At 36.0% G+C, this 72,089-nt stretch overlaps 1 protein-coding gene across 1 annotated transcript; it reads right to left on the bottom strand.

The window, feature by feature from the left end:
- Positions 1-17,580: 17,580 nt before the first annotated feature.
- LOC127107460 (uncharacterized) lies at positions 17,581-18,518 on the bottom strand. The gene is made up of 3 exons (XM_051044751.1): positions 18,295-18,518; positions 18,033-18,234; positions 17,581-17,889 (listed from the first exon to the last, which is right to left on the bottom strand). Exons 1-3 carry the CDS (start codon positions 18,516-18,518, stop codon positions 17,581-17,583), a joined length of 735 nt encoding a protein of 244 aa, XP_050900708.1.
- Positions 18,519-72,089: the final 53,571 nt, after the last annotated feature.

Raw genomic sequence — 72,089 nt, 5'->3', positions numbered from 1 at the left:
GTTCGGAAGTAGAGTTATATCTGAATGAAATTATGGAAAAGTATAAGAGGTTTCAGAAAAGGGACAAGGATTTGAAATAAATCCATGTAGTTGGCTATGAAGCCCATAGTAAGCTAAAGAAAGAAAACTCCACTCTGAAAGGAAATATATGCAATATTGAAAAAGATGACCCTTCCCTCAAAGGAAAAAGTAAAAAACTTGAAAAAGAGATTCTTTTACAAGCTCCTATGGACTCTGAATCTCTCATTAAGAAATATGAGATGTATTTTTAAAAATTTCTTGCACGAAACATATACAAAAGGAAGATGACTTTTATGATCTATGGAGTATGTAGAAATGGAAAGAGAGGTATAGGTTATGTGCCACCTAAGAATTTTAGGGCTAAGCCTAATTCAAAATAAAACGAAATTAAACCAAAAGCTTTGTACTCCCATTTAACTTAGGGACACACACACATGATGATTATTTTGCACAGAAACCCTAGGCTAAAAAAACCTCTGGGAGAACTAACAAAAAAGGACCCAAAAAGACATGGTTACCTAAAGACAAAATAGTTTGTGTTATAGACATCCTTTGAAAAACTTTTTGATGAAAATGGTTTTTTCCATGATTTCTCTCGCCCTAGAACTCCTTAGAATGGAGTTGTAGAGGGGGGAAATCACACATTGTAAGAAATGGCCAGAACCATGATCAATAAAACTAATATTTCAAAACACTTATGGTCTGAAGCAGTCAAGATAGTGTGTTACATTGAGAATAAGATCTCAATAAGACTTATTCTAGGTAAGACTCCATATGAGTTGTGGAATAACAAAAAGCCCAACGTTTCATATTTTCATCCATTTGGCTATTCATGTTTTATTTTAAATATTAAGGAGAAGTTGAACAAGTTTGATTCCAAAGCACACAAATATATCATGTCAGGATACTCTGATCACTTAAAAGGCTACAAAGTGTACAATACTGAAACACAAATTATTATGGAATTAATTCATGTTAAGTTTGATGATAATCTTGACCTTGAAAAGCCAAAGCTAGTTGACAAGTTTTCAGATTTGGAGATTAGATACTCTGAAAGCGTTCAACAAAAAAATTCTCAATCAAAATAAGAAGTTGTCGACACACCAATGCCTCTGAGGAAACATAGGGAAATATTTTAGCATCTTGAGGAATTGATTCTGGGAGATAAGACAAAACCCATCTGAACCAGATCCTCATTCAAACCATCTAAAGAAATCCTTATGAGTTTGGTATTTATTACAGAACCTATTTCCTTTGATGAAGCACTTCTGGACACAGACTGGATTTTGGCAATGCAAGATGAATTAAAGCAATTCTCCAGAAATGATGTATGTGATCTTGTGCCAAGACCTAAAGAAACTAATGTTATTGGAACTAAATGGATTTTCATAAATAAGTTGAATGAGCAAAGAGAAGTAGTAACGAACAAAGTCATACTGGTCGCACAAGGCTATAGTCAACAAAAAGGAATTGACTATACTGAAACCTTTGCATCAGTGACTAGGTTAGGATCTATTAGTCTCATAATTTATTTTGCAGTAAATCTTAACATCATTTTATATCAAATGGATGTTAAAAGTGCATTTTTGAATGATTACATTACAGAGGAAGTTTATGTACATCAACCTCCTGGTTTCGAAAATCTAAAACTGAGACATGAATGCATTTTTATGGTCCATAATCATCTAAAACTTATATAAATATGCCTCATATGTAGTTAACATAAACACTCCAAATTGAATCAATATTTCTATTGCATTTTTTTTTATTTCAAGGACATGAGGTCTCCTTTTGAATTTAGGATCACAAAAAACACCTATATTGTAGATTTTAAATCCAAACCGGAGAGTATCTTACATTATATTGACAACCGAAGAGTGACTAAGATAGAGTATGGTTTACATACGATTGATAATGAATAGAAGATTAAATTTAATAAGTTTGAGCTGAAAAGGGATGCGAATGTAAGTATTATGTGGAGTACATTTTATCGTTACATAACGAATGGTCGAATCTAGGTGCATGGATGCACTCTTGCAAGATCAACTAACAATATTCTAAAGATGATGAAATACCATAAACCTTCTGTTGGTGATGAAATATCAAGATAATGTTATGCCCTGCATTAAGTTATGTTAATGTTTTAGATTAATGTTAAGTTAAGTTGTGTATTTTGTGTATGTAATATCAAAGATCCATGTTTAAAAATATACTATGAATTTTGTGTGTGTCATACCAAAGGAGTGAGTCCAGATTTCATTATCTGGACAAATCCTTAAGAAAAAATTAGATGTGTATTATTTATATATATATATATATATATATATATATATATATATATATATATATATATATATATATATATATATATATATATTATATATATATATATATATATATATATATATATATATATATATATATATATATATATATATATAATAACAAAGGGGTGAATCATAATTTAAATATTTGAGTAAATTCATGAGACTATATTAGATATGTATTACATGATATCATTGGTGTGAATCCGGAAATCTCCGGATATATTCTTTACTTGCCTTTGACATGATTCTGCTATTGAATATCTCCGGATATATTGTTTACTTGCCTTTGACATGATTCTGCTATTGAATTTGTAGTATTATGGTATGTCTGATTTTTAAAATTCGAATTGCATGAAAGTGGTATTTTTCAATTTTCACTAGAATATTTGTGTAATGACATTTTATGTAGCCAACAATTCCCAAAATTTTCCCCTAAATGTTTGGAGATCTTACTATTCGAAATACAAACAAACTAACAAATTGATTGACTAATTATGGAGATCAATCAATATTCCTAATTCACACGGAAAATCCATAATACAAATCACATCACATAACTTATTCTAATCAAATTTTCAAACTTCCATGTTCAAAGATAACCATAGAAGGAAAGAATATAGTGGCTAGTTGGGAATCTATATGGTATCTTTATTGATACAAAGTACCGACAATAACACATTGACACATGCACAAATATTTGTCCTAACAAAGTAATGTACCTTACAGCATTTTCTGTCCATACCAAAATTAAGTCAAAATCTTATAAAACACTCTTTGATTATCTACAAAAATTCTCATTTACAATGGTGCTTAACACTGTTAGTCTCTTCCTTATTTTATTCTATTCCCACAATAACAGTAATTATTCAATCAACAAACAGTATTGAGAAGAAAACTGGCCAAGTCAACTTAAGTTTGATTGTTCTTACATATCCAAATCTTATTGCTATATAGCTACAAGTAGAATGATGAATAATTGATTCTAGACAAGAAGAACGGTTTTGGATAGAGTAACCTTATTGAAGATTTGTTCTTTAATCAATTCGTGTACATCTCTTTCTACACAACTCAAATTTCATTTAGTCATGCACTTGAATAGGCATAAGTTTGACTATAAAAAGTAAAATGAAGAGAATAAAATGATAAATAGGGTAAAAAACGAGTTGTCAAATTCTCGAATTTGTTGTTGCATGAACCCTCAACAAGTTAAAGGGAATGAATCCGTTGGTGAAATAATGTAGCTTGGAATTTCAGCCTTTGACATTTTCAACCTATAAATACATTGACAAACATGAATCCCAAGAGCATGATAGACAATGAAATATGAAATGTGATTGTAAGAAATAATGCTTAAAAGTCTTGCATGAAGAGGTAGAGAGAGTATATTTGAGCCAGGATGACTTGCCGGCATCTACTGCGAAAATCAAAGGGTGTTGCTGGTGAGGAATCTAGGCTCATATTTGCTCTCTTTCCACTCATATGAGACTCATGAAAGAGCTTCAAATATAGGTGTAGAAGAAAAGAAGAACTGCAACTGAACTTGCATGTGCCCTTTCCTGGTTTCTTCCATGATGATCCATTTTTCTTTTCTTTGGTGCAAACTCTGAACGTGTTGCTGGTGAGGTTTCCTGTCCAATTCAATAATATTCTCTCAACAAAATTCTGTCTCTTTTCTCATTTTAGAATATTCAAGGTGATCAAATCTTCTTTTACCCATCATTTATATCATGACTCTATGATTCATATCAATGACTTTCAATTTTAAAGCTAATACACTGCAAGATGGATCTACAATGTGTTAGAAAGTAATCTATATTCTGATTGTAGTATTAGTTTTGTTAAGGTTAACTTAGTCATTGTAAGTTAACATTTTGACTACGTGGCATTTTTGTTTGTGTATATAAACCAAACGTGTAACATAATTTCATAATGTAATTAATAAAGTTTTTACTCAAAAGTTAGTTGGATCTATTTCCCCCCTCCTCTCTCTCTCTCTCTCTCTCTCTCTCTCTCTCTCTCTCCATCTTCATAATCTTCGTCTTCAACATTGTGCAACAACAATTGTTATCCAGAGCTCTGGTTCGATTCACAAGGAAGATTCACAGAGAAACACGAGTGTACAGTGAGACATGTGTGATTGATTTCGTTTCTTGAATTTGCGTTGAATTCACGATCGGAATCGTAACAAAATCGCATTTCTTGATTTTGTGGGATTGAGAAACACGAGTGTTTGGTGAGATCTGTGGGAGTTTCAGTGCACAAAATCTAAGATGAACGGAGGAAATGATAACTTGAATAAAAAGCTTCAAGTGTTTGATGGAAAGAATTAGAATTGATGGTCGATTCAAATTCGAGTGTTATTTGGCGCTCAATACGTTTTTGATCTCGTCAACGACGATTATGTTCCTGTTGCAACAGATGCGACATAAGCATGGAGAAATGGGCAAAGAGAAACAAGGAAGAAAGATCAAAGCTGTTGTTCTACATCCATCAATGTGTGGATGAAAACGTGTTTGAGAAAATCGTTGATTCTACGACGACGAAGGCTGGGTGGGATACACTGTACGATGTTACGATGGTGATGCATCAGTGAAGAAGGTGAAACTCCAGTCTCTACGCAAATAATATGAGAATCTCAACATGAAGGACAATGAGAAGATACCTGATTACATCTCTAGAGTGATTCTGATCACCAATGAGACGAAATCTTGTGGACAAACTTTGTCAGAACAAGTAATCATTGAGAAGGTACTCAGATCTCTTACTCCTCAATTTGATTACATTGTTGTAACAATTGAACATTATAAACATCGAAGAACCATGAGGATTGAAGAGCTATAAAGAAATCTAGAGGCACAAGAGTTGCGTCTGACTGAGAGAACCTCTGAAAGAGAGGTAAAGCAGATTCTGAAGGCATCTTCTGGGAAGAAGAGTCAGAAGCAGTCTTAGTCAAAAGCCACGAAGAGACTTGGTGGTGTTTTTCAGAAGTTAGAAGCCTCAAATTTTGATAAGAAGAAACATCATAAGGGAAAGGAGAAGTTTGACAAGAAGAAGGTTCAATTCTACTATTGTAAGAAGTTTGACCACTTTGTTGCTGACAGTTGGTCAAACAAGGAAAGGAAATCAAAAGAAGCAAACATAGCCAGAGGAGATTCTGATGATGAACTTTTGCTATTGATGGATTCAAAATATGATGGTGCGTATTTGGTAGACTGATGGTATATGGACATTGGCTGCTCAAATCACCTAACTGGAAACAAACAATGGTTGGTTGATTTTGACTCTAGAAAAAGGACAAAGATCATATGTGCTGATGATAAATACCTCAGCACTGAAGGTATGGGAAATGTCACCAAGGTGAATAATGGTAAAACTATTTTGATCAAGGATTTTTGGTATGTTTTTGGCATGAATAACACTCTGATGAGTGTAGGTCATCTCATTGAGAAAAGTTTCTAAGTTACTACGAAGAACAATCACTTGGAGTTGTATGATTTCTGATCAGAAGCTGATTATTAAATCTGAGCAGGGAAGCAACGAAAAATTCAAGGTGAATGTGGAAAAAACTGAAACTAAATGCCTTAGTGCAGAAGGATCTGATAGTGACAGTGAGTTGTGGCACAAGAGATTGGGGCATCTTAATTTTAGAAGCTTAGGGCATCTGAATTCAAAGAAGCTGGTATATGGAATTCCCATGTTTGTGAAGCCTAAGAATTCACGTGAGATATGTATGAAAGGCAAGCAACCTAGATTTCCATTTGCATCAGAAGTAACACCAATAGAAAAGCATGCTTTGAGAGTAGTACATTCTGATGTTTGTGGACCATTTGAAGTACCTTCACTTGGAGGAAACAAATATTTTGTGTCATTTGTGGATGAGTTCACAAGAATGACATGGGTAACACTCATCAAGTTTAAGCATGAGGTGTTTGCTGAGTTTCAGAAGTTCAGGGTGAAGGCTGAAAAACAGAGTGGTCAGAAGCTGAAAGTTCTTAAAATTGATGATGGAGGTGAGTATAGCTCTATAAAGTTCAGAAATTTCTATGAGGAGAACGGAATTGAGCATGAGTTGACTACTCTATAGACTTCTCAACATAATGGTCTTGCTAAAATAAGAAACCTAACTTTTCTTGATATGACAAGGAGAATGTTGAAGGAGAAGAAGCTATCTCACACTTTGTAGGGAGAAGCTGTTGTCGTTGCAGCATATGTGCTCAAAATGTGTCCAACAAAGAAGCTGAAGGAAACTGTTCCTTTTGAGAAGTGGACTGGTGATAAGCAAAGTATAAGTCATTTCAAGGTATTTGGTTATGATTGTTACAAACATGTTCCAGGTGCTACTAGAAAGAAGTTGGATGATATAAGAAAAGTAATGTTGCTGATTGGGTACCATAATACACGGGTGTATAAGCTTTATTGTCCCGTTACTAATAAGGTTGAAGTTAACAAAGATGTCATTATGAAGGAATCAAAAGAATGTGATTTGAGTAAGTCTCAATCCAACTCTGGTGTAGTACCGACACCTGAGCTAACTTATGAAGATACTTCAAAATCCGAAGGTTCTAAAGATGAGTCGAAATTAGAAGATGATTTTGGTGACTCTGAAGGAGAGTCTGACTCTGAAGGTGAATCTAATTATGATCAAAATTCTACTGATGATCTAGACTCTAGTGGTCAAGGTTCTGGAGTAGGTCAAATTTCTGAAGGTGGAGCTTCTCAAGGTGGTCCAAATTCTAGAGGTGGTCAAGCATATGATATTGTTCCAGCATATGTAGAAGATTATGAATAAGTTCAGAGGCCACAAATAATCAGACAAATACCAAGGAGATTTGTAGAGTATGACATGTTACAAGATACTGAAGTAGACTCTGAGGGAGAAGTCATTCAGTGTGCCATGTTAGTATACTTGGAACCAGTTAGTACTGAAGAAGCTCTCAAGAAGAAAGTGTGGTTGAATGCCATATAAGAAGAACTTAAGGCTATAAAAAGAAATAAGACTTGAGAGATGACTGAGCTTCTAAAGGAGAAGAAAGCCACCAGTGTTACATGGGTTTTCAAGGTGATGTTAAATCTAGATGAGTCAATTGACAAACACAAAGCAAGGTTAGTAGCAATATAATTTCTATATAAATATGTGTTAGATTACTTTTAAGTGTTTGCACCTATATCTAGACATGAAGCAATCAAATTGGTGATTGTTCTAACTGCAAATATGAATTGGTCTCTGATACATCTGGATGTGAAACCTTCCTTTATGAATGGTCCATTGCAAGAAGAGGTATATGTGTCACAACCTCCTAGAAGAGGTATATGTTTCACAACCTCCTAGATTTGTGATTTGTGATCAAGAAGGTGTTGATGGATAAGTTTGAGATGACTGATCTAGGAAGTATTGTATATTTTTTAGGGATGGAGGTTTTGTACTTTGAGAAGGGTAGCTGAAGTATGAACTTGAACTTATGAAGAGATTCGAGCTGACAAATTGCAAGACTGCAATCACACATGCTGAAATGAATCACAAGTTAGATTTTGATGTTAAGGGTGATGATGTAGATGCTACAACTTTTAAACAGTTGGTTACCTTATTTAAATATCTCTGTAACATCAGAACTGGCATTTGTTATGCAATAGGAATGATAAGTAGGTCTATGAACAAACCAAAGTGCTCAGACTACCAAGTTGTTGTCGGGATTCTGAGGTATATGAAGGGGACTCTGAAGTATGAAGTGTTATTCCTTTATGGTGTTAACTTTGAATCAGAACTGATGTGCTATTCAGATTCTGATTGGTGTGGAGACAGAGTTGACAGAAGAAGTACTTTTTGATATTTTTTCAAGTATCTGGGAGGTCCTATCTCTTGGTGCTCCAAAAAGCAACTAGTGGTTAGATTGTCAACTTGTGAAGCCGAGTACATTGCAGGTGCTTTGTCTGCGTGTCAACCTATTTGACTTGTGAATTTGTTGTAGGATATGAAGATCATAGTGAACAAGCCTGTGAAGCTGATGATTGACAATAAATCAGCCATAAACCTTGCCAAAAATCCAGTGCTGCATGGAAGAAGCAAGCATATTGAAACAAAATTTCATTTTCTGAGGAATCAGGTTTAGAATGGAGTGCTAGAAGTTGTGCATTGTAGCACTCAGAAGCAACTTGCATATGTTATGACAAAAGCTGTGAAGATTGAACACTTTATCCACCCGAAGGATGAAATTTGTGTTGTAGAGTTTAGTTAGCTGAATATGAATTAAGGGATAATGTTAGAAGAAATCTTTATTTTGGTTGTAATATTAGTATTGTTAAGTTTAACCTAGCTAATCTAGGTTAACATTTTTCCTGCGTGGCATTTTTGTTTGTGTATATAAAATCAAATGTGTAACATAATTTCATAATGCGATCAATAGAGTTTCTCTTAAAACTTAGTTATATGTATTTTCTCTCTCTTCTCTCTCACTCTCCATCTTCATCATCTTCATCTTCAACATTATGCATCATTACAATAAAGAACATTTTCAAAATAGTTGTTTAACACATCAATATCAAGCTTGCTGATTTATTTTTTACTTCTTTGAAGTAGTAAGTTGAAGGAATCATAAGTATTCAAAAACTTCATAGTTATCTTGCGAAATTTCTCATTCCACCTTAATACCTCACTGATGAGAATCACCTCTGATACTGAAAAATGTCATTTATTAACGTCAATGTCTATCCCCAAAAACCTCCCATCTGCCTCTTAGGTGTAAATGGATGAACCCTTGAAAAAATGCTACATTTTCCTTTTATAATGTTTACTTCAACGTGAAAAATTTCACTATGATTAACATCCATTACGCCGCAATTAACATCCATTGTTCCACAATTAACATAGATAAATGTTATTTTGACACTAAATTCTTATGTTTATAGCATATTTTACTGTTCATAAATATGGTGAACAGTGAACAATGACTTTTATCTTTTTTTCTCTCTTATAAAATATTTTTAGAAAACATATTTTTTATAATAATATTTTTTATTTTGAAAATAATTTTAAAAAATTACAATACATGGTATAAATATAATAAACAATATTTGATATAAATATTAATATCAATTTTGAGTGTTAAGATAGCATTGCAGATTAACCTATGGTATGTTAATACCACTTGTTAGTGGGTGATTCGGTGTTGGATCTCTCGGCGATATAGTTCCATCGTGCCATAATTTAGGTAAAAAAATTCTTGTCGAGGCTTGGAATCACACTATGATCCTCCTTGATCGTAGGGTCATCTTAGATGGAAATTTTTCTCTTGTATTCACCCTATTGTTTGCTCTTCTCATTCCACTTTTTGCTAATGTAATGTCCACCATGTAAACATCATATTGTTTTCTGAGTGGAGTGATTTGATATGAAACATGACTTTTTTACATTGATCTTGAATCCTTGTATTCAGCCTATTATTTTCTCTTCTCATTCCACTTTTTGTTAATGTAATGTCCACCATGTAAACATCGTATTGTTTTCTGAATAGAGTGATTTGATATGAGACGTGACTTTTTTACATTGATCTTGAATCCTTGTATTCATCCTATTGTTTCCTCTTCTCATTCCACTTTTTGTTAATATATTGTCCACCATGTAAACATCGTATTGTTTTTTGAATAGAACGATTTGATATGAGACATGACTTTTTTACATTGATCTTGAATCCTTCTATAACATGCTTGCAGTCATGCAATATCAATTACAAATTTTAGTTAAAATACTATAAAAATTCAAATAAATACTTCTTTAAGTGACTTCCATCAAAACCTCAAACTTAAAATGCTAATTGTCCTCAAGTAACAAACTAAAATAACAAATTTACTCGACCAATGATAATCTCAAATTCTAATACATCTTACCAACATATTGGATTCAACAACTTCACTTCTATAATCATACTCTGATGCTACTTTAATTGTAATACTTCATAATGAACAAATTCACCAGAAATATTTTCTACATTCTATTCCAATAAACTAATCCTCATTCTCACCAATATGCTCAATTGAAAATTAGGGTGATTACTGAATAATCTACCCACTACATCCATTTTACCATAGACATGAGAAATATCTAAATAATTAACCAAATAAATTCTATGAGACACACTTTTGAGGTCTTGCTTAAGTTAAAGTATGGAAATTTTGAAATAATAGGCTTTTGACTTTGGATTTAAGCACATTATCCAAAGAATTATAAAATTTTAGTTTTACAAGAGATAAAGTTCAAAAGATGGTAATGAGTTTTAGAGACTCTCTCTCATATATATATATATATATATATATATATATATATATATATATATATATATATATATATATATATATATATATATATATATATATATATATATATACTACAAAAAAACACCTTTATTTTTGGTTGGAATTGAGGGGTTACCTCAATTTCATATGTGAGGTAACGAAATGTCAATTTATTTAACGTTGGAGTTCCATCAAGTGGAAATGTGTAATGATCATTAGTTCTATCCCCGATCTTAATTTTTTGGAATATTTAAATGGCAAAAACACTTTCCTCCTAGATTTTGTCATTTAACAAACGAGTAATATACAATTAAATTTATTATATCAAATGTGAATTCTTTATTTAACCAAACCTTAACTAAACATATAATTTTTCAAATTGGCTTACAAAATAATTATATGAAAATTATACTATATTTGAAGAACAACTTTCCACTACTTCAAAAAATATATTTTATGACAATGATTTCTCCTCACATAAGAAAAAATCGAGATATAATACTTGTATGCGCTACACCTTTTTCTTTCTAAAAATAATCTATTTTGTTGGTTTTAGTATAAAACCTAGGGGTACACTAACTCAGAGTACATGCTTCGAATTCCAGCAAATATAGTTTTTGTTTTTAGTTTTTTAAAAGTGATGTCTTTCTTTTCATTTTAGTTTTTATGTATATATTAAATAATCTATTCCATCGATTTCTCTAATAACTGAGGGGTAATCTACCCATATTTAACTATAAAAGGTTCCGCTCACTAAGTTTTACCCTAAATCTAACTCATATATACAATCTCTCCATACTCCTAAACATCTTTATTTGAGATGGATTGCAAGGAAAGAATTTTTTTTTATTTTTGAGTTATTGTTCTTCTAACACTGTTTATTGGTAAATTTAGTAAACAAAACAAGTTTATTTTAATACTTAAGGGATCAAACTCAAAAATATCCCAGAACATATTTGTGTGAATTAATACTTTTGAACATGTTTTTATTGAAATCGAAATGTAATGTTTGAGATGATGATTGGAACTTTGGCTAAATATCAAAATATAAAAGCTTTGAAAGTAAAGTGACTGAAATCGAAACGTAAAGACTTTAAAAGTGAAATGACTGAAAGCAACTTAAATGCAAGAATGACTTGAATGCAAAATACTTGAAATTTATAAATGTGGAGCGCATACGTACATTTCCTCACTTGTTTCTTAACAAAACATGTACTTTGATTTTGTAGGATTTTTAGTACAATTACGGACCCTTACAACATAAGAAAGCGTTTATTTAAATACTAGTCTAAAATAACTGCCTGCAACGGTCGACTAAATACATCGTGCCACGTTTTTGCTTGCATGCAACCGTTTTCTTTGACTGACTTCCATGTGTCTTTGAATAACCACCCGATCTTATCCAATTCTGACTCATTCGACTAATCAAAATAACCAACCCAAATATTGGAAATTTCACTAAGTCCAAAATTCCATAAATACCTCTTGATATTTGACTAAGATTCGATTGGGAATTGCCAAACCCTCTTTCGACAGGTCGAAGTCATCAGATTGACTTACGATCTTGATTGGCCATATTTAACTTCACACCTCACCATGACATGTTCTTGTGTCTTACTTACTATTAATATCTATGTCAAAAATCCAAGGTAACAAATTACCCCGAAAATGCCATATTCTGATTTAGATCAGAAAAGAGAAAGGTGACACTTTTTAGTGTATTTTCGGCACCGTTTGAACTTCTCTGCTGACGTCATCATCATCATTACCACTTTACTGTTGTAATACCCCAAAATTTGTCCTCCCTTTCTTACCTTTTTCTTTGCATCATTTGCATACATGAGCTCATATCATACATCATCATAACATCATCATGACCATTGCATTTGGTCATTGGCTCACTAGCATGGCCATATTCTTGGTTTAATCTTAACATTAGGGTTTTTACTTTTTTTTACTTGTTAAATAACCAAGCATCATTGGAGAGTGTTGCTTGTTTTCTCCTTTGTTCATGTAGGTAATCATGCCCCAATTCAAAAAAAATCAATGGTCTTTTGTTCAAGGAATATGCAAGTTGTGGTTCATTAATTCAAGGGTGGTTCATGTGTTTATTTCCATGCCATTCCACACATTGTTCAAGCCATCATCAAGTTCATTCAAGACCTAATCAAGTTTTCTTCAAAGGATTCTCATTCCATCATCATTTGGCTTGGGATGCAAGAGAATTTCAAGTTTGCACAAGATGGCACAAGTTTGGTTGACCTAATTTGCAAGTATGGCTTACTTTTGGTCTAAACCCTATAACTTCTTCAAATTTAAACCAAATGACAAGATTCTTTGATCCAAATGTTCCTATTGAGTTCCTAAACAAATTTTATTCAAGGATCAATCATCAATTAAACCTCTAAGGACCTTAATTTTGGAATGGGCTAAGTGGCCACACTAGGTCAAAACTTTGTCATGGCCTCCACTTGGAAGCCATGCCATTGTAAGCTCAAGTATCATTTTGATCCCATTCTTTTTTAATCTTGTTAAGCTTATGTCAAATATCATTTAGCACAAGTTTTTCTCAAAATTCACAAAGGAATCAAAAGTTATGGCTTCATGAACTTGGGACCTCAAGATGCCCAAAGTGTGCCAAGACTACTTGACTAAATGCTTGACCTAGAATGCATGTCATGACCTCAACTTTCAACACTTGTCATTTCCTCCTCAAGCCTCCTTTTGAGTTAGTTCATTTTACATTCAATTAATTGCAATGAGATGAACATTTAACACGAAGAAGATCACAAAAAGCACGAGGAAATCTCAGTTGGCCTAAGCTCAAACATGGTGTCGTGGACTCTACTTTTCACGCCTGACCTGAAACTTGTAATCACTCATGCTTCAATATGGGATCATCACACATGTGAGAACTTTTTGTTGTTGACAAAATGCGTAGCATGGAGTGTAAAATGACCAGGTTTTATGCATAAGTCACACTTTTCACCTTTGTTTTCACACGGATTGCAAATCACAAATTTCCCACTCCAATCAAACGAATTCAGATTTATTGCACCTGTATGAGCTGCTCAACACTTTCCCTATAAATAGAGGAATCTTTTGAATTCATATGAAAGCTTTGAAATCCAAAGAAACTCTGAAACCATTTAAGCCTGATACCTTAAATAACCAGTCAACCATTTCTTCGATTCAAGCTCTTTTAACTTTAAATCTCCACCTAGAATCCTTCATCGGCACCTTCTGAAGCTACCTAAAGCACTACTTTGGCTTGGAACTCCTTGGAACTATATATCCAAATCCACCATTGTTGACCTTCGAAGCTCCAACTCAGAAGGTAGTTATGAGTTAAATTCTTGAGCAAACAAGTTACCACACTCTTCACCTTACTCCGCTGATCAAAATCCCTCACTTACCTAGAATTTATCTTGCATATTCATCATTTAATTTTACTTTAAAGAACTAGGGTTCTTCATGTTCTTGAAAAAATTCTCCATGCTCAGAGCTAATCAATGGCTCTGATGTAGAGAGACATGAACGGTGAAGTGTTGTGAAGCTAGTGCCATGCTTGGGTGTTGCTAAAAACACAAGTTCATCAGTATTAAAGTCATATTGGTCCTCTTCATCTTTAGTGATGGATACAAAATCTATTCTCTTGTTATTCTTTTCAGATCTGTCACTAATATCCACTTCAAAAGTTTGAAGCGACCCAACAAGTTCATCCACTGTCATGTTGCTGATGTCCTGGGCTTCTTAAATGGTTGTGACTTTCATGTCAAATTTCTTACGTAAGGACCTGAGAATTTTTCTAACCACCTTTTCTTCTGACATCTTTTCTCCCAAGGCACTAGATGGATTTGCTATTTTAAGAATATTCATGTGAAAATCATGAATACTCTCATCATGTTTCATCTTTAGGTTCTCAAATCTGGTAGTGAGAAATTGAAGTCTAGACATCTTCACTATAGGTGTGCCTTCATGAGTGGTTATGGAATTTCCCATGCACCTTTGGCCATAATACATGTGTTTATTAACCTGAATATGTTTTTATTGACTCCATTGAATAGAGCATTCAAAGCTTTGGAGTTTCTAAGAGCCAATTCATCTTCTTCATTAGACCAGTCCTCTCCAGGCTTTAGGTCAGCAGTAGCCTTCCCATCTTTGTCATTCACGACAAGGTTCCCAACCCTTGATGACAACTTTCCAGGTTTTTCTATCCATATACTTTAGGAATGCCACCATCTGTCCCTTCCAATAGTCATATTTGGTTCCATCTAAGACGGGTGGTCTGTTAATAAATCCTCCTTCCTTGTCCATGGTACCATAAAATATCTTCCTCATATCTCACCCAGAAACAGAGCAGGATGCCTGCTCTGATACAAATTGAAATTCTGATATGCAGATCCCAGATGTCGTATACGATGTCACGACACCAGGGTCAACACATTGTCACACCATAAACAATACCAGGATTTAAGTAAGTAGCACTTAAGTAAATAAAACAAGTAGTTGTTAACCTAGTTCGGTGCAACGTCACCTACATCTGAGGGCATCCAAGACAGGAAGGAAATTCACTATAACTGAATTAGTTCAAAGTTCTAAACAACCTCAGGTTTTATAAACTTCTTACCTAATCTCTACCCGTGGAAGTTTCTATCTAAGACTCTCATAGATATGAGACCATCTCACTTCCCTTCAATTACACAACAATGACAACGACTTCTATCAGAAAACAGAAACCACTCTTATTTAAAAGCTCATGAGAGATTCATAATCACAACTCAATAAAACAAGTCCAATTCAAGTATCAAAGAGATACTCGAACGACTCACAAATAACAAAGACAACTAAACCTTAACAAATACAATATTCTACACTACTTTGATTCACTCTTAGGTTTAGAATCGATCTTTAAACAACCTTAGAAAGGCACGGGCTTCAGGCTTGATTATCTGCAAATTCAAGGACTCTGCACAATCTTCTGCAGATTTGATTCCAATCATAATATATGTTTGCTAAAATGTCTTGACATCCTTACTTGGAAAACAAAGCAAAGCAAAACAATCTTTTGATTTTAGAACACGCGTTTCTAGAATTATACACCTCGTGGAATAAATCTTCAGAGGATCTTCAGATATCTCACATTAGAAACAAATATTTCAAGAAAATAAAATAGGGCACACTTCGATGTTGAACCAACATGCCAGGACATCTTCTCCAACATCTTACTCGAATACATGTTTTTCCAAAATGCAGTCAATCACTACACACCATACTTAACACCAAGCATAAGCCAGAAGAAGAAAGGAACTCCCCAGAAAATAAAATCTAAAAAGGACACTACTACCTCAACCTTTGGTCCTTCCCAGAAAGGAAAAGGAAAAGAAACGGAGCCAGAAAAAGAAAGACAAGAAGAAAGAAAAGAAGAGAGACAAGAAAGAAATCAAGACCCCCCTTCTAGAAATCAAGTACCAAACGAACCTCAGAACAAAATGGTCAAATAACCAAGCAAAACTGACCATAAGGTAAGTCTCGACTCAACATGCAACCCCTTATTTATTTCTCAATTTGAGGTTTCGAATCATTATTTCTTCTTTTTTCAGGAAACAACAGAAATAAACAAAAATGAAACATAAAAAGCACTAGGTATCCCTGGTTAGATCCCTTCTGAAGCATTTTCTCACATTCTTTGGTCATATTTTCTTGATTCCAACATTTCATCTGTCCATCCAACCACCAAACCGGTTAGTGATACAACAAATGCATCTCCATAACCACAACCGGAAGTATAAGTTAACATAGAACAACTTTCCCCATAATGCAACAAGGAATTCGATGTCACCATTGCCTCTGTCCATGACAGTATGATTCTATATGACCCAAAACCCAACAGTCCAAAAAATATTGGTGAAGAGCAAACCATGCCTGATGTCGAAACTTCCCTAGTCAAAGAGAAAAATCAAACTACTACCAATGAAAAAGAGAAAACCCTAGCCACCATCCATGATTCATCATTGAAAACCTCTTTGAGCCAAGAACAAATTCTTGCTCTTAAAATAAAAAACCCAACCGAGGCTCTGAAAAGGCTCTAAAAACTTTGCATACTTTCGACAAGCTCAAAGTCTAGACACTTTGATGCTTCATTGGCTGATACAGAAAATGAATCAATGAACCTCTTGATCCAAAAATTAAAATCCAATACCTTTGAGGTTGATCTCCTTAATGCCATCGAAGGATATTCTCGACTTGGCACTGATATTCAACAATTGTTGACTGGGCTAAAAAAAACGGGTGTCTGAATCTATGGTTCAATTCTTATTTGAGTTTGAAGCTTACTTCGATCAAGTATGCAAGGATATTGATTTCAAACAGACCAATAGTCCTCGCCTTCAACCAGTGAAAGATACCATGACTATAACATGTGACCTAAGTAGTGTGTCTGAGCAAGAAGTCGAAAAACTCGAAACCAAGCTCCAAGAATACACTGACAAAAAGGCTTTACTTGATGATCAAATTGCACAACGTCGAGCAAAGATTGCAGAATTGAACAAAGAGATTGACAACCTGGAGTAGGAAAAAGTTGAGCTTGCATGGGAAAAGTCACTTCCTATCAGAGAAATGATCGACAAAGAAGCCATCAGAGGCATCCAATATGCTGAGGTTGCCCTCAACCTAGGGCTTGGAATTAATTCTCTAGAAGAAACTTGTGATGGACTGACTGCCATACTCGATTTATCTAAAACCAAGCTCTAAGAATTTAAGTCAAAATTTCCCATTTGAATTGTATTTCTATTTCCATTGTTTTTGATGTTTTGTAATGACAATGCCATTTTGGAACTTTATCTAATACCATTATGGTGCTCGTTTCTTAATGCAAATTATTTCTTATCAATTCGAATTTCTTATAGCATATGCTTATACCTTTTCATGTATTTACCATTTATTCTTAAAATTTGTCAACTGTTAACTCTTCAATTTCATAAGCATTGTTCGAAAATGCTTGAATCATCCAAAATGGGCTTTCCCAATTAGGATACCATTTTCCTAGAGTTCTATCTCTTTGATCCGTAGGAAATATTACCTTCCAAACAAGATCTCCAATCGAAAATGTTTTCACTTTAACCTTCTTATTATAAGCTCTGGCGACTCGCTCCTTTTGTCTTATCAAGACATCCAACGCTACCATCCCTTCTTCATCCAAATCGACAATCTCGTCCAACATCATACTCCAATAATGGTCTGATGGAATCTCATCCTACCTTTGAATTCAGACCGATTGCAACTAAATTTCAATAGGTAATACAACTTCATGTCCATAAGTCAGTTGAAATGAAGTAGTATTTGTTGCTTCTTTAGGAGATGTTCGACATGCCCATAAGACTTGGTCTAAAGTTTTACCGAATTGTTTGGTTTCTTCCCAAAATGCTTATTGATCAAACCAATAACGACCTTATTATCCGCTTCCACCTGACCATTTGCTTGAGCATAATAAGGCGTCGAAGTTAATATATTATTCCCCATTTTAGAGGCAAATTGCTGCATCTTCCAACCAGTGAATACCAACCCTTGATCTGTCGTAATGATATAGGGGATTCCAAACCTATACACAATGTGTTTATAAATAAACTATGTTATCACATCTTGGTCATCCTTAACTAACGGAACTGCTTCTATCCACTTTGTAAAATAATCGATGCCGACTAGAATATATTTATGACTTTTAGAATATGTTGGTCGAGTTTCTCCAATCAAATCCTGAGCCCATCCTCTAAATGGCCATGGATTCACAATCACATGCAATTCACTCGTAGGGACATGTTGAATGCCTGAGTGTACTTGACATTCTTGAGAACCCTTAGAAAAATCAATACAATCTTTTAACATTGTAAGCTAATAGACACCCTGGAAACAACACAACCATCTCATCATGTGCCTCACTTGACGGGCACCACATGTCGTACTATGAACATTCGACACAACCAAGTACACCTTACTTTCGATTAGCTGATCCAGTTGGATTCTCTAAGTATTCGCCTATTGGTCTTCTCCAACCGGTATCAGCCAGATTTTTAATAGTAAATAATTCAAAGTTTTCTAGATGTGATGATCCTAACTTAGACATCACTAGATATGACGGGGACAACCTTGTCGACTTCACCCTTCCTCGAAATTAAAGCTACATTAATTTTGGATGAAATTAAAGTTATTATCCAAGGATAAAATATCAGAGTTATTATACTATATAAGGAACTTAAACCTTCATTAGAAAGAAAACATTCACATTGAAGATTTTAGAGTGTTAGGGTTTACAAGAGTCCTTGTAATTTTATGTACACCTCTATGTTTCAGTAACTTGGCATATATGGTTTCTCTAGTTGAGTTGTATATTCAACATTTTTATGTACACCTCTATGTTTCAGTAACTTAGCATAGAAGATTTGTCTAGTTGAGTTGTAATATTCGACTTCGAAAATACAGTGAATCACCAATCAGTAGGGTTTAGTAAATCAGAGAAAGTGAGAGGGTTTCTCATATTTTGGGGGAGTCCTAAGTAGAAATTTATTGGGTAGTGTTAGGAAGAACCTTTGAACAACATAGTTTGTTGTTGCTTTTAAGACTAATTTTACTAAGCTACTAATAATGAATTTCCTTTCTTAGGTTGGAAGCCAACCCTCCAGACATAGATGCTATTTGCATCAAACTGGGTTGCCAATTATTCTAATCTTTATTTATTTCCTGATCCATCATCTGGTACAACTTAAAAATATTAGTTGTTGTGGTTCTAATTTATATTGTTGAACCAATTGTCTTGGACATCGTGTTCGACATTTGTCCCCTGAGAAACAAAATTATAATTGGTATAAGAGCCTGGCTCCCTAGCTTGTTCGGTGAGCTCCAAGGAAGATAAATTTTTCTCAAATGGACACAATGACAGACAAATGACCAATCAACAAACCACCTGTTTTGGATGACACCAACTACGACTATTGGAAGTCCATGATGTTTGCCTTTCTCAAATCTATGTGTAAGAAAGCATGGAAACCAGTGATAAGAGGTGGAAACATCTAATGGTTACTTCTGAAGATGAAACTATTAGCTTTAAACTAGAGGTTGAAGATGAGGAAGCTCTTGAAAACTCTAAAACATTGAATTCTATCTTCAATGGGGTAAACAAGAACATGTTCAGGTTGATCAACACATGTTCAAAAGTTAAAGAAATTTGAGAGATTTTCAAAACTGCGAATGAAGGCACATCCAAAGTTCGTATGTGAAGGCTGAAACTTCTTACCACTAAGTTTGTGAATCTAAGGATGAATAAATAAAAATCAATATGTGAAAACGGTGGTAACGGTATCAGTATTGAAATCTGTTAAAACCGTTTTGTCGCATCCGTTTTCATGACTGCAGGATTTTTTTTAAAAAGACCCCTGACCCTAACAACTACTAAAGGAGCTTGGATGAAGGGGATAGTGACAAAGCTTGGATGAAGGGGATAGTGACAAAAGGGAAGGTATGTTTCTATTTAATAAATGTGAAACATCTTTATGTTTTCCAAATTCTACCTTTTCTTAATAACAAACATGTTTTAGATCAAGTATTTCAGAATTAACTAGATAATTATATTTAAATTATTTTTCACATATATGAATAATTAACAAAACCTTTTTTTTTTCATGAGGCTGCTATAGTTAGCAAGTAAGATAAAGCACAATATTTTTTCTAACTCAAGTATCAATTAAATGCCAAACTACCATATTGTTAATGACATGTGTAAGGTCAAACCCTTTTGTTGGATGACTTGTGTCTTTGTATTTAGCGTTGCTAATAATATATGTTATAAATTTCAAGAGGAAGACATAGGTGATTAAGAGGATGATGGAGCCCAAGATGAGTTCAACAAACTTAAATGAGCTGCACAATATTGTTTTAGGCTTGTACTTAAGAATTAGACTTAAAAGAACTATGTATTTTATCATTTTGCTAGACTTATACTTCTAGATATTAATGTTAGATATTGTGTCTATTGTGTGTATATGAGTTAATTTATGAAGATATGGTAAAATATATTCCTTGTAATTTATATTTGTGTGTATTTAAGTTTATTTTATGAAAAATATGGTAAAATATATTCCTTGTAATTTAGAGATGCATTTATCAAGTGTTGTCACGATTTATGTTATTTAAGTTTATTTTATGAAAAATATATTCCTTATATTTTACATATGCATTTATCAAGTGTTCTCACTATTACATTTTTAAAGAACAATCTATCTATTTATATATATTAAATCCAATGCTTCAAATTATTTTGCGACACGTAATCCTAACTCTTGTAAAAATAATCCACATCATCTTATTAGCTTATGTGTACACCTTCTATTAAACCACCAATCAAAACACTACTATTTGTCAACACCCGATTTTTGACTCATTCTCTTCCAAAACCTCCTTTCATCTTTCCTGATTCTCCAATACCACGTTACAAATGACAAATTCTTTTTTCTACTCATACAAATATCACAGGAAGTGTGGTTGTTCTCCCATTAGATTTTCTTCTTTCTATCGTTCGATTTTCTTCTTCCTATCGTTACCGAAGCATAGATTTTGAAATTCTCCAATTACAGTTTAATTTTCTACTTCCTACCATGACTGGTTCAATTTTTTTCTTTCTACCATTTTGACAAATAGATTTTGGATTATTGTTCTTCCAGAATTTGATTTTGGATTTCCTTAATTATTGTTCGAGTTTCCCCTTCCTACATTTTTCTACAAATCAATTTGGAATTAAGATTGCTGCATTTGGTATATGTGAAACTGTTCTTGCAAGATTCAATTTTGGATATCTTCAATTACGGTTTAATTTTCTCTTTTCGTAAACTCCAATAGTTGATTATAATTTTGGATAAATCCATATATATAATATACACATAAATATAATTATAATTCTTCAAATAGGTTAGAAACACAAACATGAAATATAATGATCAGTAATTTTTCTTTTTCTTTTATTTTTTTAGTGTATTCAGAGTGTTTCTCAAGGTTAACTATCAAAAATGGATTAGACATTGTCACGAGGGATGACTGCCAACCAAGTGAAAATACAGTCTTAAACATTGTGTACAAGAAAGTTTTTTAAGACCTCACTCACACGACCAAGTCAAATTTAAAATGACAAGTACATAAATCCAATTATTTTTTTATCTGAGTTTAAGCATTCATTTTACCAATTTATTTTACAATGTCAACTGAAATTTGTTACAATGCTGTACTATTTCTACTAAAGTGAAATTACGGGGAAATTTGTATTGGTTCACATTGATTTAATTTGTATGATCAATATTATATGAATATATAATCTTATACATTTTTTGGTCAATATTTTTTTATGAATAATAAATATACTATTTTATTTTAATCAATTTAAAAAAAAATATAAAACACATAATAACTTTATCCCAAATATTAGTAGCATTATAAAGACCATGACAAAAAATTACCAAAATAAAGTGTTTACTTATACATTAATATTATTATAAATATTCATATAGTTTTTTTAAATATAACATAGAAAACAATCTATATGAAAATAAATAGAAGATATCATTTTTGTACATTATTTTATTCTTGATAATAATTATTTATATTTATTATTTTTAATAATAAGATTAATTTTATTTGAATTATAAATAATAAATATAGATAATAAAGACCTATTAGATTATATTTAATAAAAAAAGTAAACATTTTATATTATTATTATGAGAACTAAATTTTACATCTTTAAAAATTAGATGCATAGGGAATATGTCCAATGTATTATGCATTTTAGTCATTATCTCTAATAGTAATAAAATTCCACGGAATAAAAAAAGTTACTAACATAAATATTCAATAAAAACAAATATTACTCTAGAAATTATTCATAATTAATATTTATTAAAATTGATTTATCAATATTTAATTTGAATAAGCAAAATATAAATTTTATTCTTTAATAAAAAATCTAAAATTTATTCTCTATAAAAATAAAGTTTATTTACCACTAATAATAGAAGAAGGACAATTATTCTTAAGACAAAACGTCATAATTTTTCTACTCAAGTGAAACTATGAGGAAATTTATATTGGTTCACATTGATTTAATTTGTATGATCAATATTATAAGAATATATAATCTTATACTTTTTTGGTCAATATTATTTTTTTATGAATAATAAATATACTATTTTATTTTAATCAATTTAAAAAAAATATAAAACATATAATACTTTTATCGCAAATATTAATAGCATTATAAGGACCATGACAAAAACTTACCAAAATAAAGCGTTTACTTATACATTAATATTATTATAAATATTCATATAACTTTTTTAAATATAACTTAGAAAACAATCAATATGAAAATAAATAGAAGATATCATTTTTGTACATTATTTTATTCTTGATAATAATTATTTATATTTATTATTTTTAATAATAAAATTAATTTTATTTGAATTATAAATAATAAATATAAATAATAAAGACCTATTAGATTATATTTAATAAAAAAGTAAACATTTTATATTATTATTATTATTATGAGAACTAAATTTTACACCTTTAAAAATTAGAGGCATAGGAAATATGTACAATGTATTATACATATTAATCATTACCTCTAATATTAATAAAATTACACGGAATAAAAAAAGTTACTAAGATAAATATTCAATAAAAACAAACATTACTCTAGAAATTATTCATAATTAATATTTATTAAAATTGATCTATAAATATTTAATTTGAATCAACAAAATATAAATTTTATTCTTTAATAAAAAATCTAAATTTTATTCTCTATAAAAATAAAGTTTATTTACCACTAATAATAGAAGAAAGATAATTATTCTTAAGACAAAACGTCACAAATCAATGTAAAAAGTTATTCAAAACATTAATGTCATAAAATTTAATGCCGTTATTAAAAAAAAGTTGAATGTCTGATAAGATATTTACAATAATATTTAAATTTTTTATTATTAACATTATTACTGAAAATTAAAAAAACTAATTGAATTCTATTATATTATATTTTTGACTATTCATACATAATTAATTTTAATTTTAATTACTAAACAATAAAATTACATCAAATTTATAACTATTTATTTCATAATGATAATAAAAAATTATCAATTTCATTTGAGAACTAAATTGAAGATGAATGGATGAAATTGAGTTACACATTTTGGTGAATATAATAATAAAATTTTATAAGGATTTAAACTTTTTTATAACTCACAATTCATGCCATTTGAAACGGGTTGATATGACTGTTTACTTATATATTAAATAATTGCCTAATTCAATTTTATCATTATTAAGAATTAATTAGATTCTAATTTTATTATAATTTAGAAATAATATTCATTTATTATTTTAACAATCATATTTTACATATTTAATAATTAAATTTATGACAATTAATCATTCATTAGATGCTTACTGTATTATAATTTATAGTTAATAATCAATATACATGGTTTACTTATATATTATTATTATTATTATAAATATTCATATTAATTTTTAAAAACAAATATAACATAGAAAACTATCAATATAAACAATATCATTTTATACATCATTTTATGCAACTTTATAATTTATTTTATTTATAATCAAAATAATATTCTTTATATTTTTCTTAAATTATAAATAATAAATATAGGTATTCAATGATTAATTATATTATATTAAATCAAGTGTACATATTTTTTATTATTAGAAACAATGAATTTCAGATAGTATCCTCTGACGAGTCACTCCTCCTATATAAATTAAAAGCTCAAAAATTCATTAAAATAAAACAAGGAACGGCTCATCTAAGAAATAAAAAATAATTAAAAAACCATAAAAATTGATTCTAATTTTGAAGTCATCTTTCATGTTTTAACATTTATTTTGATGTCCCGCATTGCATTTCCATATTTATAAATGTACTATTTTTCAATTAAAATTAGACTATTTTTTTTTGTTATGTTAATTTTATTATCTATATTAAATTTTTTATAATAAATAATATCTATCATAAATAAAATTTTGTTTTATTTCAACAATTCTATTTACTATACACACGAACTTCTTTAGCATCCATGCATCTCACGAGTCTTAATCTAGTTTATAATTGTTGTCAGATATGACAACATTTGAAAATTGTTACCACTGAGTATTAATGCCTTATAAGATGTCACAAATAAATGTCTCCTTTTTCTATAATTTAGACTATGTTTTTGAAAAGTATGATCAAAGAGCGATAAAAAAATGTCATCTTAAATAATAGATAACACTCACATAAAGTACGCTACAGAATGTTCCCTATTCTTTTAGGCAACGGACTTCTGACAACACTTTTCCATTGTTCTTTTTATAAAGAAAATGTTGTAGTGAAATGACAAAACTTTCAATTTTTAACCTTCCAATAGTATAAGATATAGTATGGCTATCTATATTTTAACTTTTGTATAAGCCTCATCTGGATTATATCGATACTCTCTTCGATAAAGAAATTTTTTTCATCACTTGAAAGATATTAAAACACTCTTTTGATTAACACTGTTAGTTTCTTCCCTTATTTTATTCTATTCCCACAATAACAGTAATTATTCAATCAACAAAACAGTATTGAGAAGAAAACTGGCCAAGTCAACTTAAGTTTGATTGTTCTTACCTATCCAAATCTTATTGCTATATAGCTACAAGTAGAATGATGAATAATTGATTCTAGACAAGAAGAACGGTTTTGGATAGAGTAACCTTATTGAAGATTTGTTCTTTTATCAATTCAAATTTCATCTAGTCAGAGATTATCAGCACTCATACATTTCGCACATTAGTTTTTTTTAATAATCTAATAATTAGAATTTCATTAAATTTTATTGAAACATCTCAATAAATTTTATATTCTAGATCTAGTCTTATCATAAAATTGAATTAGAACAGGCATGTTATGAGTGAGGGCAGAATAGTCAATACAACATCTGAATTCAATGAGAATGATGGACACTTGACACATGATCCTGCTTTTCTGGAGCCAAGACGTGGAATGAGAGAAAGGAGCTCTAACAGAAAATATGCCACTAACTATGTTAAATAGGCCAATCATTGGTTACTAGAGGGGGGAAATTGAATGTGGAAGAATATGACTCTCTTCTCTCTCTGAAGCTTATGCTTTTCTAGTACTATTCTTTAGATTTCATCTTTCCATTTCTTTCAAGGATAATTGTACTGTTGCACTGATTATTAATATAATTTTTATCACTTTTCCACTGTGTTATAGACTCTGTTATTTGCATTCATAACATCTGGTGCTTTCATTACCTTCCGTGATGGCGGAGAATACTCGCATGAAAAGTATGGAAAACTCCATAGCCAAATGACCAAAACCTTACAAAGATTTTTGGAGGATTCAGATCGCTGTCACAATGAGTATATGCAGCATCGCCATCTGGATCAAGCTCGCTTCGAACGAGTTGAGAAATAGTTGAGCTCCTTCAGATACCGCCGACCTCCGATGGAAAGGGGTCTGCTACGCCGACTTCGCCGCCATCACAACCATTTCAGGTGCGTAATATTAAGCTGGACTTTCCTCGTTTCGATGGATCTGAAGTCATGAACTGGATTTTTAAGGCTGAGCAATTTTTTGATTATTATGTGACTCTGGACAACCACCGTCTCACCATCGCCGCAGTGCACATGGAGAAGGACGTTGTCCCGTGGTTTCAGATGATTGCACAAAATCAACATTTTCAATCCTGGGGAATGTTTACTCGTGCTTTGGAAATGGAATTTGGGCCTTCTCCATATGAATCACCACGTTCAGCACTGTTCAAACTGACCCAATCCACCACTGTTTGTGATTACTATTCTTCTTTTACTGTGCTAGCCAACAGGGCCCAACGTTTAAGCCCAGAAGTTGTCCTCGATTGTTTTATTAGTGGCCTCAAAAACGACATTAAACGTGACGTCATTGCTTAGACTCCTTCATCACTATCACATGCTTTTGCCCTTGCAAAACTGTATGAAGACAAATATTTTCCTCCACCCCCAAATCCATCACCGGCGCCCACCCAAAAACCCTACCACTACCCCACTCCGTACCCTAACCCTCGAAATCAACCACCACCACCAATTCTTCCCTCGCCTCAAGCAAAACCACCAAATCAACCACTTAAATCTAATCCCATTCGCAATATTACAAGAGCAGAGATGCAATTGCGTAGAGAGAAAGGCCTTTGTTATTATTGCGATGACAAATTCTCAATTACCCACAAATGTCCAAATCGTAATTTTCTATTGCTTCAAGCTGATGAAGAAGATGCAATTCCCCACTTTAGTGAAACCCCTGATTCACCTACACCTCAACCTAGTCACGTTGGAGACTTTGAACACCATCTCTCTTTGAACACATTGAATGGGTCACATGGTGTGGGTACCTTGCGTTTTCATGGGCAAATACAGGGCGTTCATGTCAGTGTTTTGTTAGATAGTGGAAGCTCTGACAATTTTCTGCAACCTCGAATTGCACATTGCCTTAACATCCCTATTGAGTCCACTGAACAATTTAAGATTATGGTAGGTAATGGGAATTCTCTTGAAACTATGGGCTATATTGCTGAATTACTAGTGATTGTGCAGAGTCACACTCTCCAGCTGCCTGTCTATTTGCTCCCTATTACTGGCGCAAATTTGGTCCTTGGAGCTCCTTGGCTAAAAACTTTAGGTCCTCACATTGCAGATTACAACGCATTATCCATCAAGTTTTATCTAAAGGACACTTTTGTGACTCTATTTGGGGACAAGCACAAAGGTCATAGCTCTGCATAATTCCATCACATCCGAAGACTACACAACACTCATGCTATTGAGGCTTCCTTTACACTACAATTTCAAGAAGTGGGACCATTAATAGGCAGCAAACAAGCCCCTACACATCCTGCAGTAGCATCCATTTTATCCCAATTTCCTGATATTTTTGTGGAACTACAAGGTTTACTACCAACTCGGTTTCAGGACCATGCCATTCCCCTGGTGAAAGGAAGTAATCCAGTTAAGGTACGCCCTTATAGATACCCGCATAGTCAAAAAGCTCAAATTGAATCCATGGTTGCTGATATGTTAGACCAAGGCATTATACAACCTAGAAATAGCCCTTTTTCATCACCGGTGCTATTAGTTAAGAAGAAAGATGGATTATGGCGGTTTTGTACCGATTATAGGGCCTTGAATGCAATCACTATCAAAGATAGTTTTCCAATCCCCACTATGGATGAGCTCCTCGATGAATTGTATGCCTCCCATTACTTTTCTAAGCTTGACCTTAGGTCCGGATACCACCAAATTCTTGTCAAAGAAGAGGACAGACATAAAACAGCCTTCCGGACTCACCAAGGCCTTTACGAATGGCTGGTAATGCCCTTTGGCTTATCAAATGCACCGGAAACCTTTCAGAGTTTAATGAATCATGTCTTCCAACAACATCTTCGGAAATTTGTCTTGGTATTTTTCGATGATATTTTGGTTTACTCTCCTTCTTGGGAGACGCATTTGATTCACTTGACTGAGGTACTGCACTTAATGCGTTCACATTCTCTATATGCCAAATTGTCCAAATGTTGTTTCGGATTTACCGAAGTTGATTACTTGGGGAACACCATTTCACACCAGGGAGTTCAAATGGATTGATCCAAAATCCAAGCCGTTTTGAATTGGCCTACCCCTACTAATTTGAAGCAACTGCGTGGGTTCACAGGACTGTCTGGTTACTATCATCGTTTTGTGCGTCACTATGCAACCATTGCAGGTCCTTTGACTGAACTATTAAAGAAAGATGCATTTACTTGGACCCTCAAAGCCACTACTGCCCTTGAGGATCTCAAACATGCCATCACAGCTGCACCAGTGCTAGCTCTACCAGATTTTCATAAGCCATTTATACTAGAAACAGATGCTTCCGACACCGGCATTGGGGCATTTTTGAGCCAAGACAAGCACCCCATAGCATACTTCTCCAAGAAACTCAACCCCACCATGCAACGCAAGTCCGCTTATGTAAGAGAATTGTATGCAGTCACCGAGGCAATGGCCAAGTTTCGACACTACATACCAAGTTTATCATACGCACGGATCAAAAAAGCTTAAAATCCTTGACTGCTCAAACCATCCAGACACCAGAGCAACAAAAATGGTTACACAAGTTTTTGGGCTTTGATTTTTACATTGAGTATAAACCCGACAAAGACAATATTGCAGAGAGTAATGGTACCCCCTACAGGCCATGTAATTCAAACCATTTTGGAAGAATTTCATTCTTCTATGTTGGGTGGTCATTCTGGTATAGCTCGAACTAAAGCTCGCATTACGTCACAATTCATTTGGCCCTCTATGTCGAAATATATTCGCTTGTTTTTTTTCAAATTGTTTGGTGTGTCAACAAGCAAAGTCCTCCACTGCTGCACCTGCAGGGATGCTCCAACCACTTCCGATTCCGACCCAAATTTGGGAGGACCTATCCATGGACTTTATAAACGGCCTTCCTCCTTCGCATGGCTTCACTGTGATCATGGTAGTGGTTGATCACTTATCTAAGTACAACCATTTTGTTCCCCTCAAGACTGATTTTACTAGCTTCAAGGTAGCCGAAGCCTTCCTTCACAATATGGTGAAACTACATGGCTTTCCTAAGAGTTTGGGGTCCGATCGTGATAAAGTATTCACAAGCTCGTTTTGGCAACATTTGTTCAAACTGAGTGGAACCACTTTGGCTATGAGTTCGGCTTATCACCCTCAGTCCAATGGACAAACTGAGGCAGTCAATAAGTGTCTCGAACTATATTTACGCTGTTTTGCTGGGCAGGTGTCTCAGAAATGGGCCAAATTGATCGACTGGGCAGAATTTTGGTATAATTCTTCCTTTCAAACTAGTATTGGCATGACTCCGTTTAAGGCGGTTTACGGTAGAGAACCTCCTCCATTGATTAAGCATGACACCGCTACTGTAGTGGTTCCTTCTCTCCATGATATGCTAGTTGAACACGACAATACCATTCAACTGTTGAAGAACAACTTACACATGGCACAACAAGTTATGAAGCGTAATGCTGATTTGAAACGACGCTTTGTGGAATTCCAGTTGGGAGATATGGTTTTGGTCAAGCTGCAACCATATCGCCAACATTCAGTGGCTTTGCATCGCAACCAGAAGCTGAGCATGCGTTACTTCGGGCCTTTTCCTATCATTGAGAAGGTCGGGCCTGTGGCATACAAACTTTTACTTCCACCCTCTGCTAAGATCCATCCTGTTTTTCATGTGGTCAACTTGAAGTTGTGTAAAGGTGACCACACTACTCAATACTTTCCACTACCATTGCTCACCAATGATACTGGTCCCCTCTTAGTTCCTGAAGCTATTCTGGGTTCACGTGTGCTCATTATGAAATGGCAAGACATGCAACAAGTCTTAGTTAAATGGGCTGATTTTCCACATCAGGATGCTACATGGGAAAATTGGGTAGAGTTCAAGACCAACTATCCCAACTTTAACCTTGAGGACAAGGTTAATTTTGATAGAGGGGGTAATGTTATGAGTGAGGGCAGAATAGTCAATACAACAACTGAATCCAATGAGAATGATGGACACTTGACGCATGATCCTGCTTTTCCGGAGCCAAGACGTGGAATGAGAGAAAGGAGCTCTAATAGAAAATATGCCACTGACTATGTTAAATAGGCCAATGATTGATTACTAGGGGGGAAATTGAATGTGGAAGAATATGGCTCTCTTCTCTATCTGAAACTTATGGTTTTCTAGTACTATTCTTTAGATTTCATCTTTCCATTTTCTTCAAGGATAATTGTACTGTTGCACTGATTATTAACGCCTTCTAAGATGTCACAAATAAATGTCTCCTTTTTCTATAATTTAAACGACGTTTTTGGAAAGTATGATCAAAGAGCGATAAAAAACGTCATCTTAAATAATAGGTAACACTCGCATTAAGGACGCTCGAAAATGTTCCCTATTCTTTTAGACAACGTTGTTTTACAATTCTCACAACACTTTTCCATTGTTTTTTTTATAAAAAAAATGTTGTAGTGAAATGACAAAACTTTCAATTTTTAACCTTCCAATAGTATAAGATATAGTATGGCTATCTATATTTTAACTTTTGTATAAGCCTCATCTGGATTATATCGATACTCTCTTCGATAAAGAAATTTTTTTCATCAGTTGAAAGATATTAAAACACTCTTTTGATTAACACTGTTAGTTTCTTCCTTATTTTATTCTATTCCCACAATAACAGTAATTATTCAACCAACAAAACAGTATTGAGAAGAAAATGTGCCAAGTCAACTTATGTTTGATTGTTCTTACATATCCAAATTTTATTGCTAGCTAGCTACAAGTAGAATGATGAATAATTGATTCCAGACAAGAAGAACGGTTTTGGATAGAGTAACGTTATTGAAGATTTGTTCTTTTATCAATTCAAGTTTCATACATACATTTCGAACATTAGTTTTTTTTTTTAATAATCTAATAATTAGAATTTCATTCTTTAAATTTTATTGAAACATGTCAATAAATTTTATATTCTAGATTCACTCTTATCTTAAAATTGAATTAGAACATGCACTTAAATAGTCATAAGTTTGACTATAAAAAGTAAAATGAAGAGAATAAACTGAAAAATAGGGTAAAAACGAGTTGTCAAATTCTCGAATTTGTTGTTGCATGAACCCTCAACAAGTTAAAGGGAATGAATCCGTTGGTGAAATAATGTAGCTTGGAATTTCAGCCTTTGACATTTTCAACCTATAAATACATTGACAAACATGAATCCCAAGAGCATGATAGACAATGAAATATGAAATGTGATTGTAAGAAATAATGCTTAAAAGTCTTGCATGAAGAGGTAGAGAGAGTATATTTGAGCCAGGATGACTTGCCGGCATCTACTGCGAAAATCAAAGGGTGTTGCTGGTGAGGAATCTAGGCTCATATTTGCTCTCTTTCCACTCATATGAGACTCATGAAAGAGCTTCAAATATAGGTGACAGAAAAGAATTGTGTTCATAATAGCACCTCTAATAGTGACAAAGCACACGAGGTATGGACCATAATTTATCAGTTCAAAAATATTCAAATCAAGGCAAAGTTGCTGATAAGCAGTATTTTTATAGCTTTAAAGTGTCTAATCTTATTATTTATAGTGTCTTTATTCCGTCTTTGTTTGATTTAGTTTTGTTTCTTTGTTTTTCTGTGTTGTGTTTGGAAGATGCAAGTTCATGATATAGCAAAATGGAAAGATTGCTTGAAGATCGCACAAGGGAGCGAATTCCATAATAAAAATCCGAGGCCTTTACAGCCGTAATGGCCCCATGTGCCTCCTCTAAAAATGGCCTCATAGTGATTTCTTGACGACATTACAGTTAGGCTGTAATGGTTGCTACGACTGTAATGACCCTAATGCAGATGAGTTTTGATATTCTGACACCTTCTTTTCTTTTCTGACTCTTGCCCTTTCCATCTATTCTACTCCATGTTTAAAGCTTCTTAACATAAAGTAATGCATGGTTTCATGACTCTAAGCTTATAAAAGGTCATTGTACTCTGAATATTACTACTAAATATATTTATGGTAGCACAATATTACTATGTCTATTTTGTCAACCGTAATAATATCTCTTTTCCAATACGCATGGATTTTTTATAGTAAAACACCTTTCATCACGGTTTCTAGTATCAACCGTGGTTATAGAATATGGATAACAATCTTCAAATATAATTCAAGTCAATTCATTGTCAAGTGTGCAACTAATCATGTGGCTCCTCTTTTCAATTCCTTTTGGTTTAAACACCATTGCAATTTTCTTTTGGGACACACCTTTATGGTTAACCCCCTTGCTTCTTGGAACACACCTTTATGGTTAATCCCATTTCCTTTTGGGACACACCTTCACGGTTAACCCCCTTTCTTCTTGGGACACACATCTATGGTTAATCCCCTTTCCGATTTGGATTGACACCTTCATGGTTATACACCTCCTTTCTTGGTTTTGACACCACAATTCAGGGTGGCACCTTCATTGGTTATATACCTTTATCTTTCTTCTTGGGACACACCTTTATGGTTAACCCCCATTTCTGATTTGGATTGACACTTTCATAGTTATACACCTCCTCTATTGATTATAACACAATTCCCTTACCATATCAATCCCAGTACTTTAGTAAGATCCTTGTCATGTGAGTCCTAGTGCTTTGACAAGTTCCTGCTTTCTTTCATTACCATGCCAGTTCCAGTGTTTTGGTAAGTCTTTCCTTTTGGTTTAAACACCATCTCAATCATGTTTCTCTTTCAGTCTTAGTCCTACGAACTACGGAGTTTTGTCTTCCTTATTGCAAAATCAGGATACGTAGGCACAAGGATGTGAATCCTTGGCAAACACTTTTCTTTTCTTTTCCCCTTTTCTCTTTCCGGTTCCACAAACTAAGAGGCTCTGAGTTTCTCATTACACTATGAGAATACGTAGGCATGAAGGCTAATCCTCCTCGAGCACTCTCTCTCTCTCTCTCTCTCTCTCTCTCTCTCTCTCTCTCTCTCTAACCCATTTTCTGTTTTACAAGTACATGAAGATAATAACATCCACCCAAGCAAGAGCAATAAAAACGGTTCCCATGGAGTACCATGGATGTGAGAGGTGTTAATACCTTCCCCTTGCATTACCCGTTTCTTTGTTCCCCTTGGGTTTTATCGATATTTTCCCTTCTCTCTTTTTAGGATAAATAAAGTTTGATGGCGACTCTGCTGTATGTTCGATTGTGCGACGCGTTCGAGTATATATTAGATAGCTTCAGTATGATGATTTATGGACCAAGACAACCTGGAAATGACATAGATGTTTATCTAAGTCGATTAATTGAATATTTAATACTTTTATGGGAGGAAGGCGTTGACACTGATGATGCATATTCTGGTGAAAAGTTTAAGATGCGTGCAATGTTATTATGCACAATCAATGACTTTCTTGCATATGATAATTTGGCTGAATACAGTGTAAAATGGAATAAAGCATGTCCTATATGTGAACCTAATACCAGTTTTCACCAACTTGGGTTTGGAAAAAAGACCGTTTACCTTCGGCATTAGAAATTTCTAAAACTCAATCATCCTTATCGTAGATTGCGGAAGGCTTTTAATGGAGAGCAGGAGTTTGAAATTGCTCTTAATTCTTTAAATGAAGATGAAGTTTATCAACGACAAGAACACCTAGTTGTCTTTGCAAAGAATAAAAAAGGTCTCATTGAGAGAAATATTTGGAAAATGAGATCGGTATTTGTTATTCCATATTGGTCTAGCATTGATGTAAGACATTGTGTTGATATGATGCATGTGGAGAAAAATGTGTGTGATAGTTTGATAGGAACAATTCTAAACATTCCAGGCAAGAACATATTTTCCTCTGGCATGTCAAACTCTTTCGAAAAAGGAAAAAGAACTTATTTGCCTCTGGCATGTCACACTCTATCTAAAAAGGAAATGAAATTGTTTTACGAGTGTTTCTATGGTATCAAAGTTCCCCAAGGTTACTCATCAAACATCGAGAAACTTGTATCAATGAAAGATCTCAAGTTAATTGACTTAAAAACTCATGATTTTCATGTCTTGATGCAACAACTTCTACAAGTGGCTATCTATGGCATTCTTCCAAAAAATATAAGAGTAACTATAATCAGACTGTGCTTATTCTTGAATGTTATATGTAATAAAATTCTTAATTCCAAAAAATTATATGAATTAGAAGATGAGGCTGCAATAATCTTGTGTCAATTAGAGATGTATTTTCCTCCATCTTTTTTTGACATTATAGTTCACTTACTTGTTTATCTAGTTAGAGAAATCAGATTTTGTGGTTCAGTTTACTTAAGGTGGATGTATCCAATAGAGCAATACATTAAGATTTTTATGGGATATACAAAGAGAAAACACAGAACGGAAGCCTCGATTGTTGAAAAGTACATCACAAAAGAAGCTCTTGACTTATGTTTAAACTATTTGTCTAAAATAGAGTTTATAGAAATTCTAAAGTCTTATCATGCTGAAAAATTTGGAGGTAGAGGTAATCAAGGTTCAAATGTTAAGTCAATAGCTTGAGATGTAGTTCTCGAAGCCAATTTCTATATATTGAATAATCTTAGTGAAGTTGAACCTTACATAGTTACTCATAAAACAATTATAAAGGAAAATATCCCCGAATGAGTGACAAATGATTGTTGATAGAGCATAACAAAAAATTAATAAGTTGGTTTAATAAGAGGATTTCTAATGATGATAGTGCATTTGGGATAATTAAATGGTTGTCATACATGCCAAAATTTAATGTGATAACTTGGACAACATACGCCATTTTTAATTTTTCCTTTTATATAAAAGCAAAATATGATTGTAGTGCAATGCAAAATAACGAGGTTATGGTTAAGGTCAAACACATATATTTCTCTAGTTCGAAAGATAAGAATCCTATTTTGGAAAATAGCACATTCTATGGTACCATTGAGGAGATTTTGGATATTGTTTATGTTATTTTCAAAGTTCCTTTATTTAAATGAAAGTGAGTTCTCAATAACAATGGTGTACAAATTGATGAGTTAGAATTCACACGGATTAAGCTTGGAAAGTAAACTTATATGACCAAACCATTCATCATGGCTACTCCAGCAAAACAAATTTTTTATTTGACAGACCATGCAGACTTATTGAGGAGATGGTCAATTATTCTCCAAGGAAAATACAATCCTCATAGTGATGAAATATTTGATATTCCTTCCACTCCTTCTTATGCAACACAAGTACATACTTCATATGAAGAAGTTGATAAAGATGATTTGTATGATATTTGTAACGATCATCAAGAAGGCATATGGGAAAATTAACAAGTATTTTAATATTCTTCATTAATAATTTATTATAAGTTATAATTTCTAAGGTTATTTACTAACAATTATTATTATTCAAAATTATAGATGTTTAAATTCAAGACACCAAGAGACAAGACACCAAGATACTATTATTTGATATAATGATGTGTAGATTGTAGGTTGTTTTGTGTCATTTTAGTTTTGATGTAATATACAATTTTTGGTTCTTAATAGAATTTTGTGTTTAAGATGTAATACAATTTTTGGTCCAATTCAATTCACAAATGGGTGTATTTTTGTTTCTGGTCTGATATAATTCAGAAAAATTCAGGTTAAAAAATTGAAAATTCTGTAAAATAAAAAAAAAGCTAAAATAGCTTGTTGGTCCCGGTAAGTTAGCGAATTTTTGGTTTTAGTCTCTTTAATTTATGTTTGTTTGAGTCCCTATATCTCACTTTTTGTGTTGGTTTTAGTCCCTAAAGTCAATATCCGCAGGTTTTCTGCGAATATTCCTTCGCATTTTCATGTGGCTTTTACTTTTATGAACTAAAACCAACACAAAAGTGAGATATAGAGACTCAAACAATTTTTTTACATGGATCAAAATCAAAAATCCGCTAACTTACAAGGACGAAAAGACTATTTAAGCCTAAAAATATTATATTAAAAAAAATAAAATTTTCATAACGGTTGTTTAATAAAACCGTTGCTATAAAGAACGTGCTATCCAAAATAATAAATGCTAAAAATGGTGTTGTTGGGTATCGAATCTAGGACCTATAAATTATTTCACAACCGTTGTTATATGTAGCGCACTATCCTATTTACTACAACGAGCAATAGGTTGTTGTTGTTATAAACTACACACTTACAGTCACATCCAACCTCACAATGATTGGTCATTCATGATGATATCCCTTAACCAACCAATCTAAGAAGGGTTTTCCGTAGTAGTGGAATTTGTACACCTTATATTACTCTATAATTTTATGCATAATTTTACTTTTCTTTCTTGCAACTTAATGTTCATGTAAATGTCTCTTCGGAGCACGTAGCTCGTTGTATTCCAGTGATATTTCAATTCAATTTTTTTATCATTTTTTGATTTATTGCTTTGCTATTAGATTATGATCGTGCTTATGTTTTTAATATCAATCATGTATGTTAATAAAGTGATTGGGACCCAGTGCGTTTTCACAACAAGTTTGATAGAGATAGAATTTTTTTGAGAAATAACGAAAGATTTGTTGCAAAAGGATACAATCAATAGAAAGGTAAATATTTTGATAAACTTATGCTCGGTTAGAGGCCATAATTATTCTTCTAGCTTATTCTTGCATCATGAATTTTAAACTCTTCCAAATGAATGTAAAGAGTGCATTCTTGAACGCTACATATAAGAGGAAGTGTTTGTTGATCAACCTCATAGTTTTATCAACCCAACCTTCCTTGATCACATCTTCATGCTTAAAAAGGCTTCATACAGTTCTAAATAAGCCCCCATAGCATGATATGGTCTTTTAAGCAAGTTTATACTTGAGAACGAGTTTCTTAGAGGACAAGTTGATAAAACTCTTTATGTTAAAAAGTATGAGCATAACATTTTTTACATGTTAAAATTTAAGTAGATGATATAATATCCAGTGCTACTAATAAATTATTATGCATGTATTTCTTTCTGATATGATGCAGAACTAGTTCGAGATGTCCATGACAGGGGAGCTTCGTTACTTTCTAGGGCTACAAATCCATCAATCCAAATATGGGGCATTCATAATCCCGGCTAAGTATTGTAAAGAATTTCTAAAAGTCTCAAGTATGAAGGAGTCAAAGGTAATTAATACTCTAATGACTACATCGTGCAACTTGGACAAGGGTGAAATAGAAAAGCCACTTTAAGAAAGTAGATACTGAGGTATGATTGACTGTCTCTTTTATCTTACTGTATCCACTTAATTTTTTGTTTTTTGTTGGCCAATCTGCATGTTTTCTAGCATCCTTGAAAGAATCACATCTCTCTAAAATAAAAATCATTATGAGATATCTCATTGGCACACACCAGATGAGAGTTTTTGTACCCCAAATGGACATATTGTGTCTTACTTGAGTACTCTTACTCTGATTTTGTCAGGTGTAAATTAGATCGAAAGAGTACATGTTGTATGTGTCACTTTCTTGTCAACTCGCTTGTCACATGACATAGTAAGAAACATACAAGTGTAACAACATTCACATGTGAGGCATAATACATTGTTGGGGTAGCTATTGCAAGCAAAATATCATTAAACATTAACATTAACACTATTTCATTAGACATCATATTGAAAAAGAGGATTATGTAATTGAATATGTCTCTTTATATAAGGTGACTATGTCTTGTAATTGATAGATGGAGCATGAGGTTGGAAGTTTGCATGGAGTTGGAGATAGAAACTTGCATGAAGTTGGAGTTGATAGCATACAAAGAGTTACTCAAGATATTACAGTGTTTTTGAAAAGTGTTAAATGGATGTGTGTTTTAAAAGTGATATATGGATGTTGTTGTGATATATAGAAGTTGTTGTGTTTTCTTAATATACTCTTGTTAATGTTTTCTTATTTATTTATCTAATGAATGAGTTACTTAATAAGTTTCTTTACTAAATGAACAAGTTATTTATGACACAGTATCATTGGTGGTGATAACAACATATCTTGTTAATTTTTTCTTAATAAGTTCTGATGACAAAATGTATTTTAATAGTTTTATTAATAAGTTATGATGACAAAATGTATTTTAATAGTTTTATTAATAAGTTCTAATGACAACAACATATCTTGTTAATATTTTACTAAATGAATGAGTTAATCAATAATGTTTTCTTAATAAGTTATCTATGTGCTTGGAGGTACTGTAGTTTATGGTGCTTTGATATGTTGGGTCATTATAGTAGTTTTGATGTTAAATCTGAAAGTCGATGGAATCGTGATGGTTGATCTTTTTCTTCATCATGTTGATCCCTGATGATATCTTTCCAGTTGTCTTTGTTGATGTTGCTCATGTTAAACTTATATCAATCCTCATTAGGAAGAAGATTCAATATTCCAATGAAGTTCTAAAGTTAAAGATAATTTAGAAAGGATATTGAAGCTTAAAAATTGTGAATGAGACGAAATGTGAAGGTTCGCTTGGTCGAATGCGTGCTTAGCGCAATTTCTGGATGACTAGAGTATTTTAAACATGTTAGAGTAACTCATAAGTTACTAAGGCAACTCTCACACACTCATAAAATATTTTTAAGGACCCTCTCTTTTTGATAAAATCACAAGAAAACTTTTTTCTCATATAGCTAATTGATTACAAGCCTAAATAATCAATTGTGAGTGAAAATAACACTCAATAATCGATTATCCATTAGGACTAGTCAATTATCTCAATTGTAACACCTCACAATCTATTCATGGCATTTATAGTCGATTAGTATTGGTGCAATTTGAAAAGTTTCCTTTTTAACACTACATAATTGATTATACATATGGCTTAATCAATTACAATAGTTTAATAGCCAGTCGACTATTTTCCTTTTTGAACTACATTTTCTTCTATATAAGAACGGTGCCTTCTCACTATTTCACACACCAAAATTCAATTTTAAATGATTCTTCTCTCATTTAAACATATTTATTTTCTATTCTTTCTTTCACTAAAAGTTTCGTTATTGGCTTTGTGAGTGAAACATATTTGTGAGGTTTTAGTTGTATTGGCATTCAACTATTTTATCAAGAGTGTGATTCTATTGAAGTCTCCCTTGGTTGGTTGTTGATTGTTTCCTTGCAAAACATTTGTTTGGTTTCCGAGATTAGCTGGTCAAAATCTCGTTCTAGCTCCGTAAGCTTAACATGTGAAAAACTCCACTTGGTTTTAGGATCCACTTTGTCATACGGTGAACTGGACTTTATTGGATTTTTAATCGCAATGTCGCGGTTAGCAAGAGTCGCCACCGACTTTTCTTTTATCCCATAAGGAAAGGTGGAAAAGAACAGGAAAGACCTTAATTTAAATTCTTAGGTTCGGGAGGTACTTTATACAAAGGGAAGGTATTAGCACCCTTTGTATCCATGGTTATCCATGGGCTCTTAATTGCTCAATCATTTATGTTTTCTAGTTTGAAAAAGGGTGGTTGAGAAATGTGTGAAAAATGTTTTGAAAATGAGAATTTAACTTTGTAATGATTCTTGCATGAATGTATACAAAGTGGTTATCTCGTTTAGTTTTTTGAAAGTAGTTTAGAAAAATATAACTCGGCAATGATCCTAGTACGGATGTATGCTAAGTGGTGATTTTCCAAAAAAGAGGATGTTTGAAATGTGTGAGGTGTGAAAAGTATTTTTTTTGAGGTTATGAATGAGCAATTAAGGGTATACCTATCCGAGGTCTTTACTGTCATTTTCTATCCTTATGAGGGTAAAACTGTCCTTACTATTGAGAAGTAAGTAGTTTTCCCTTGGGATGTTTAAGGGTCATCGTAGGGTCATTGATAGGTCATTGAAGGCAACAGTAGTGAGGATACCTTAGCATTCGAAGGGACGATCATCATTTAACCGTAGACTACACCGAAGGGTCATCGAGGGACAAAATCGTATTTTCGAAGGCAACATCCGAGGGACTATGATGATTTAACCGAAGGGTCTTTGCTAAGGATATCCCCATATTCGCGGGACATGACCGTATTACGTAATCGTGGGGTAATAAAGAGAGGTCTGATATCATTTATTTAAAGTCCGGATTTTAACAATTAATTAAATAGCCGTAATCAATTAGGTAATTAGGTCCACAGGAAATCAATGAAATCAATACATTAAAAATCAAGCTTGGTGATTCAAGATGAATCTCCATACTAAACTTAAGTCATCCAAAAGCCATCTCCTCAAGAATGTCCACACCTAAAGCGGCATGCCTAGCCGGTTATTTCTTTGGAAGTATGCTAGCCTTTACATCATGCAACACACGGATTAGAGCATTGAGGCAAAATACAATTGGAAATTGCCCCATAAAATAAATATAACAGTCAGAAATTTAAGCCAAATAATGCAGAATCATGATTAGATGAACATAAAATGGACAACAAAGAGACAAAACAGCCACTGTCCCGTTCGCCTCTGCTTCGCCTAGCGAAGGCTCAGCGAAGGCTCGCTGCAGGCTCGCCTAGCGATGAGCTAGCGAGCGACCACGGGTTTGGAATTTGAGAACAGTATGACCTCAACCTGCGGCATGGCTTATGGCATCCAACACATAATTACATGGTTCAGCATTCACAATATTCAGGCACACTTAAATTCACATGCAAAACTTCAAATATGTTTATGAATTCAATTATAATATCATCCACAAGTTAAGAATATGAAGCGGTACCATATGCCAAATGAGAGTACAAAGCGATATCACATGCAAATTAAGAAACTAAAGCGGTACCATATGCAAAATAAGAATATAAAGCGATATCACACGCAAATTAAGAACACAAAGCGGTACCACATGCAAATTAAGACATAAAGCGATATCACACGCAAATTAAGAACACAAAGCGATAATAGTGATGCGAACCTGTTTGCGATCGAATTGCAACCTTGAATTGGCGAGCCGGATTGAGTTGGGCGGCGGTAGCTTCGGAGCGGGTGGGCGGCCTTCAGGGTTTCCGCCTTCTGAACTCTTTGGATCAGCAGGGTTTCGGTGCTAGGGTTTCCTCTGGGTCTCTGTGTGAGTGTCTCCGTGTGAGTGAGTCCTTGTGAGTGAGTCCGCTTTTTCGTGGCAGAGGAGCTGGTATTTATAGTAGTAGTGGTGGTGACCTAATGGGCTTAAAATGAGGTCCAGAACTTCAAATTTTCGCAAGCTTCGCTAGGCGAAGGAATTGCTCGCCTAGCGAGCAAGCTAGGTCTGGGCTTTTTCTGGACCTGATGCTTCGCTGGGCGAGTGGCATGCTGAGAGATTCTCTAGGCGAAGGAATTGCTCGCCTAGCGAGCAAGCTATTTTGGGCCACTTTGGATTAGGCCTGTTGTGAGCGGGGCTTTTGTCCATTTGATATCAGTGCCTTGCAGATCAAGTCAGAGGGTCTTGGAAAATGCTTTGTAATACCAACGGGCAAATTTTGGGGTATGACAGCTGCCCCTGTTCAATATTCTTGCACCGAGAGAGTAGAATGGTATGTGCCGTTCGTGGTCTGGAGGTGAAAGATTATTGAACACTATAATGCCCCGAAAATTTGCGCTTGTCCCCTAGGAGCTAGTCTTGATGGAGATGGGCTTAGAGATGCCATCCAGGAAACCTGATGAGGAGATTTCCAGATTGTGTCGTACGTTAGACGATATATGGAGACATGGGTGTCACACCGGGTCGTACATCAGACCGTATAGTGAATCATCCATCATGCTGTTGACTTTGCTGGGGAGTCAGAGTATGTTATACACTGCTGGGGATGAAAGATCATAATGGATCGTACGCTAGATCGTATCTGAGTTGCAGAATGAGCCGTACATTAGGCTGAATCGGCTGAAAAGAGAGTAGTCGTACACCAGACTACCATTAAGGAATGTACCTGTCCGAAGGTAGCACCTGAGCAAGGGAGTAGCCGTATACCAGACTACCATTTAGGAATGTACCTGTCCGAAGGTAGCACCTGAGCAAGGGAAGTAGCCGTATACCAGACTACCATTCAGGAATGTACCTGTCCGAAGGTAGCACCTGAGCAAGGGGAGTAGCCGTATACCAGACTACCATTCAGGAATGTACCTGTCCGAAGGTAGCACCTGAGCAAGGGGAGTAGCCGTATACCAGACTACCATTCAGGAATGTACCTGTCCGAAGGTAGCACCTGAGCAAGGGAGTAGCCGTATACCAGACTACCCTTCAGGAATGTACCTGTCCGAAGGTAGCACCTGAGCCAGGGAGTAGCCGTATACCAGACTACCATTCAGGAATGTACCTGTCCGAAGGTAGCACCTGAGCAAGGGAGTAGCCGTATACCAGACTACCATTCAGGAATGTACCTGTCAGAAGGTAGCACCTGAGCAAGGGAGTAGCCGTATACCAGACTACCATTCAGGAATGTACCTGTCCGAAGGTAGCACCTGAGCAAGGGAGTAGTCGTATACTAGACTACCATTCAGGAATGTACCTGTCCGAAGGTAGCACCTGAGGAGATGAAGGTTTAATCTTGGTCGTACATTAAACCTTACTTGAGTTGTTGAAGATCAGAATGGATCGTACGTTAGATCGTATCTGAGTTGTTGAAGATCAGAATGGATCGTACGTTAGATCGTATCTGAGTTGAAGGAGTCATATATTGGGCTGAATCAGAATGAACCGTAGGCTAGGCTATATCTGATAGTATTTGTATATGTTGTATTTGTGATAAATGTCTGGGATGAGCTTATAGATGCCATCGTTGGGAGGACGTCAGAATGAATGTTGACATGGAGTATATCTGAAAGATGTATCTGAAGAAGAAAGTAGTCGTACGCTAGACTACACCTCAGAATATACCGTACGCTAGGCAGTATCTGAGGGATATAGTTGAATCTTGAATGTAATTGATAAAGATGTCCGTCTGAACGGACCTTTGTGTTGGTTGTATCAAGAGGATAATTAACCTGAAAAATAAAGTTAGCTTCGTGCCATGTCATGATGCATGAGATGCAAATGTTGTATGTATGCGTGTGCCGTGAAATGATGTAAAGCATATGATGGGGTATGAAGTGAATGTGAGCATTGTATGCATGTATATGTTATGAAATGATGTAATGTATATGATGCGGAATGGAAATTGTATGTAGGTGTGTAATATGAAATGATGTAATGAATGCACTATGTGTCTGAACATCCTTCCAGGGAATTCTACTGGGGGAATAAATCTCAGTCTGCTGGTCGGAGATATTTGTATTGATGACCCTTTCTTAGCTGGGGAATGCTTGATTTCTGTCTGATGGTGAAAACACCCCACAGAACCTGGCTGGGGATAGAAGAGATGACCAATTCGTCTAGTGATGCCCATTTCTTCTAGGGAATAACTGGCTTAGCCGGGGAATCGAATTAGCAACAGATTCATTGGGAAGCATGGTTAGACCTTCTCCTCGATCCTGAAGTCGTGTAGTAATTGCTATTGCTATTCTATGCACGTATTTTGATAAACATTGATCATATTCACATGCATATATCAGTTCAAATTAAATCAATGGACATTTACGCAAACAAAACAGAGGAAATAAAACAACCACATTTCTCAAACTTACATTGCATTGATTCTGAAAGAGAGCCCATAAACAGGCAGTTTGTGTACAGGGAGACAGAAATCCTAGTAAGAGGAAATTGTCAAGAAAGCAAAGAGAAAACTATGCAGAACAAGTCCTATTGATTTTAATTCCACTACTGTCATCATGTCTTCGAGCATCTCATCTCCTGCTGGCGGATAGAAGTGATCGGCTTGTTCAGTCCCTTGAACTTGGTTGAAGCTGACAGAGAACGGGGCATAGTCATACGCTTTAATCCCTAATTTTTGCCGGGACCGCCTTTTCAGGTTTTCAATCCACCAGGATACCCATTTTTGCCCAAGCCGCCTTTTCAGGTTTTCGACTTGTCGGGTGTACATTTTTATATGTTTATCCCTAATTTTTGCCCGAACCCTTTTGGTTCGCCGGGATGTCCTTACTTTTGCCTAGGTACGTCGACCTAGCGGGTCTCTGTTATGCGTAGTATTTTTTAACTATGTCTGCGTTCACAGGATGCGGGAAGTCTTCGCCATCCATTGTAGCAAGTATCATGGCTCCACCGGAGAATACCTTCTTAACCACAAATGGCCCTTCGTATGTGGGAGTCCATTTGCCTCTGGGATCCCCTTGTGGTAGAATGATACGCTTGATCACCAAGTCGCCAACTTGATACACCTGTCTCTTGACTCTTTTGTTAAATGCTTGGGTCATGCGCTTCTGATATATCTGCCCATGACAAACAGCCGCCAGTCTCTTCTCATCAATCAAGTTTATCTGATCGAGTCGAGTCTGAATCCATTCATCTTCATCTAAGCCCGCCTCTTTCATGATTCTTAGAGAGGGAATCTGGACTTCCACTGGTAAAACAGCTTCCGTTCCGTAGACTAAAGAGAAAGGAGTTGCCCCTGTCGAAGTGCGTACTGAAGTGCGATAACCATGGAGAGCAAATGGTAACATCTCGTGCCAGTCTTTGTACGTTACTGTCATCTTTTGTATGATCTTCTTAATGTTCTTATTAGCAGCCTCCACGGCGCCATTCATCTTTGGCCGGTACGGAGAAGAGTTATGGTGCTTAATTTTGAACTGCGTGCAGAGTTCAGTAATCATCTTGTTGTTCAAATTAGTACCATTGTCAGTGATAATCCTTTCAGGGATGCCATACCGACAAATAAGGCTATTCTTGACGAACCGTGCCACCACATTCTTGGTGACAGAAGCAAATGAGGCTGCCTCTACCCACTTCGTGAAGTAATCAATAGCGACGAGGATGAAGCGATGTCCATTAGAAGCCGTAGGTTTAATCTCTCCAATCATATCGATGCCCCACATTGCAAAGGGCCAAGGTGCTGTCAACACGTTCAATGGAGCAGGAGGCACATGTACTTTGTCCGCATAGATCTGGCACTTGTGACAGGTTCTGGAGTGATGGTGGCAATCAGCTTCCATAGTAGACCAATAATACCCTGATCTCAGAATCTTCTTGGCCATTGTATGCCCATTAGAATGAGTCCCAAAAATACCGTCATGCATGTCTTCCATAATCCTTTCTGCTTCCCTTCTATCCACGCAGCGAAGCAGAGTCGAATCATGATTACGTTTGTATAACACTCCATTACTCAGAAAGAATTTAGCGGAGAACTTCCTCAGGAATTTCCTGTCATTGATGGATGCCCCTTCAGGGTATTCCTGAGCTTCTAAATATCTTTTCACGTCGTGGAACCAAGGTTCCCCTTGTACCTTTTCAGTGTGAAGTTCATAACAGTATGCCGGTTCATCCAATCGTTCAATAGTAATCCTGGGAGCTTCACCGTCCCATCTGACTCTGAACATAGATGACATGGTAGCTAATGCGTCTGCCAACTGATTCTCCTCTCGTGGAATATGTTCAAATGTAATCTCTTCAAAGTATGGGATTAATGTCATCACCCGCTCTCTATAAGGGATGAGATTTGGATGTTTAGTCTCCCATTCTCCGTTGATCTGACTGATTACCAAGGCCGAATCTCCGTACACACTCAAAAACTTGATTCGCCAATCTATAGCAGCTTTGAGTCCAAAAATACATGCTTCATACTCAGCCATATTATTGGTACAATGAAAGCATAGTCTAGCTGTGAAAGGTGTATGGTAACCTCCGGGAGAAATGATTACAACCCCAACACCATGGCCCAATGCATTAGAAGACCCATCAAAGACCATAGTCCATCGGGATCCCCATTCGGGTCCTTCATCCGGGCTAGGTTTTTCGCAATCAGTGACAAGCATGACATCCTCATCTGGAAACTCAAAATTCATAGATTGATAATCACCCACCGCTTGATAAGCCAAATGATCAGCTAGCACGCTTCCTTTGATTGCTTTCTGGGTAGTATACTGGATGTCGTACTCTGTCAAGATCATCTGCCATCTCGCTATTCTTCCGGAGAGGGCAGGCTTCTCGAACATGTATTTGATGGGATCCATCCTAGAAATCAACAAAGTGGTATGATTCAACATATACTGTCTTAGTCGGCGAGCAGCCCAGGCCAAAGCACAGCAAGTTCTCTCGAGCAGTGAGTATCTTGTTTCACAGTCGGTGAACTTTTTGCTCAGGTAGTATATGGCATGCTCTTTTCGACCAGACTCGTCATGTTGCCCCAACACGCACCCCATTGAACCTTCTAACACGGTCAAATACATGATTAGAGGTTTTCCTTCAACTGGTGGTATCAGAATTGGAGGTTCCTGGAGATACTTCTTGATTTTGTCAAAAGCTTCTTGGCATTCGTCATTCCATATCATCTCTTGATTCTTCCTCAGTAATTTGAAGATGGGTTTACAGGTAGCGGTCAAGTGGGAGATAAATCGGGCAATGTAGTTCAAGCGTCCCAAGAAACCTCTGACCTCTTTCTCCGTACGGGGAACTGGCATTTCTTGAATAGCTCTCACTTTAGCTGGGTCGACCTCAATTCCTTTACCACTGACAATAAAGCCCAAGAGTTTACCGGATCTTACTCCAAAAGTGCATTTGTTCGGATTCAATCTCAACTTGTACTTCTTCAACCTCTCGAATAGTTTGTATAAATGATCGAGATGTTCCTCTTCAGTATGAGATTTGGCTATCATGTCATCCACATATACCTCTATCTCATGATGAATCATGTCATGGAACAAAACCACCATAGCACGCTGGTACGTTGCCCCGACGTTCTTTAGACCGAATGGCATTACTTTGTAACAGAAAGTGCCCCATTGCGTCACAAACGTAGTTTTTTCCATGTCCTCAGGTGCCATCTTAATCTGGTTATAACCCGAGAATCCATCCATGAATGAGAATATTTTGTGTTGAGCGGTGTTATCTACCAGAACATCAATGTGCGGGAGTGGAAAGTCATCTTTGGGACTCGCTTTATTCAAATCTCGGTAATCTACGCACATTCGCACCTTACCATCCTTCTTTGGCACCGACACCACATTAGCAACCCATTGAGGATAAGAAGTAACGGCTAGAAAACCGGCATTGAATTGTTTCATAACCTCGGCCTTGATTTTCTCAGACATTTCAGGACGCATGCGGCGAACCTTTTGTTTGACAGGACGGCAGTCTTCCTTCGTAGGCAGACGATGCACCACTATGTCAGTATCCAGCCCGGGCATGTCTTCATAAGACCAGGCGAAAACCTCTACATAGTCATGTAACATCTGAATCAATCTTTCTTTGACACTGTTTTCCAAACCTGCTCCTATTTTGACTTCTTTTCTATCCACTTCAGTACCTAGATTTACGACTTCGAGTGACTCTTCATGCGGCTGTATAGTCCTTTCCTCTTGCAGTAATAGTCTGGCAAGCCCTCCAGGGACTTCACAATCTTCCTCACTTCCATCTTCGGCTTGGTAGATTGGATTTTCGAAGTCATAATGAACAGTAGCGGAATTATTATCAATAGGATCCAGAGTGGATACGGATCTGCAATTTGTTACGTGAGTGTGTGTAAGAAAGCATAGCTTGTTTGAAAGACGACAGGAAAAATAAAGAGCGCAATATTTGAATGCGAAAAAGTCCATTGATTTATTGAATATGAATATGCTTATGAAATGAAAAAACCCTTAACAAATTAGCTATTGTGCCCCGGGCATAGACACAATGCTTTAAGAAGTTCAATTAAAATTTGCAATACTAAATGGACAATAACAATTACTCCTGACTAAAGGAGATCGGGATAGTGTCTTCAGCCTTCCAATTATCGAGTCCGTCGCCAATCGTTGGGAAGATCCAGCTATCCAGGTCGCAATCACTGTCAGCGTCTTCTACAACATTGATTTGATCTTTGGCCATCTTCTCAGAGCTAAATCCCAGACCAGATTTATCAGACTTGTAGGGTATGCTGATCAGTTGACCCCAGCCAGTGCAGCCACCATCTTCAACCACAGCTTGAGCATCCTTCAGGGAAACCATGGCAGGAGGAGCTCGAATAACCTCGGGCACAAGGGGAGTTGGCTTAAGGACAGGACTAGGCGGAGGAACCACTTCAAATGACTGGGACGGAGTCTCGAAGAATTCACCATCCATCTCAACGTATCTGAAGGTATGCACACTACTGACAATGTACTCTTCTTCCCCACACACAGTGACAATCTTTCCCTCTATTGGATATCTCAGCTTTTGATGGAGAGACGAAGCTACAGCACCTGCCCCATGAATCCAAGGGCGTCCCAGCAAGCAGGAATAGGCGGGGCGAATGTTCATTACATGAAAGGTAGTGTTGAAGACTTGAGGTCCTATCTTGATAGGGAGAACAACTTCACCGTGGACAACACTCTTTGCACCATCGTAAGCACGCACCACAATGTCACTAGGCTTCAATTCAACGCTCTTGTAGTCAAGTTTATCGAGCACGGCTTTCGGTAACACATTCAATGAAGAGCCATTATCGATCAACACATGAGACAAGGTGATCCCCTTACACTCAATGGAGATATGCAGAGCCTTATTGTGGTTCTTTCCTGCTGGTGTTAGGTCAGCATTGGAAAAACCTAGGCCATCGTCAACAGTCAGGTTAGCAACATAGTTTTCAAACTGATCGACGGAGGTCTCCTGAGGTACATGGGCCGTCTTCAGGAATTTTATCAAGGCATTGGCATGAGATTCAGAAGATAGCAACAAGGATAACATCGAGATCTTGGAAGGGGTGTGCCCCAACTGTTCTACAACATCAAAATCACTCTTGCGAATGATTTTCAGCACTTCTTCCATTTCTCGTTTGGCAACGTCTTCAGTAGTAGTTTCGATCGGTATCTCTGACTGAGAAGGGTCGACTGGTTCCTTTCCTCGAGTTTCGGGAACTGGAGGTGAGATCTCTGGAGAGAAGATCCTTCCGCTTCGAGTAACTTTACTGGTCCCAACAATGTCATTAGGATTAGCAGAATCACCAACTTGCTTCACGCCATGGATGTAAACATCACCTCCATAGTTCCACGGAACGGCTTTGCTTGAGGAATACGGGATCGGACCAGGTGCAGTAATGATCAGGGGAGCTACTCCGGGCTCGGCAATAATCTTCACAGGTGTTTTGGGAGCAGCAATCTTCACTGGAACCTTGGACCTTGCAATCACAAATATTTCTTCAACAGGGTCTCCCACCTTAGGAATCTTTTCGAAGAGAATGGTATGATCGTCAATCAGCCGTTGGATACCACCTCTCAACTTCAAACAGTCCTCGGGCCAGAGTATGCAGAGATTGCAATCTTCAGTACAACCTGGAAATAAACCAGCTTGCAATAAATTCTTCTTTACGATCGGGAGAGGATATGTCAAGTCCGCTACGGTAGTGATGAGAGAATCGTCATCGAGAGCATTAACAGCCTTGTCATGATTAGGCATAGGAGCAGTGATGACATTAGGAGTCTCCGGAGGCTCGAACTCAATTTCCCCAGCGTCGATCATGTCCTGAATCTTATTCTTCAACAGCCAACAATCGTTCGTATCATGCCCGGGGCTATCGGAGTGATATGCACACCTGGCATTGGGATTATAACGAGGCGAAGCAGTGTTGACATTTGCAGGAGGACCTCTGAGAGTGATTAAATTTACCTTCAGCATGCTTTGCAGTGCTTGTGCTAAAGTCATATTGAGCTTGGTAAACTGCCTTCTTGGTCTGTCTTGTCTTTGCTGGAAGTTTTGAGCCGGCGGGGCTGCGATCGTCACTGCTCCAATGGCATGGTCACCATTTTTCTTGTTATGATTCTGTTGACTATACACAGCATTCGATTCATTCTTCCCATGATAGGACTTTTTACTGCTTGTAGAAGTAGCCACCTGTAACTTTCCACTTCGAATGCCGCTCTCCACCCGTTCACCTGTCAGTATAAGTTTAGTGAAACCTGATGAAGAACTTCCCAGTAGATGGCTGTAGAATGGGCCAGTCAGGGTACCCATGAACAGGTCTACTAATTCTCGGTCCGTCATAGGGGGTTTGACCCTGCCGGCCAAATCTCTCCATTTCTGAGCATACTCCTTGAAGCTTTCTTTAGATCCCATGGCCATATTCTGCAACTGTAGCCGAGTAGGTGCTAATTCAGAATTGTATTGGTACTGTTTATAGAAGGCTGTTGCTAGATCAGTCCAGGTGCGGATGTCAGAACTCTCGAGCTGATAATACCATTCCAACTGTGTGCCAGACAGGCTCTCTTGGAAGAAATGGATCCACAGTTTCTTGTCAGTGGTATGCGGCTGAATCTTTCTCACATAAGCCCTTAGATGCATCTGAGGACAAGACGCACCATCGTACTTAGTGAAAGTGGGGATTTTGAATTTGCGGGGAATGGTCACATCGGAGACCAGACCCAAACTTTCGAAATCCAGACCAGGTGTCTTCTGACCCTCCATGGCTAGCATGCGTTCTTCCAGCAATTTGTACTTATCATCTCTTGGAGAGTACTGCTCATTCTCATACTCTTCATCATCATCCTCAGGGTTAGAGAAATCAGCATTCTCCTCCTCTGAATCATTCTCCTCCCCCTCTTCTGGACCATTCGGGATTCCAAATTTGATTCCCGTAGCCTGTCCTTTACGCCTTCTGCCCGGGTTAATGAAGCTCACAGCTTTCTTGTCCTTCTTCTTTTCGGCCAAAAGAGCCTTCAGTTCCTCCTGCCCCTTGGATAAGCTTAGCATCATCTCCTTGAATTGAGCATTCTGAGTCTGGAGATCTTTGACAGTCTGCTCGAGATCCATTTTTCTGTTTAAGAGGCAGACCGTGAGAATATGGTCCTTTAGAATACCTGTTATGCGATGTTATGTTATGCGATGCAATGTATGAAATGTTTTCAAGGACTTTTGGAATTTAACTTTGCGTAAATCACCAGCAAGGGAGAAATGTTTATTGCTAAATTTTTTTTTGATCAATGTTCATTACAAAAGGAATAATAATAAAACACAATGAAAGCTCAAGTCTCCCATGGGCGACTTCTTTTTGGGCGAAGATATGCATTGAGTCTTCGTTCCTCATTAAGCTGGCTGGTGAGCTCTAATACTTTCTTCCTTTTTGCATTGAACTGAGCTTCGAAAGTATCTCTCTCCTCTCTCAACTGGATCCAGGATCTTTTCAATTCCTCAACATCGGTAGGCATATCTGGGTAAGAAATGATCTGGGAAGTACCTCTTTAGACCTCTGATTCAACAATCAATGGTCTGACTGCAAGATATGGCATGACGAGTTCACGAGCTCTGGCGCGTACCCATCTGAGATAAGGCTCCATAGGAATAGAATTTTTCTTTCCTAAAGTGCTTCTTTTCACCATGCCCCAAGCTCGTACAAACCTTTGGCGGAGACCTTGAGAGTCATTGTCATAGTCAAACACTATACCTTGAATAATCATTTCATGTGGACCATCTCTTCGAGCATGCCCAAACTGCCGTAGGGCTAAGGCAGGATTATAAGTAATACCTCCTCTTATCCCCATGAGGGGTACATTAGGGAATTCTCCACAACGGTCGATGATGATAACATTTTCTCTGAGGTTAGAACACCACCGGATGTCTGAATGGGAGAGTGCCATTATCCTTTGAGACCATTTCAGATGTTGATCATTCTTCAAGATTGATTGAGGAAGGTGCGAAATAAACCACCTAGACAACAAAGGTACGCAACACATGAGAGTCCCTTGTCTCTTCATAGTACGAGTGTGAAGGGAATGCAAAACATCTCCGAGCAAGGTAGGCACAGGGTTATGAGTGAGAAATATCTTGATAGCATTCATGTCTATGAACTGGTCTGGATTAGGGAATAAGACCAAACCATAGATCAGTAATGCTAGGACATCTTCGACTGCATGGACACTCATAGCCTTTAGGAATTCTCGGGCCTTACTTATCAGAAATTTGGCAAGTAAACCTTTCATTCCACTCCTTGTTACCCAATTAGTTTCAATGTCGGACTTTGTCATGTGTAAAGCTGCGGCAACTTCTTCAGATTTTGGCATCTTTTCCAGACCACTGAAAGGTATTTGATCAAGGATAGGTATCCCAAGCAGCTTGGAAAACTCTTCCAATGTGGGCGTCAACTGATAATCTGGGAAAGTGAAGCAATGATGCTTAGGATCGAAGAACTGGAATAGGACTCTCATCATATCTTCTTTGAAACCAGTGGTAACTAAGTTGAGAAGATGACCATGTTTCTTGTTGAACTGAGCATGATCGGGGAGTTCTGACACCAAATCCTTGAGTTGAGGAGAGATTGCTACAAGACTGATCCGGATAGTCTTCCTGGAAGCCATAACCTGTTCAACAGAGCAAAGCTAAATTCCTAAGTCCTTGAAATGGTTAGTATAATGCCATGATGCTATGATGTTATGATGTTATGCAAGCACAAGCATGTCACACAACAATTATTCCTAGGTTTTAAGGCTTGCATGAGTTCCATGGGTGAATACCCTCCCCACTGAAGTTTGGTTGGTTCAACCTGTCCTAGAATAGTAACCGGGTTCTAGAAGGATCTCAGATCATCGACCTTTCTTTAAGTCCACTTCAGTGCAACGTCAAGTGGTTGACCGAAGCTTCCCTAAAGTCCAATCTCAAAGAGTGTAGCATCGAGTATCAACCAACCTCAGTCGGAACCGAAGTCAGTTATCTCACTACTTTCTAATGGCTAGGATGAGTCAATTAGGGTTCTAAAGGTCTGGTTAATGCTTTGATGACACCACGCGGAAGCCAAATTTTTCCTCAAGTAACATGAGGAACATCAGGACAACCAAAGTGTCACATTAACCGTAGCTATCATTTTAACCATTCCAGTATACGCCGGATAGTCGCGATGATCTATTGCTACTTACCTAAGGTACACTAGATCCGGGTGTAGGATCTTTCACTCAAAAGCCCCTCAAAAGAAGGAACAATAAAACATAAATGATTTTTTTTTATTTTTTTTAAGATGGACCTCTCTTTGTATTCCCCAGCAGAGTCGCCAGTTCTGTCATACGGTGAACTGGACTTTATTGGATTTTTAATCGCAATGTCGCGGTTAGCAAGAGTCGCCACCGACTTTTCTTTTATCCCATAAGGAAAGGTGGAAAAGAACAGGAAAGACCTTAATTTAAATTCTTAGGTTCGGGAGGTACTTTATACAAAGGGAAGGTATTAGCACCCTTTGTATCCATGGTTATCCATGGGCTCTTAATTGCTCAATCATTTATGTTTTCTAGTTTGAAAAAGGGTGGTTGAGAAATGTGTGAAAAATGTTTTGAAAATGAGAATTTAACTTTGTAATGATTCTTGCATGAATGTATACAAAGTGGTTATCTCGTTTAGTTTTTTGAAAGTAGTTTAGAAAAATATAACTCGGCAATGATCCTAGTACGGATGTATGCTAAGTGGTGATTTTCCAAAAAAGAGGATGTTTGAAATGTGTGAGGTGTGAAAAGTATTTTTTTTGAGGTTATGAATGAGCAATTAAGGGTATACCTATCCGAGGTCTTTACTGTCATTTTCTATCCTTATGAGGGTAAAACTGTCCTTACTATTGCGAAGTAAGTAGTTTTCCCTTGGGATGTTTAAGGGTCATCGTAGGGTCATTGATAGGTCATTGAAGGCAACAGTAGTGAGGATACCTTAGCATTCGAAGGGACGATCATCATTTAACCGTAGACTACACCGAAGGGTCATCGAGGGACAAAATCGTATTTTCGAAGGCAACATCCGAGGGACTATGATGATTTAACCGAAGGGTCTTTGCTAAGGATATCCCCATATTCGCGGGACATGACCGTATTACGTAATCGTGGGGTAATAAAGAGAGGTCCGATATCATTTATTTAAAGTCCGGATTTTAACAATTAATTAAATAGCCGTAATCAATTAGGTAATTAGGTCCACAGGAAATCAATGAAATCAATACATTAAAAATCAAGCTTGGTGATTCAAGATGAATCTCCATACTAAACTTAAGTCATCCAAAAGCCATCTCCTCAAGAATGTCCACACCTAAAGCGGCATGCCTAGCCGGTTATTTCTTTGGAAGTATGCTAGCCTTTACATCATGCAACACACGGATTAGAGCATTGAGGCAAAATACAATTGGAAATTGCCCCATAAAATAAATATAACAGTCAGAAATTTAAGCCAAATAATGCAGAATCATGATTAGATGAACATAAAATGGACAACAAAGAGACAAAACAGTCACTGTCCCGTTCGCCTCTGCTTCGCCTAGCGAAGGCTCAGCGAAGGCTCGCTGCAGGCTCGCCTAGCGATGAGCTAGCGAGCGACCACGGGTTTGGAATTTGAGAACAGTATGACCTCAACCTGCGGCATGGCTTATGGCATCCAACACATAATTACATGGTTCAGCATTCACAATATTCAGGCACACTTAAATTCACATGCAAAACTTCAAATATGTTTATGAATTCAATTATAATATCATCCACAAGTTAAGAATATGAAGCGGTACCATATGCCAAATGAGAGTACAAAGCGATATCACATGCAAATTAAGAAACTAAAGCGGTACCATATGCAAAATAAGAATATAAAGCGATATCACACGCAAATTAAGAACACAAAGCGGTACCACATGCAAATTAAGACATAAAGCGATATCACACGCAAATTAAGAACACAAAGCGATAATAGTGATGCCAACCTGTTTGCGATCGAATTGCAACCTTGAATTGGCGAGCCGGATTGAGTTGGGCGGCGGTAGCTTCGGAGCGGGTGGGCGGCCTTCAGGGTTTCCGCCTTCTGAACTCTTTGGATCAGCAGGGTTTCGGTGCTAGGGTTTCCTCTGGGTCTCTGTGTGAGTGTCTCCGTGTGAGTGAGTCCTTGTGAGTGAGTCCGCTTTTTCGTGGCAGAGGAGCTGGTATTTATAGTAGTAGTGGTGGTGACCTAATGGGCTTAAAATGAGGTCCAGAACTTCAAATTTTCGCAAGCTTCGCTAGGCGAAGGAATTGCTCGCCTAGCGAGCAAGCTAGGTCTGGGATTTTTCTGGACCTGATGCTTCGCTGGGCGAGTGGCATGCTGAGAGATTCGCTAGGCGAAGGAATTGCTCGCCTAGCGAGCAAGCTATTTTGGGCCACTTTGGATTAGGCCTGTTGTGAGCGGGGCTTTTGTCCATTTGATATCAGTGCCTTGCAGATCAAGTCAGAGGGTCTTGGAAAATGCTTTGTAATACCAACGGGCAAATTTTGGGGTATGACACACTTGCAAAAATCTCTTAGTAGGTTATAATATGGTTCATAGGCATAACCTGGAAAAAGTTCAAAAGATTTACTAGTTGAATTCTCAATAAGTTTGTTTCTTGAGGAGAATAGTAAGCCAAGAGATCGACAAAACCTCTATAGATCCTGGTGTAATGTCTCTTAATTCTCTCTCTAGTTACTTGTATTTATTTACTTTCCTTTGCATTTATATCTTTCTATTTTTTGTTGCTATCTTTAATTTTAACTATACTAACACAAACAGTTATTTTTTGTGATTAATTTTAAAGTAATAATGAATTTTGAATACCACAATTCATCCTCTCGTTTGCTCAGAGTCACTTGTTTAACAATTATGCCATATAACAGTCTCTATTTAATTACCTATGGGTTTTAAGATGTATTTTTTAGGGAGGAACTTGGTGTGTTCCTAAGGTCCTCGTGCCTTCCTTGACTATTTTTTAAATAACCATTTCTCATGATCACCTAGTGGGGCTAGATCACTTTTTCATATCCCAATATCCTAATGGTCTGATGCTTCTTTAAACTCGGCCAAAGTAGGAATAATTTCCCCTCAATCCTGGTTGAGTATAATCGGGACCTGGCTTATGATCCGACTATAACAGGATACTAAGTGGGTGATGGTTTCCGTGGGTGTTTCTTCCATCTTTAACATGCTCCACCATTTGCTAATTTGATACTTTCATCCTTCTTATCATGAAATAATATGACTTTTTGAGATATTTTATCGTAATTTTCTTCCATATGTCAATATGTAGCCTATAGCTTAATGGTCTATTACTAGCCTTATTATGATGATTTTCCATAGGTCAATGTTTTATAAAAACACAAAGACATTTTTGTAAAGAAATACATCAAAATCACATAGTCATAACAAAAATTTTTAAAGCCCCTATTTCACAAATAATAAAAATGTTTTGGAGCCTAGCTAGATGAATTATAAATTTTCAGAATGATTAGGAAATTCTTTTGAACAATCTAACTGATTAGACCATGTATCTAATGGATTAGATAAGGGTAAAACAAGTCTATAATAGATTATGAAAGTTTCCTAATGAATGTTAATATCTCTCTCTATTTATCTCTCTCTCTCTCTCTCTCTCTCTCTCTCTCTCTCTCTCTCTCTCCCTTTTTGCTTGGGCTCAAACAATCAATTATTTGTGGTACCAAATCGATTAGTCATAAGACCTAATCAATTAGGTGAATTAAGTTTTGCCTATAGATTGTTGCCTTTTTGAGGAATCCTTTGGCCTATAAATAGAGGTTTTCCCTCTCGTTTCTAAACATCCAGAAACATGATATATCTCACCTTACTCTATCTCATTCTCTCTCTAAAATAATTCTTCTTTCTGTCACATAAATTTGGTCATAGCGCTTTGAGAAAGCCTCTTGTGTTTAAATGAGGAAGTTCTTCTAAAAGGGGTAATATTATAAATTCACCAATATATTTTTTCCTCTTTAGTGAATCTTTCTTTCTTAGGAAGTGTTTGTTTAGGTTTTCAGATAACCCCAATAAAATATCTTTTGGGGGATTTAGTGTTAAGTCTCCATTTGTTTGTGAGTTCAGCTACTTCAAGAAAATATCTTCTTCCAGGTTATTGAAGATAACCAATGAAAAATATTCTTATCAGTTCTCGAGCTCAACTCAGTATAAAAGCTTAGTTTGTTAGAGATGAGTCTGGTGTAAAATCTCGGTTCGGTTTATGGTCAGCCTGATATAAAACCTTGGTTTGGTTTGGAGGACATCCAGTTCAAAACTACACCATTATTAGAGATAATTTTGTACAAAATATGTATATGGATGAGAGACTAATCACTTAAAGCTTCTTTAGTGTTTAGCTTGAAGACTAAATGCTTCATTCCATTGTTTTCTATTTGATTAGAAGTCAACCTAAAACTTCATTTACCTTATATAAGGGAGTTCATTAGTTTTACCTTCTAAAAACTCTCAATAATTAGTGGAAATTCTCATGATAAATTCTTGGGTAGAGGAGTAGGTCATTTCTTTCGACCGAATCTCAGTAAATTCCTGGTGTGGTTCTCTCTTCCCTTATATCTTTACTTTCTGCTTATTTTTTACTAGGTTTTTCCGATGCTTATTCAAACGGTTTCTTGAAAATGTTTTTAAACCCTGATTTATAAAACAATTTTGTTTTAAACCATATTTTTTCAAACCCCAACAATTCACCCCCTCTTGTGTGTGGAGTCACATGTTCAACACTAGCGCCTTCATAGTTACACCATTTTTTCTGGTCATTCATTCAATCTTTCTAATTTGGTTTATGATATTTGAATTGAGAAGCTTCTGTTAGGGTCTTTTTCCACATTTTTCAATTATTTGGGAAGGTTCAATTTCTTGTTATAGTTTAATCTCCAAAAATGTTTGAGGTTTTTACTGAATCCTGGTAACACTTTGAGTTTCCTTATATGATGTTTGAGCCTCTTACTATTGAGTCACGCTAAAATATTTGCAACTGTGCATGGGAGGCTTACTCTATGAACTTGAATATCCAATGTGTTGGAGTCGGACATATTTGGTCACTCGAAAGAATACATTTCTTTCAAATTATCATATCTTTCTTGTGGTATTTGGATCAAACTCTAATCTCAAAAATGTTAGTCTCATGGGTCGACAACACTCAAAGATGTGCAAGCCGTAGTCGAAGTCTATTCTTGCATGCAAATGTATATGTTATCTTGTTGTTTAAGTTAGCATATTGAATTGGGCAAGTCTGTCAGGCAAATTTTTTAGTATCTTAGTTGAAAGCTAAGGTTTAGTATTCTTATAAATAACATACTAGTTCTCACTTCTCCCTCAATCCATGAAAATCCTAATCAGAGGGAGAGAGTGGTGTGGTTGAGATTCAATTGTAAACATTGTTTCCTAATGTGTAATTGATATATTGTTATTTCTCTTCTCTTATATCTTTTCCTTTACTTTGTGGTTTTTCTTGTTAATTAATGAACTGATCATACTCTATTTTCTTGGACATCATTTAATAAAAAATTGGTGCGGTGAGCATGAAGGAGAAGATGTCAACAACAAAGTATGAGATTGAGAAATTCATCGGTGTGAATGATTTTGGTTTGTGGCACTTGGAGATGCAAGCCCCACTGTTTCAACAGGGATGGTTAGAAGAGTTAAAAGGATTGGAGAAGATCAATGTTTCCCTAACGGAGAAGGAGAAGATGACGATGATCAAGAAATCCCAAAATGCAATCATCTTGAGCCTCAGTGATAAGGTTCTCCAGCAGGTTTCGAAGGAGAAAACTGCAGCTGGTGTGTGGACGAAACTATAAGGTTTGTACATGACCAAATTGTTGATCAATCGTCTCTACCTGAAGAAAACTCCATACTCATTCAATATGAGTGAAGACAAAGTCTTGGGCCGAGCAGCTGGATATGTTTAACAAATTGATTATTGATCTTGAAAATATTGAGGTCATGATTGATGATGAAGATCAAAGGTTGTTGTTGTATGCTTTACCAAGATCTCATGCTCACTCCAAATAAACTCTCTTGTATGGAAGAAATCCATTGACCTTTGAAGAAGTTCAATCAGCCTTGTACTCGAAGGATTTGAACAAAATAAAGGAGCACAAGCCATCATCTGTTGGTGAAGGATTATCCATAAAATTAGAATTCTGAAAGAAATATGGTAGATTTGAGAAGAAGAAGGGTAAAGCTATACATAATTATTATAATGGTAATACTCCTGCTATTAGGTGTTACCACTGTAAGAAGGAGGATCACACAAGAAAGGTGTTCCATGAACATCTGAATAGTCACAAAAAGGATAATGGTAATGCAACCATTGTGTAAGATAATTATGGATCATTTGATGTTTTGGTCGTTTCAAGCATCCACTCTAGAAACGAGTGGATTATGGATTCAGGTTGTACTTGTTACATGACTCCAAACAAAGACATGTTTGAGGAATTTTGTGATCAAGAGGGTGGATCAGTGCTGATGGGAAACAACAAAGCCTGATGAGTTAATAAGGCTATTAATTGATGTCAAGTATGTACTAATCTTAAGAGGATTTTTCTTTCTCTTGGTGAATTCGACAGGAAACGATATGTTTTCATAAGATAGAAAAATACCCTAAGGGTAATGAAGGGGTCGAAGGAAGTCTTGAGACGCGTGAAGAAACAATGCTCGTATACCCTTGAGGCTAAGCTTGTAAATGGTAGAAAATGTTGCATCCAAAAAACCTATGTTGAAGACTGAGTTGTGGCACAAGCGACTTGGACATTTCAGTGTATTTTGTAAATTGGAGTTTTGTGAACCTTGTGTATTTGGTAAGTCTTATCGGGTGATGTTAAACAAAGGTAAAAAAATAAAACAGGGATTTCTTGATTACATTCATGCTGATCTTTGAGGCCCTGCAAGGAATCTTTCACACTCAGGTGCAAAGTATTTCCTATCCATAGTTGATGATTACTTCAGAAAGTTATGGGTATTCATCCAAAACACTAAGGATGAAACTTTTGAAAATTTTAAAATTTGGAAGACTCTGGTCGAAACCCAAACTGGCAGGAAGGTCAAGAGGTTGGGGACTGACAATGATCTTGAATTTTGCAATGAGGCTTTCGACAACTATTATGTTGTGTATGATATTATAAGGCACATAACTACTTTAGGTACTCCATAACAAAATAGTTTGGCTGGAAGGTTTAATCGAACTATTCTAGAAAGGGTTAGATGTATGTTGGTTAGTACTAGATTGAAGAAGTTATTTTGGGTCGAGGTTGTTGCGACTGCATCATACCTGATAAATAGGTGCCCTTCAATTGCCTTGAGGATGAAGACATCTGAAGAAGTTTGGTCAGGTCATCCACCAGATCTCTACAAACTTAGAGGATTTTGGTATGTAGCATATGCTCACATTATGCAATACAAGGTCGATCCTAGAGCTCTGAGAAATATGTTCCTTTGATACCCTGAAGGAGTCAAAGCTTATAGGTTGTGGTGCCTAGATCCAGTTCACATGAGGTGTATCACAAGTATAAATGTAGTTTTCAATGAAGATGAAATGTATTTCAAGAAAATTGATGACGTTGGTTGAAGTACGAAGATCTCTGGAGAATATTTGGAACATGAAGAGATTCTTGTTAAGGTAGAGCACAATGATGTTGAAATTGCATAACGCATATGAAGTCGAAGAAGAAGGACAAGTTGATGATGAATATGAGGAGACTAATAATGACTACCTGCTAGAAAGAGATAGGTCTAGAAGAGTCATCAAGCTACCTCAGGGACTTGGTTATGCAGATCTCATAGCTTATGCCTTAATCTCTATAAGTGAGGTTATGTATGAAGAACCTAGAGACTATAAGAAAGTTATGAGGAATCGAGACAAGACTGAATGAATGAAATCCATGGATGATGAGATAAAATTTATTCATGATTGTGTAACACGGTGGGAGAACTGACTTTAGTTAAATGTTGCGGATAGCAAGAGTCGCCACCGACTTTTATTTTATCCAAAAGGAAAGGACATAAAAGAACAGGAAAGACCTTAAAAAAATTGAGTTCGGGGGGTAGGTTATACAAAGGGAAGGTATTAGCACCCTTTATATCCATGGTTATCCATGGGCTCTTAGTTACTTAGCTCACTTTGTTTGTTTGCAAGAGCGTAGTGTGTGATTAGAAAAATTTCTTTAAGTACTTTGTAATGAACCTCGTATGGGTGTATACAAAGCCTAGTTTAGAAATTGTGAGGTGTAAAAGTAATTTTGAAAAGTGTGAGCAAGTAACTATGAGATACCTACCCTAGATTAAGTCTTTCGTGTTCTCGTATATTCTTTCAATGGTAAGACTGTCCCTATTATTAAGGAATAGGTAGTCATTACCTTGGATGTGTTTAAGGGACGGGCGTAGGGTCATCGTATGGTCAATGAAGGCAACATAAGGGGTGTCTTTAGCAACTCGTAGGGACTATCATCATATTTACCGAAGGGACAAGATCATTATATCGTAGGCAACCTCGTAGGGACTTGATCTTTTAAGTTTATAGGGACTTGATGATTTTTTCTATTTGAAGGGACTTTGCTTAAGACACCCCTATTTTCGAGGGACTTGACCATTTAAAGAAGGCAACCAAGAGGAATACCCTAGGAAGTACAGATGGCGATCAAAGATCGACTTACGTGTGTGAGTGTTATTTTTCAGATATTTGTCTTGAATTTAATTTTCTAAGTTCAATTATTTACAGTTAGTTTTTTTGCACTCCCTAAATTACTAACCACACAATAAATATTTACAAAAATAAAAGCAAGAAAAATCAATTCCTAAACTATTACATGGCTATGGGACAGATACATAATAATCAGGCGAGAAAGAATAAATTTACAACCTATACATTTGTTCCTAATATTATAAATAAAACAAAATTAAAATAAGGAAAATAATGAAGCAAAAATAGAATAGATAAAAGCAAATAATAATAAAATAATAAATAAACGATGGTAATAAAGCAATAATAAAATAACAATAATAATAAAGTGATAATAAAAAGGTTAGAATTTTAAAAGAAATTATTTTAAGTTAAAGAAGTTAGATTTTTTTAGAAGTTATTAGAAAAATATGAGTTTAAAATAAATTAGTAATAATAAAAGAATTTAAAATACATTAATGTACAAATTATAAAATAAAAGAGTTATATGAAAAATATTAAGTTAGTTATTTACAAAATAAATAAAGATTATAGAAAATATCAAATTATTAGATTAATAGGTTTATTATTATTATTCAATTAGAAAAATGGTCAATTAGATTTTATTTACAAAATATATAAGGATTTATTATTATAAGTAAGTAATAAAAAAAAAGTTATTAAAATAGTTAGTATTTATTATTTATTTACAAAAAATATAAAGGTTATAGAAAAATATTAAATAATTAATTTAGTAGGTTTTCACGCCCTACATTACTAAACCACGCAGTTAATATAGGATCAATGGCAGGAATTTAAATGGCAGAAAAATAAAAATGGCAGAAAATAAAACCCTAATTATTACAACGCTTTGGTGCAGTTACATAATAAAGATGGCGAAAAGTAAAACTGAAAATATTACAAGTTAAAACTTAAAATATTACAAGGGCGAAGCAGTTACAGTGTATGAATAACATAAATATGAGCGAAAATAGGAAATAATAATAAGGTTTGTTAAGGTTTAAGAAAAGGTTTATGGTTTAGAGGAAATAACACGGTTAAAGTTTTAGGTTTGAAATTTAGAGTTTGTGGCGAAATTGTCAAGGTTTAGGAAAAATCAGGGTAGTTAGTTATGAAAAAAAATGTGCAGATCTAAATATATGTATATAAAAAAATATATGAATTAAAAAAAAACAACGGCGTTGCTAGCGCAAAATTGCGATCATCGCAACTGGATCGGATAACACAAATGTCACGCCTCATACACGTATATGTGAAAACGGCGTATTGACACGATCCGATCCGAAAACATAATCAAATTATAACATAAAATAGAAATATATATATATTTAACACACTAGTTACATATTATAAATTATATATTATATGATCCATATGCATTTTTATTAACAACAAAATTATTATTATATTATATTATATATTATGAGACATGTAAAACTTATATAAAAACAAACACATCAAATACATAATACAATGAACCAAATTATTATACATGTTATACTTATGTGCATAAAAAAGCAAAACGGCGATATCCTGATATATTTAACCAAACCGCATGTATCTGGAATACATAACACAGTCACACATATGAACATGTATTTGAAACACAGTAACAAATATATCAACAAAATAGATAAATTATATATCATATATAAACTATTACCAAACTGTGTGTACGATAGTATAGATCAGCCACTCTCAGTTTCTCTTTTTTGTTCTGTCTTTGGCCTCCCTCTATCAGTTATGCTAGTAAATATATATAGAAACAAATTAGGTTAATGATAATGGGCCTAAGTTTATTTTGAAACCCAATATTAAATTAAAAACTGAATAAAGTTAAATAATTAAAATAGTTAAAATTAAAATAAAAACTAATTAACCTATTTATTTATTCTAGACCCAATATAAAAATAAATAGACTAAAAAAAAAATAAAAGTCGGGCACCAAAATGCTCGAAAAAATAAAATGAACACGTCAAAATAATCAGCGCGAAATAAATGACTCGGAAAAATACAGCGTTTGGTCGGATTTTGAAATAAAAATTATGACCGTTTAAACTGCTCAGACTGATCAACATATGACCAGAAATAGTCGTAAAAATATTTTTAGCATGTCAAATTAAAACACGTGAACCGCAGATTAATGTTACCGACATATGCAAACTTAAACTTGACATTTTTTTGTTGACTAATTTTAGACACAGTTAAAAAGTTAATTTGACCAGTCTGTTTGTAAATTCCGAGAAATTATTCCGGCTAATATTAAGACAGAAAAAATATTATGCTATGAAGATGATGCAAATGAATGTGAAACAAAAAATTGGTTAGAGTTAAAAATAGAGGGCAAATTTTGGGGTGCAACAGCTGCCCCTGTTCAATTTCCTGAAACCTGAGGAGTTAGATTGGCCTGTGTGCCATTCGTGACTTGGAAGGTTGAAGGGGATTGAACACAAAAGCCCAAAAATTTGCACTCGCCAGTGCGTAAAGTAACACTGATGACTGGTTGTATATGCTTAAGTGGGCTTGAAGATGCCACTTGGAAGAACTGGAGATGGGCTTATAGATGCCATCCATAATATCAGGAGGTGATAATATCTTGATGTTGATACTGGATATCAGTACTAGGTCTTCGTATAGGCCGTCTCTGAATCGTATCTAAGAACATACTTTTAATTTAAGTGTCAGAACCAAATCTTCGTGGCGATTTCTTTCTGAATTAAGTATCAGCACTAGACCTTCGTATAGATCGTCTCTGAACTGTTTTGAATTGTTGAATAGACCAGTAGAAATAAATCTTCGTGATGATTATCTCTTCTGGAAATATCCTGGATTAGGGAATAGATCTTCGTATAGACCGTTTGCCTACTATCCGAGGACAAAAGAGTATCAGGATTAACTCTCCTGAAAACATCCTGGACTAGGGAATAGATCTTCGTATAGACCGTTTGCCTACTATCCAAGGACACCTTGAGTAATGATTAAGTATCAGCACTAGATCTTCGTATAGATCGTTTCTGACCTGTTGTGAATTGTTGATAGTATTTTATCTGTATATAACCATCCTGCAAGGAAAAGGTTAGTTTATGCAATATGTATGCATGCATGGCATGGTGCATCTAAGTAAATGTATTATGCACTTATGGATATGCCATGGTATGATGTAAATGATGTATGTATGAATCATGCGGCCTGAAGCGTCCGGATATCTTTGTATAACAACTGCTGGCTAGGGAAAATAAATCCCGATTCGTTGCTGAAGAATATGAGGAACTCGTTCCCGTCTTGTTTGATAGTATAGTATTTGTCACTTCCCGTATTCGTTCGTCGTACTTCTATTGAAGGAATAAGTTCCTGAGTATCCCGACTGAGGATAAAAGAGATGGACATAAATTCAAGGGGAGACGTAATTCGAAGCATCTATAAAGACAGATTTGCTCTACTGGGGATTTGTAGTGGGGATGAACCGGCGAAGCTTCGTTGAACTACTACCCTCGTTCGTCCTTAGTAAATACTATTACTGCATTTTATGCATTTCTGGTAAACATCAATCGTATTCAAAAGCATACATACATTCAAACACAACCAATGTACGTTTTCGCTTATGTAAATAGAGTAAAAGTAAATCTGGATTCAAAGATGAAATTTTATTTATATCACAAAGTGACATATACATAGGCAAGTTTGTACAAGGAGACAGAAATCCTAGTAAGAGGAATTCGTCGTAAATTTTTTATAAAACAAAGAAAACAGCTATGTGAAAAATGATCCTATTGAGTTTCAATTCTACTATTGCCATTATCTTCAAATATCTCATCTTCTGCTGTTGAGACAGAAACGATTGGATTGATCTTTATCTGTTTGAACTTGATTTAGGTAGCACCATCAGTTGAAGTTACATGAGTGATCCAAATGAGACATAGTCATACGCTTTAATCCCTAACTTTTGCCTGGATTGCCCTTTCAGGTTTTCAATCCACCGGGATACCCTTTTTTGCCCAAGCCGCCTTTTCAGGTTTTCGACTTGCCGGGTACACATTTTTTTTATATATATCCCTAATTTTTGCCCGAACCCTTTTGGTTTGCCGGGATGCCCTTATTTTTGCCTAGGCCAGTCAACCTAGCGGGTCTCTTTTTATGCGTAGTATTTTTTAACTATGTCTGCGTTTACAGGCTGTGGAAAGTCTTCACCCTCCATAGTAGTAAGCATCATGGCACCTCCTGAGAATACTCTTTTGACCACAAATGGTCCTTCATATGTAGGAGTCCACTTGCCCCTAGGATCACCCTGTGGTAGTATGATACGCTTGATTACCAAGTCACCAGCCTGATATACCTTTGGCTTAACCTTCTTATTGAAAGCTTTGATCATCCGTTTCTGGTACATCTGACCATGACAAACAGCTGCCAACCTCTTCTCATCAATCAAATTTATCTGGTCGAGTCGAGTCTGAATCCACTCATCTTCATCCAAGCCTGCATCCTTCATGATTCTTAAGGAAGGGATCTGAACTTCAATGGGCAGAACTGCTTCCATACCATAGACTAAGGAGAATGGGGTTGCCCCTGTTGAAGTACGTATTGTAGTACGATAACCATGAAGAGCAAATGGTAACATCTCGTGCCAATCCTTGTAAGTAACAGTCATCTTCTGTAGAATCTTCTTAATGTTCTTATTAGCAGCTTCTACTGCCCCATTCATCTTCGGACGATACGGAGAAGAGTTGTGATGCTTAATCTTGAACTGCATGCAGAGATCAGTAATCATGGTATTGTTCAGATTAGAGCCATTGTCTGTGATAATCCTTTCAAGGATGCCATACCTACATATGAGATTATTCTTAATGAATCGAGCCACAACATTATTGGTAACAGATGCGAATGAGGCTGCCTCTACCCACTTTGTAAAGTAATCAATAACAACTAGGATGAAACGATGCCCATTAGAAGCAGTAGGCTTGATCTCACCAATCATATCAATGCCCCACATGGCAAAAGGCCAAGGAGCAGTCAACACTTTTAATGGAGCCGGAGGTATATGCACTTTATCAGCATAGATTTGACACTTGTGACATGTCCTGGAATGTTGATAGCAGTCAGCTTCCATGGTAGACCAATAGTATCCTGCTCTCAATATCTTCTTTGTCATAGTATGACCACTAGAATGAGTGCCAAAAATCCCATCATGCATGTCTTCCATAATCTCTGTTGCTTCCTTCTTATCCACACAACGAAGCAAAGTTGAATCATGATTGCGTTTGTACAAAATTCCATTACTCAAGAAGAACTTAGCAGAAAACCTCCTCAGAAACTTCTTATCTTTGACAGATGCCCCTTCAGGGAACTCCTGAGTTTCAAGATATCTTTTTACTTCATAGAACCAAGGCTTTTCCTCTCCTCCTTCAGTATCAATCTCATTGCAGTATGCAGGCTTCTCAAATCTATCAATAGTAATCTTGGGAGCTTCGTCATCCCAGCTAATCTCAAACATAGATGCCATGGTGGCTAATGCATCTGCCAACTGATTCTCTCCTCGTGGAATGTGTCCAAAGGTAATCTCTTCAAAATGTGGGATCAAAGACAGCACATGCTCTCTGTAGGGAATAAGATTTTCATGCTTGGTATCCCAATCTCCTTTAATCTGACTCACTACCAGGGCTGAATCTCCATATACGTCCAGGAACTGAATTTTCATATCAATGGCAGCTCTGATGCCCAGGATACATGCCTCATACTCAGCCATGTTATTGGTACAATAAAAACAAAGTCTTGCAGTAATCGGGGTATGACAACCTTCAGGGGAAATGATCACAACACCAACACCATTACCAAGTGCATTAGAAGCTCCATCAAAAACCATAGTCCATCGGGATCCTTGTTCAGGTCCGTCATATTGTCCAGGTTCTTTGGTAATAATCATAATGTCTTCATCGGGGAATTCAAAACTCATTGACTGATAATCATCCACTGCCTGATGAGCCAAATGATCAGCTACAACACTTCCTTTAATGGCCTTCTGAGTAGTGTACTGTATATCATATTCTGTTAAGATCATTTGCCATCTCGCTATTCGTTCGGAGAGAGCAGGTTTCTCGAATATGTACTTGATTGGATCCATCTTCGAAATCAATAAGGTAGTATGAGTCAACATATACTGTCTTAGTCGGTGAGCAGCCCATGCCAAAGCGCAACAAGTTTTCTCGAGCAGTGAGTATCTTGTTTCACAGTCGGTAAACTTTTTGCTAAGGTAGTATATTGCCTGTTCTTTTCGACCAGACTCGTCATGTTGCCCCAACACACACCCCATTGAGTTGTCTAATACTGTTAAGTACATAATCAAGGGTCTTCCATCAACTGGTGGCATCAAAATTGGAGGTTCTAGGAGATATCTCTTGATTTCATCAAAGGCTGTCTGGCACTCATCATTCCACTCCATTACCTGATCTTTCTTTAACAACTTGAAGATTGGTTCACAGGTAGCAGTTAATTGGGAAATAAATATTGCAATGTAATTCAATCGTCCCAAGAAACCTCTAACTTCCTTCTCAGTACGGGGAGCTGGCATCTCTTGTATAGCTTTCACTTTTGCAGGGTCTACTTCAATACCTTTTCCACTGACAATGAAACCCAGGAGTTTACCAGACCTAACTCCAAAAGTACACCTGTTTGGGTTCAATCTCAATTTGTATTTCTTCAACCTTTCAAACAACTTATTGAGATGATCAAGGTGTTGCTCTTCATTCTGGGACCTGGCTATCATATCATCCACATATACCTCTATCTCATGATGAATCATATCGTGAAACAAAGCCACCATAGCACGCTGATATGTTGCCCCGACATTCTTCAAACCAAATGGCATCACTTTATAGCAAAAGGTACCCCACTGTGTAACAAATGTAGTCTTCTCCATATCTTCAGGTGCCATCTTGATTTGATTGTAACCAGAGAAACCATCCATGAAAGAGAATACTTTATGCTGAGCAGTGTTGTCTACCAGAACATCAATATGAGGCAGTGGAAAGTCATCTTTGGGGCTGGCCTTATTCAAATCCCTGTAGTCTACACACATACGTACTTTACCTTCTTTCTTAGGTACCGGTACCACATTTGCAACCCATTGAGGATAAGAAGTCACAGCTAAGAACCCTGCATCAAATTGTTTCATTACCTCTGCTTCAATCTTTTCTGACATTTCAGGACGCATGCGACGAACCTTCTGCTTCTTTGGACGACAATCTTCTTTTACCGGTAAACGGTGAACCACAATGTCCGTATCCAACCCTGGCATATCTTCATAGGACCAAGCAAAGATTTCCACATAATCACGTAACATTTGAATTAATCTGCTCTTGACACCATCTTCTAATTCAGCTCCTATCTTGACCTCTTTCCTGTTTTCTTCAGTTCCCAGATTCACAACTTCGATTGGCTCTTCATGTGGCTGTATAGCTTTCTCTTCTTGTTGTAATAACCTAGCAAGCTCTACAGGTACTTCACAATCTTCATCCTTTCCATCTTCAGCTTGATAGATCGGATTCTCGAAATTATAATTGGCAATAGTAGAACTGTTATCAACAAGATCCAGAGTGGATGAGGATCTGCATTTTAGTGATGTGGGTGTGTGTAAGAACACATAGCTGATGAAAATAAAATAAAAGAAAAACAAAGAGCCCAATATTTACGAAAACGAAACGTCCATTGATTTTTATTGAATGAAGTATGCAAATGAAATGACATCCCGAAACAAGCATACCATTGTGCCCCGGGTAAGGCACAAGGCTTAAAAGTTTAATTGTTCAACACAGTAATAGTATTTACTCCTGACTAAAGGAGATAGGAATAACGTCTTCAGTCTTCCAATTGTTGAGCCCATCACCCACAGTAGGAAAAATCCAGTTATCCAGATTGTAGTCTTCATTATAGTCACCCACAACATTGATTTGATCTTTCATGTTCCCTGGATTGGTGATACGAACAACACGAGCACGACGAACAACCTTCTGGGACTCTGCAGTGAAACCCAAGCCAAACTTGTCAGACTTGTAAGGAATGTCGGGAAGCTGACCCCAAATAGTACAACCACCTTCTTCAACCACAACTCTAGCATCTTTGAGGGAAGCCATTATAGGAGGTACTCTGGTAACCACAGGAACTCTTTTAACCACAGGAGGAGCTTCAGTAGCGGGAACGACCCAAGGAACTACTTCAAATGTCTGGCAAGGAGTCTCAACATATTCACCTTCCACTTCAACATACTTAAATGTATTCACATAACTGACCATATATTCTTCCTCTCCATAAACAGTTACGATCTTTCCCTTCACTGGATATCTCAACTTCTGATGTAGAGTGGAGGTCACAGCACCTGCCCCGTGGATCCAGGGGCGCCCAAGCAAACAAGAGTACGCAGGACGAATATCCATTACATAGAAGGTAGAATCGAAGACTTGAGAGCCTACTTTGATCGGGAGATCTATTTCTCCATGCACCACTCTTCTTGAGCCATCAAAGGCTCTCACCACTATATTACTTGGTCTTAACACAACATCTTCAGGACTGAGCTTGTTCAGAACCTCTTTGGGAAGTACATTTAATGAAGAGCCATTGTCTATCAACACATGAGACAAGGTAGTGCCCCTACATTCAATGGAGATATGTAAAGCTCTGTTATGGTTTCTTTTGGCAGGAGTCAAGTCAGCATCAGAAAAACCTAACCCATTATCATAAGTCAGATGTGCAACACAATTTTCAAATTGATCCATAGAAATTTCATTTGGTACATGAGCAGTCCTTAAGAATTTGATCAAGGCTTTAGCATGAGCCTCAGAACACAGCAACAAAGACAACATGGAAATTTTGGAGGGAGTATGCCCCAACTGGTCAACAATATCATAATCACTCTTACGAATGATCTTCAACACTTCTTCCATCTGTTTAGAGAGATTTTCAGCAGTCGGTGCTTCAGCTTGCACAGGTTCAACCACAGGACCTTTGCCTCGAGCATCAGTACTTGGCTCAGAAGTGGAGGTAGTAGTTGGAAGAACTGTATTTTTTGAGGTAGCTGGAGGAGAGAAAATTCTTCCACTTATGGTGATCTTACTAGATCCAGCAATATTATCAACATCAAGGTTATCATCAGTAACAGGTGTATCAGTCAAAGGTTCCTGCTTAACACCATGGATATAAACATCAGAACCGTAATTCCAGGGTATAGCTTTATCAGAAGTATAAGGAATAGGGCCAGGAGTGGTAATAATCATGGGAGGCACTCTAACTTCAGCAACAGTCTTCACCAGGCCTTCAGCAGTAATTTTGATAGGACCCTTGGAAGTGATCTTGACAGGGCCTTTGGAGGTAATCTTCACTGGCACTTTATCAACCATATCCACATCTTCAAACTTCTTACCTCGAGTTAGGTGGTTACACATAATTTCCACAGAAGGAGTTCTCTCAAACAATATAGTGTAATTGTCCATGAGGCGTTGAATACCATCTTTCAACTTCCAGCAGCTATCAGGTTTGTAGGCACAATAAAAAAAGTCTTCGTTGCAACCTGGAAAGAATCCAGCCTGCACCAGCTTCTTCTTGATAATAGATAAGGGAGTAGTCACATCTGCTACTGAGGAAACATATGAAACTTCATCAACAACATTAATAGTCTTCTCATGATTGGGCATGGGAGCAGTAATCACATTTGGAGTCCCAGGAGGGTCAAATTCAATCTCCCCAGCTTCAATCATATCTTGAATCTTATTTTTCAGCACCCAGCAATTGTTGGTGTCATGTCCCGGACAATTAGAATGATAGGCACATCGTGCATTAGGATTGTATCGAGGAGAGGAAGTATTAGGATTCTGAGGAGGGCCCTTCAAAGTAATGAGTTCCCCTTTCAACATGTGTTGCAAGGCTTGGGCCAGTGACATGTTGATCTTGGTGAATTGTCTTCTAGGCTTCTGTTGATTACTCTGTGGTAGCTCTGGTGTTGTAGGAGTAGGATTAGAAATGTGAACTGCTCCTATGGATTGGTGACTTCTGTTACGGCTAGGTTGACCATACACAACATTAGACTCCTTCTTTCCACTAGGGGGCTTCTTTGTTGTGCTTGATGAAGAGGCACCCACCTGTATCTTACCACTTCTTATACCACTTTCCACACGCTCTCCAGTCATTATCAGCTCAGTGAAACCAGATGATGAGCTTCCAATGAGGTGACTATAGAAAGGACTATTCAGCGTACTCATAAACATATCCACTAGCTCCCTGTCAGTCAGAGGAGGTTGAACTCTGCCAGCCAGGTCTCTCCATTTCTGGGCATACTCCTTGAAATTCTCCTTAGCACCCATTGACATGCTTTGTAGCTGCATGCGAGTAGGTGCT

This window comes from Lathyrus oleraceus, chromosome 1 (genome assembly GCF_024323335.1).
Source record: "Lathyrus oleraceus cultivar Zhongwan6 chromosome 1, CAAS_Psat_ZW6_1.0, whole genome shotgun sequence".
In the NCBI taxonomy this organism is placed as follows: domain Eukaryota; kingdom Viridiplantae; phylum Streptophyta; class Magnoliopsida; order Fabales; family Fabaceae; genus Lathyrus; species Lathyrus oleraceus.
This window is presented reverse-complemented; position numbering and strand designations above follow the sequence as displayed.

Coding starts and splice junctions, on each gene's coding strand:
- LOC127107460 (XM_051044751.1), bottom strand. CDS start 18,518: ATGTTAAAAGATTGTATTGATTTTTCTAAGGGTTCTCAAGAATGTCAA. Junction 18,235..18,294: donor AAGTGGATAGAAGCAGTTCC/GTTAGTTAAGGA, acceptor CATTGTGTATAG/GTTTGGAATCCCCTATATCA. Junction 17,890..18,032: donor GGAAGAAACCAAACAATTCG/GTAAAACTTTAG, acceptor ATTCAAAGGTAG/GATGAGATTCCATCAGACCA.